At 45.2% G+C, this 72,089-nt stretch overlaps 3 protein-coding genes across 3 annotated transcripts; all 3 read right to left on the reverse strand.

The window, feature by feature from the left end:
* Window positions 1-5,161: 5,161 nt before the first annotated feature.
* Window positions 5,162-12,910, reverse strand: LOC120711526 (DNA-directed RNA polymerases IV and V subunit 2-like). The gene is made up of 7 exons (XM_039997083.1): window positions 12,227-12,910; window positions 10,387-10,593; window positions 8,703-9,571; window positions 8,308-8,605; window positions 6,794-7,741; window positions 6,195-6,466; window positions 5,162-5,858 (listed from the first exon to the last, which is right to left on the reverse strand). Exons 1-7 carry the CDS (start codon window positions 12,884-12,886, stop codon window positions 5,357-5,359), a joined length of 3,756 nt encoding a protein of 1,251 aa, XP_039853017.1. The 5' UTR covers window positions 12,887-12,910; the 3' UTR covers window positions 5,162-5,356.
* A 26,422-nt stretch (window positions 12,911-39,332) lies between these two features.
* Window positions 39,333-40,327, reverse strand: LOC120713189. The gene is made up of 3 exons (XM_039999194.1): window positions 40,051-40,327; window positions 39,888-39,925; window positions 39,333-39,711 (listed from the first exon to the last, which is right to left on the reverse strand). Exons 1-3 carry the CDS (start codon window positions 40,130-40,132, stop codon window positions 39,628-39,630), a joined length of 204 nt encoding a protein of 67 aa, XP_039855128.1. The 5' UTR covers window positions 40,133-40,327; the 3' UTR covers window positions 39,333-39,627.
* Window positions 40,328-52,680: 12,353 nt separating this feature from the next.
* LOC120713884 (protein MIZU-KUSSEI 1-like) lies at window positions 52,681-54,439 on the reverse strand. The gene has a single exon (XM_039999850.1). The coding sequence runs from the start codon at window positions 54,056-54,058 to the stop codon at window positions 53,039-53,041; it is 1,020 nt and encodes a 339-aa protein (XP_039855784.1). The 5' UTR covers window positions 54,059-54,439; the 3' UTR covers window positions 52,681-53,038.
* Between the last annotated feature and the right edge of the window lie 17,650 nt (window positions 54,440-72,089).

Raw genomic sequence — 72,089 nt, forward strand, 5'->3', positions numbered from 1 at the left:
CTTGCTCTTGTACTTGCAGATCAGTAGCTGTGCCATCAATCTTCTTGTAAAAGGAAAAAAGTGTTTGTGCCTTCCTTTTTGATTTAGCCGTGATTTCCTAGAATGTGAATTTGTGAGGAATGAATAATAGAATAGAATTGGGGAACAATCTATTCTCGAATGAATCACCATCCTAGCTAGCACTGAATCCTCGTTCCTCACCAAAGAATAGAATAGAATTGGGAAAAAAAGGTTAGATTTGCAGACCTTAGGCGTGGGGGTTGCCTGCTGGTTCCCTCCCGCCTCCGCGCGTCGTTCCTGTCCGACGTCGTCGAGACTCGCGATTCCGCTCGTCGGCAGGGAAGGCGAGCTGCCGATAGCCATGGCCTGGCCGGTGGCCGGCGGCCGCGACGGGCGACAGGCAACGGAGACGGCGCACGGAATCGCCCTCCGTGGCTGCCCTCCGCAGCTCCGTGACCTTCTCCCAGGGGCAGGGGCTTATTGGGCCTGTGCGACACTTCCTATTGGGCTTTGCCTTGCCTGCTGGACGAGGGGGTCTTCAATTTTTTTTGAGCTATTGGGGGGTGCCGGGGCCCCTGCTGGCCCCCCTGGCTCCGCCGTTGCGGGTCAAGATCAGGCGCAGGCGGCGGCAGAGACGGCACAAGCTCTGCGCTCTATTGTGCCGTCCACGACGAGGTCGCCGATGCGGCGTCCTCGACGCTTGGGGCCATGGCCGCTGCCGGCGTGCTGGTCGCGCCATGCCCCCGCTCTTCCTCCGCCGCCGCACCCTCGCCGGGGAGCGCCTCCTCAGCCTCCTCCGGATCACTGGCGCCCTTCACCGCCTCCTCGGACGGCAGCGGGGTGTACGCCCGCACGTCGTCGTGCCCGCCGCGGCACATGCAGAGGGAGGTCAGCGCCGAGGCGGCGCGCGTCGTCAGGGAGCTCGGGCGCAGGCCCTGCCGCCGCTCCGCCGGCGCCGCGGACGGCGACACCACGCCGCCGCCGCGCGCCTCCCTCGAGCTAGAGCACCCCATGGCCGGACGCAAAGGCAGCGCACGCACGTGGCTGGCTCCACGTCCCGGCACCCACGCCAATACGTGCATGGGTTGGTTTCGCAGAGAGGGGGGGGGGGGGGGGATGGGGCGGTGGGTAAATATAGGAAGGAGGTGATGAACTGGTGAAGGATGGTATGCCTGAGATGGATTATGATGAGGATTTGAATGTGTAGAGCTGTTTGTTTGTTCAGGATGGATGTATTGAAACATTATAGTACTTTTTTAGGAGCAAATTAAGGACAATTTAGTAGAGATTTTGTTGGCTAATTTGAATCGGAGATATGAAAACGCGGCCAAAAATTGGTCCATTTTTGTTGATATCTTTTCTTATAGAAAAAAAATACAGCAATGGTAGTGAGGTTATGTATGGTAGGCCTTTAATGCACGCCTAGCAATTCTATGGCTCATCTACAAATCAAAGGGCTGCAGCTATATACAAGTAATATAAGGAAAATGACTACATGTGTCTTTTACCTTTTTGTGAGGGTGTAAAGCAGAAACTTGTTGTATTTACGAGATGTATTTTTCATAATAGGCGCCCACAAGAATGGAAGTTACAGTTACCAAAGTCTACACTTTAAAGGACAATATTTTTCATATATAATTACTTATTATTTGGGAGGAGATGATAATAGAGGCAAGCTCATCTTCAAGGACGAATAATATGAGATGGATTGTGATAAGGACTGTGGTATTCAACTACTTAAACCTTAGCTATTTTTGAATCAGAGACATGGAAAATGATAAGGTTTTAAACCAAGCAAATTTAATGATATTTATTAATTAAACATTGCCAACATTGCAGTGATGTTATGTATAGTAGGTCTTTAGTGGAATAATTATACAGCTCATCTAGAAACCAATAGGCAACTATGCCATTCTGGCAAATGACTATGTCATCTATTTACCAAGGGTGTAAAAAATAGTACAATATGTATTTTATAAACGAGTTGACAATCTAGGAATCAAGTGTCAAAATTGGTTTACCAATTTACAAGGGTGTGTAGAGAAAAGAAAAGTAGTCCAAAATGTATTTCATCATTGAGCTGTGACTTTGGGACTCTGGGTCTTGATGAAATCATGAAAGTCCTTGGACCATTTGTTAGTTGAACAAGAAAGCACCCATTCCTCAATGAGCATCCTCCACAAAAGAATATCATGGACATCACTTATCAGTTAAAAGAAAAGTTTCAATTTTAGGTTTCATAAATGAGATAAAAAACAATTCATATTTGTGTGATAGAGCAACAAAGATCAGTTTAAAGCAATCTATTCATCATACACAAAGGTTCAAGTTATTATGAAACCTCTTGATTCATATGTAAAGCAATGGTACCTTAGGGTCCACCACATCTATTCGGTGTAAGACCCAAAAAAGCATCCCCTCCCCAATAATCGGATAGTATTTATAAGAGGTAACTACGAGAAACGAAAGTTACCGAAGTCTAAGCCCAATAGTTTTCCATATAAAGTTACATATTATTTGGGAGGGGATGTGAATAAAGCAGAAATTCACCGTGTTTATGTCGAGTTTTGGAACATTTGACCTTTTGAAGAAGCATATGAGGTATATATTAAAGGATGAAAACCATTTAGATTCTCAATTTTACATCCAACACCAAATTCTATATACGCGATGCAGTAGAAGTTAAAGTGATATTATAGAATGCTTGCAATTAAATTAAAAACATTTATATAATTCACCAATATTTAGGCTGGACATATGCAAATGTAAAATGAAGATAACCTAGAGAAAAATATTGTCGTAACGGTGAATTTTAATACATTTTATAAACATAGTTGAAATAGTGACCAAAGTTAATATTTTAGTCCATAATAGTAGCAAAAGTGGCAAACCGTTACTTCTTAGTGACTGGAATACTGGACAAAAATTTTAAGTACACATATCCATCTTCCTAGCGAAGTGCTGATTTCGCATGCATATGGCACCAACCATGAAAAATATGTCAACAAAAAAAATTGATTTTAGAGAAAGATAAGCAAGTTTCTCCTGACTTGTTTTTGCCAAGAAAACATGGCCTCTACTAGTTTCCAGTCGCAACATAAAAGACATACAAAACCAGAGGATATGTCAAAGGAAAATGATTTTGATGAAACATTCTTTTTGGTTTGGAAAGTTTGATAAAACATCCGGTTGTCTTTATGATTAAAACATACGGCCTCTAGGTGTAGTGAAGGCACGAGGAACTCAACCTATATCTTATTTCAAAATATCAATGCTTATGATGCGAGTTCTTTTAACAGTTATATTTACAGGAAACACATTTTTTTGGTTTATGAGTGGGCTATGTGCACATGTTTACCTGTGCGCGTCACTCTTGTAGTCAGAAAAAAAATTCAAACATCCAACTCTAGGCCCGTCCATGGCCCCGGGCGAGCTGGGCGACCGCACAGGCCCCCCAAATGGAGGGCCCCCAAGTAGTTACTATTATTATTGCATATAGAATTTTGTTAACCATTTTTGTTACTGTTGCATCTTCGGAAAGGTGTTTTTCTAAACTCAAGTTATTGAAATCCTATTTGCGTTCTACTGTGACGCAAGAAAGACTCAATGGGTTGGTGACAATAGCAATTGAAAATGATATTATGGAGATCAACTACGAAGATATAATTGAAGATTTCATTTCTAAGAATACGAGAAGGATGTTGCTCTTTAGTAGAACATGAGGTTAGTTGTATTTTTATAGTTTTACCATTCCAGTTTGATATATTTCAAAATAGTGTTTGAAATAATACGTACTAAAGTTACATAATTGTATGAAAAAATATATTAGTTATATTCGATATATTATCTTATATATTTTAGGGCCCCATTTTACATTTCGTCCTGGGGCCGCAAATTCCTGGAGACAGCCCTGAACTCATGCTGAATTGGGCAACGCAACAAAATATGGAATTACCAATGAAATGTTTGCAGCATACCTAGTTTCACAAAAAAATAGATATTAGAGAACAACAGTTACCGATTTTGCAGAAAAAAGAAAAAGAAAAAAGTGGCATCTCCTAACTTGTTTTGCCGAGAAAACTCTATTGGCAAATTGTCAGACTGAGAGCAGTGGCGGAGCCAAGGGGGGGCTGGCAGGGGCCATGGCCCCCCCTATGCTTGTTGTAAGTCTACTATAATATATATAATGATGATTGTATAAATATAAAAATTAAAGAATACACTAATCTAGTGCAGACATATAAAATTGATTTTTATTTATTACTTGTGTCAATATATTTTAACTATATATTTCACAAAGTATGATCTTTGAGTAATCATTATCATTTTTAGTCTTTTAGCTGATATAATTTGTTTATACCTAACCTTTTAGATATCATGGATAGTTAATAAATATATTCTTATGTCAACTGAACTCTGGTTTCTAAATATTCAAACATTTAACCCTAGTTTACTTTCGCCGCCCGCTACTCCTGCGTCGACGCCCCAAGACCTTGCCACCCGACGCTCGACACGTGGCCCCACCATGACCCTATCTCACAACGTCCCCTTACTTTGTTAGGAATATAGCACCCATGTAGCGCCCCTCACTCCTAGCCTCTTTTTCTATGACCATCACTTAATAATATCAACACTTAAGATTGGCTCCACACGACAAGAGTTTGCACCAAAATTATTTTTCGAGCAGGCAAGGGATCGGTATCTCACCCACCTACGAGCCTATTGTCCTAAAAAAAGTTTATTGTCGCACTACGAGCGTGTTCATTTTATTTTATCACTTGGCCCCCTATCATTGAATCCTGCTCCGCCACTGACTGAGTGCACAACGGTGCCAGTTACACTTGGACAAGTATGGCTGTACCCATGAGCGAATTACTTCTCGGTTCTCACATATCTACTCGCAGCAAGATCGCACGCTACACAAAGCAACACGTTTTCAGACCTGTTTTTGGGTGATGACAGATGCCTTCACTGACGTGCTGTTGCAACATGAATGAAAGTCAGGTCGAACTGAAAGATGGGTCTCATGTAAGCTTCACAAGCTCCAGACACCTATTTCTCATCAATCACAGCCTCCCACAGTCAGGCTGCAAAAAAACAGAAATTCCTGTACCAGTGTGCCACATCGCCACATCACAAACAAGAATGCCAAATGCCATTTCACAACAGTGCCTGAAACCTTATCTGAATATCACGAAATCATACGGCGAACCGCAGGTCTCAACATTAGTCGTCCGTATATGACACTGACATCAATCGACTTGAGAATCAACAATATCCTAAGCAACAAAGTTGCAGATGTATGTAGTCTTATGGTTTCGAGAGATATGATACCGAGTTACTGATCAATGGAGCTCTAGCGGACCTCGGTCTCGAATTTGAGGCAGATGCCCATGCTGAAGAGCTCCTGGTACAGCAGCTTGGCTCCATAAGGCACATTGATCCGGACGATCCGCTCTGCGGACTGGCAGAAGAGGCAGTAGGGGCCGTGCACCTTCTTGCCACCAGGTTCGGGGCGCATGATCACGTTGGCCACGCGCTCGCAGGCCTGGCAGATGTGCATCTGTGAGAAATCGCTTAGCACGAACAGGCGCTCATGGAGGCTGGCAGCAGCGCCATGGCCGAGGAGGCAGTCTCGCTCCATCTCCCCGAACTTGACGCCACCGAACCGCTTCTTGTCCTCCACCGGCTGCCGCGTGAGCGGGTGCACGGGCCCGGTGTTGCGGAACTTCACCTTGTCCTCGGACATGTGGGTCAGCCGCTGGTAGAAGGTCGGGCCGATGAAGACCAGCGACCTCATCCGCTCACCAGTGTGCCCATTCAGGACGCTCTCCCCACCCCACCTTGAAAAACCAGCCCTGAAATGCAGCAAGGTAAACATAAACAAAACTGTACAAGAAGAGTGTTCAAATGGGCAACAGGCCTCGTATCTGCATTTCTTCTGGTGGGGTTCCCCTTGATGAACATATCATGGGAAATCGGGAATGCATTGCTTGGTCTTATAGTTTGTTCTTTTTAGGGCTGCTTGCTCTTATAATTTGTGTCGAGGGAAAAATAAAGACATGCAAAAATGGTGACAATGACTGCCTCGCGGTGCAATCAGTTACTAGATAGTATGCTGTCTGATTTTCACCATATGTGAGGTGTGAAAATGTGAGCTCCAGAAAAGAACACAAAAGTAAAATAGAACTTACTTGTGTAACTGTTCAGTGATCACATCCACAGATGGAGTGGTGAATGGTGTCGCGTATCTCACCTTCCCACCCAGGGCAATCCCCTTCCCCAAAGCAGCTTCAAGCAACTGACCAGGAGTTTGACGAGTTGGAAAGCCGTGTGGGTTTATGACGATGTCCGGAACTATCCCTTGGCGAGTAAATGGGAAGTTCTCCTGAGAATCCAAAAGGCCAACCACTCCTTTCTGCCCATGCATGCTGGCAAACTTGTCTCCGACACATGGCGAGCGAGACTACAACAATTATCACATTAATCACTAGAGAAATTTGACAAGTAAGAATGTAAGATGAGCAATAGCACAAAAATTATTATAAACTGGTGCAAAAGAGAGAAAATAAATGATTTATATATAGTATTGATAGCTTTATATAAAGAGAGAAAAATGCAGACCACCAATCATAAAGAAATCTTCTGAGTTTATTGTTCAGATAAGAAGGCAAACCAGCCAGGTACCATAGAATGTCATGCTACTGTATTGTAAGGAGAAAGCTTATGCATTTCAACATGGGCCATGAAAGAAACAATGCAGAATAATTTTGCAAAGAGTTATATTACTCACCTGTCTTAGAGTAACAGTTGCAAAGTTCATCCCATCATCATTTGCAGAAAGAACTACCTTCTCTACCATCCCTTTCTCAGTATGCATCAGTTTAACACTAAAATCTTCGCCAGATTCGGTGACCTTCCCAATAACAATGTCACCACTTTGAAGACTTGCTCCAACATATGGTAAACCCTCATTATCCAGACTGTCAACCTTCCCCTTCTTGCTTTGCACTTTACCAAAACTGAGATTTTCCTTGTATTTGAGTCGTCTAGTGATCTCTTTGTTTTCAACATTGGCTTTATAGCTCTTGAAATGTAGTGTACGAAACATGCCACGCTCTAGAGAGGCCCTATTCAGAACTAGAGAATCTTCTAGGTTAAATCCCTGATGAACGTTGACAGAGACTATTGCATTTTGGCCATTGAAATATTCTGTTGGAGTGAAGTCATCTTTACGTCCAAAGTTATAGTCTGCTTTTCCAATACAGTCTGCCACCACAGTTTTAAACAAGGGTCTCTGTGGATAGAAAATTTGATGTGAGAGGCTATCAAATCTAGAGCATGAGTTCAAAGGGGAGTAGCCAATAGCTTGCTGTGATAATTTTTCAGCTTGCATCAGAACCCTCTTAGCATTATTATGGTTGGCAAAAGGAATGAGACTGCAACTCAACCCTAGCAAGAAAGAAGGATCAAGTTCACAGTGAGTATAATCAGAAGACACCTCTTCTTTCTCCCTTGTGAATAGATGCCTAATTCCAGGAGCACATTGGATATCCTCCTCTTCTTCAGCACCAATTAGTTCAATTATGTTTTGATCCATAAGTTCCTGAAATGAGTACAATCCACCTTTCGGTCTTTTGATTCTTCTTAGATTTTCAACTACAAGAAGTGGTCTTAGAATTCTCCCCGGATCAGAAAATACACGAACTTCTTTACTGTGCCTGTCCCTTTTGATTTCCACCTAATCAAAGTTAAGAAATAGAAACAAGAAGCATATTAGTACTATCTTGTTGCAACATATGTACTTTAAGTATTCAACTCAAGTACAAATAGTACATGTCACAAAACAACATACGGCAAATGCATAATAGGAAATAAAGCAAGAGAAGTACATAATTTCGTTAGCAAGAAATTTCAGAAGTACCAGGTAAACGAAAACTAACAAATAAGAGAAGAGTAGGATCACCACAAGATATAATTAAAATACATACTGTTAAAGGTTAGCTGTTAATATTCTTTGGACATTTTAAATCAGCAGAGATAATGAAGGAGCACAATTATAATGAAGAAATAATTTTCAGTAATCAGTGGCTTTATTAAGCAATGAAACCTTTGACGGTAATTGTGATAGGACCAGGACTCCTAAGCCATGACTGTACAAGGTAAAATATCTCAAAGAAATAAAGTTAAAGGGTGGATAACAGTTCAGGATAAAGTTTTCAAACATCATGAACGGACTGGATCTGAAAACTGAGGTTCAAGACAAATATTGAGAATCAGTTTAGCATATCTGGAAACTAAGCAAACCTGTGGCTCAATTTTCTTGTTACGCCTCAAGCTTCTAAATTGTGAAATCAATTTGCCTGGGTCGGCACACACTCCAATCAGGTTCCCATTCAAGAAAATCCTGTCTTTCCCAGAAATATCTTGTAGAGTAATGTTTTCATCCAGTTTCATCATTCCACAATCAACAAATGTATCAATCAACGGCGGTTCCTTCACCACAGAGCTAACCATAGCTGTAACAGCAAGGTTTTTCACGAATCCACATTTTTCACCATCAGGGGTGGACAAAAAACACAATTTTCCCCAGTAGGATGGATTCCTGCAAAAGGAAAATCAGTTTGCACAGCGATATTGGGAAAGGAAGAGAGAAAGTAATAATGCATAGAATTTTTGTAGGGAGGACACAAGAAACTTACGGGTATCTTGCATCCCCAGTTGTTCCAGAATACGCAAACCACTGTCGAGTCTTCCTCAAGTCAGACATCATTTGAAGTGGATTTGCTCTCCGAAGGGTTGCTACAACCCCTGAACACCTTTCTGATTTATAAGGATGCCTCCAGGAACCAGTGGAGAAGGCCCGGTTCAAACCATTGGTAACAATTGATGCATCTAAGTAACGCCTAAGATCTTGTAAGTTTCCATCAGAGCTCAAATCTTTTTGCATGAGCTTAACCATGCGTCTTTGTGCAAACATAACATGCACCCACAGTTCTCTCCGAAGCAATTGGCAGGCAAGATCTAGCCTCTTGTTACGGAAATCATCCTTATTATCACATTTTCGATTCCCAGAGTAAGCCATTAGCAGGCATTTGACCATGTAACCCAGGAAAATTGCCTTGCACCTAATCCCATTGACACCAGGAAACATATACTTACAAACATACTCATCAAAGGCTTCTTCAGGAGGAAACTTCGTTTTTTTTACCAGCTTATCAACATATTGACAAGCTCTACCTAGAGCGCGGAAGCCTTCACATTCTTCATGAGATTCTTTCACAGTTGACGATATTATGTTGATAACAGAAGCATCACAGTCTAATATATCAATCATATCAAAAGCTTCCTTATCTGACGATACACCTAGTGCAAAAAACATTACCCAGATTGGCATAATTGCACCCAGGAAGGAAATGTTGATGACTTTGAGGCTTTCATTCCTTTTAGATTGTACAAGTTTTATGTAGATCTTTTCTCGTTTGATCACACTCATGTAACTTGCTTCCAAGCAGGGACGATCCGTGATCCAAATCCTGGATAAACATCTCTGCTCTTCAGCAATGAATACCTACAGATTTGGTAGGAATCAATCATATGAGGTATATATCACCCAGACATGGTATCAAACATTTTTAATTTCACATAGGTAGCAACTTCCTTTACTTAAAAATGCTAATGTCAGTTGCACAATTTCTTCTCAATATTACAGTATAATTTCCACGCATAGCGACTAAGCACCATGACCTACTACATAAATATTTCAGTTGAACTTCAGCCACATGCTTATAGTATGTATCATAACACTTGCTCTGCCAGAATCTGCAAGCTCCATTTAAGTTAACCTGATTTTTTCACAAAGCATATGTATAGCAATGCCAGAACAATCTCCACTCATCTATCTCTTCAAGCCTACCTCCCTGTCCCTTAAGTATTGGGAAAGGTAAGCAATATACTTAACTTCCCTCTTGGATAAGTTCCCTCAAGCTATGGTGTGGTGGACTGGAAGTTAGCTCCAAGTTACCTTTTGTGAATATCGCAATAGTGGTCTCAAACACAACCCCTTCGGCTCTGACATCATATTGAGTTTCCTGTACTAATCAGTTCACCAAAGGCCAAAGCTTAAACTATTCAGGACAGGTGACCAATGTACTAAACATTTAGTGTAATTGCATAGCAGCGCCATATAGAGCTGTCGCATATGTTTTATGAGCGACAAACTTTGTTTGTTCTTCACTCCTAAATATATTTTATGTTGCACTTCTCACCTCACATATATTATATTTGCAATGACATAAAAATCTATAAGAATGCCTAATGTAATGATCTTTGTGAAACACATTTTCTGAGAACTCAATGAGCAGCATGAACCATGTGATGCAGTACCTTTTCCATCCCTTTGATCAAAAAGTAGCCACCAGAATCAAACTGGCATTCACTTTCCTCAAGTTTATCCAGCCAGCACAATTTTGACTTCACCATGACAGGTAACATTCCAATGCCGACCTGTTTAGTTTCTTTCATTATATCCCTTCTAGAAACATGCATATCCTTACCAGTTTTGGCTTTGTCACTTTTTTCGAGTGTATAAACCTGATAAAGTCAAAACACATACTGATTAGATGGTAAAATATCAGCTGAAATCTTATTGATACAAAGATCAAGGTCATAACTTGAATACATATGAGAGAGTAATTTTAAATCACATCTGCTGCTCAGTGCACAAAGAGAGGGAACTATGGTTTTGTTTCCTTGAGTTGAAACGTGGCCATACTACAAGTGGAATGCCAAGATATAGTTCAATAGCTACACCCTATGCAGCACGGATACGGATACGCGTATCGGTATCGGAAGGATACGGATACGCGAATACGGCAATTTTCTAAAAAACCCGATACGCGGATACGTTTTACTATTTTTTTTAAATAAATAAATAATGCTACATATTAAGTTTGTAAAGCAGTAAATTATCTTGCAATAGCAATTAGGAAGAGATGGGCCGTTAGCCTGCTGTTTTACGGCCCAGCTAGCCCACCACTTGCCATAAGCTCTATTTATCCTACAATCCAACTCCTAGCGCCACTGCCGCAACTCTTCCTCCCCCTCGCGCTCTACTCCAGGCAGGACCCGATCCGTCGCCGCTGGGCCCCGATCCGCCGCCGGGGAGGGTGGAGGAGACCTTCCCGGCCAAATCTTGCCGGAGAAGGGGGCGCCGCTGCTCCATCCGCTCCCCTCTCCACGGCGCATCGCCCCTGCTCCGTCTGCTCCCCTCCATGGCGCACCATCCGGCGCAGCGCGGGCGGACCGAGCGGCGCGCGCGGCCGGCGAGCAGGGATGGAGGGAGGTGCGGAAGAAGATGGCGAGCTCCGCCATGGCTGCGGGGCGCCCTCCTCCGTCTTCCTCCCGGCGGCTCCCTCCGCCGACGTGCCCGAGCGGGAGGAGAAGAAGGCCGCAGGGTGAGCGAGGAGCCGCGGCGCCCCTCCCCTGCCCTCTTCCACGGCGAGCCCGTGCCCCTCCGCCGGTGAGCCGCGCGGTTCCTCCCCTACCTCCATGGAGAAGTTTGGGCCGGGCCGTATCGATGGCAAGGATACGTATCCATTCCTCAGTTTTCGGCCCATTTAATCTGGGATACGCGGACACGCCACAGATACGTATCCATGCCGTATCCGTGCCGTATCCGTATCGGATACATATCCGACACGGGATACGCGCCTACACTGGCGTATCCGTGTTTCTGAGGCTACACCCAATGCAGAGTCTAAATAAGTTTTGTAGGCTCAGTAATGGGGAAATCATAAGAGATATCACTATGGCTGTTTTGCCATAAAAAACAAAGCTAAACATGAGCACCACAAGATGATTAGATTAGCTAACTTCCATGCCATTTGTGAAATAAAAAATTGCAATTCTAGAATTGCTGAATTGGTTACGTTTAACATCCATAATAGTTATGAAGATAAGCTAGCTATTCTGCAATGGCTGGAATGATTTTTTTGAACTTTCTTTATAGTGAAGTAAAATGTACTTTATCCAGTGTTTTAAAGACGGTGCCTAGGCGTCCAGGCGGGCCCAGCTCACCTTGGGCAACAACCACGCCTTGTTGCCTAGGCATCCAGGCGTACCCAGCTCGACTTGGGTCACCTCGTCGCCTTTAAAACAACAGAATTTATCCCTATTGTTTTACTTGATATGAAACATGAACAGGGGAAATTGGGAGCATCCTAACCTGAACAGCCATTTCCACATTCATCCTGGACGAATATGTCATCTTCTGGAGGCGAGCATGTCTAGGCTTCAACTTGAGATCTTGCACAGCAAGATCACTGTTTTCAACCATGAACACTGGCTCCTCAAGTGTAACTTTACCAAATTTGACGGACGCATACTTCCAAGCACCATCTTTATTTGAAGGGTCATAATCAGGCTCTACAGTAATTTCCCCAATAGAATCAATGAGCTCCTGGAGCCCTTGAGAGACAAAATCATTGTACGAATTTATCTGATGGCTAACTAGTCCATTCTTACTGAAGAACGATCTTGATGCTTCTTTGCAAAACCTCTCCAGGCTTGCAACATTGAAGTCAACAGGGACTGGTGTTCCTGTAAAATCCACATCTTCCACAGATAGTGTTCCTTCCAATTCCACATCCATAGCAGACGACTGCCCGTTGCCTTCATCTACCACAGATAACAGGCCTTCAAAATCTACGTCCATAACAGACTGATCTACATCAACATCAACAGAAGGCCACCGCTCCCCTATTGTGCTGTTCTTTTTGGGGGAGTCACAGTCATCTTCTCCATCGCCATCCATATTAAGGAAATCCATCATGTCGGAATCTGAGACATCAGGTGATGGATCACCATTCGCTTGCGATTTCCCCATCGCCAAACAACAGGCAGCCGCTGATCCTTGTCAACAAAACCCCTGCCTTTACAATGGAAAGGGAAACAAATTAGTCGGCAAAGTCATAATGGGAATTCATAATCTTAAAATCAGAAGATCAGAATGCAGAGCCCGTGCATCCACATGGCATTTTGCAACAAGAACCAGAATCACAGACAATTTCTGAGGCAGACGCAAGCGGAATAGCATGGCCTTTAACAATTTATTGAATCAGAGGACAAGTCAAGATAAATCTACACCCAGGGCTCCACATGGCATTCGGCGTGAAGCACCGAAATTGCATACAATTCTCTGGCAGACACATGGGCAAAAACAAAACCTTCGAAGAAATCGAAAATGCAATGACACATCAGACATCCATTTCACAGAATTCCATCGAAATGGAGTACCTTTTTCTTTTGAATCGAAATGGAGCACCTTACTGGCACAACAATCGAGTAAAAAAAAACACCGATTTAATTACCAGTGCCTCCCCCACTCTAGTCTTTTTCTAATCGCGAATTTGGGCATGCAGGTCCACCACACATCACCACCCTGCATCACCGCAGGATTCCGAAACCAAAACGGGGATCCCCACCACAATAGATCCCCCAAAACCCATGTCGCATTCCGCGATCACGGCGCGCCACCAAAAAACCCCCCAGAATTCACCAACCCACCACCACCACCAGCACAAAACCCCACCGCGGAACATCAGATGGGCACAAACACAAAGCAGGGGCACGGCGAACCAACGTCCCCTTTGAGACGACGACGACGCTTGAGAAAGCAAGAACCACGAGCTGACGGCTGCGAGGGCGCGCGGGCTCAGAAAACCCTCGCCGCGAACCAGACAAAGAACTAAAAAAAGTTGTCTTTTTTTTGAGGGAGTAGCAGAGCCCCGGCCGCGCGCCCGGTTCCCGGGCCAGGAACAGAGGAAGCGCTGCATTGCCCTGCGGCGCGGCCGGCGGCGTGCGCGCGGGCTCACAAAACCCTCGCCGCGAGGCAAACAAAAAACTAAAAAAAGTTGTCTTTTTTGCGGGAGAAGCGGAGCCCCGGCCGCGCGCGCGAGGGGCGGGCGAGCGGGTCCCGGGCCAGGAACGGCGCGGTCGGCGGCGCGGAACGAGGCGTGACAGAGAAGCACGGAAATGGGGAGGGAGCGGGCCGGGGCGGAGGGGGCGTACCTTGCGCGCCGGCGATCACCAGCGGCGAGGCGAGGAGGGGGAGGGCGGAAACCCCGCGGCGCGCCGGCGGGGAGCGGGCGACGGCGCCGGGGTTGGGGTTGGGGTTTTCGGCGTCGCGTCGCGTTGCGGCCGCGGCGAGGGGGTTTTCTCCTCCGCTTGGCGCTAGGCAACAAGTGCAGGGGAATAGGAGAGGGGATCGGCACAGTGGGCGGCAGCTCGGAGGCTCACGCTGTGGCTGCTGCGTGGCGGCCGTGGCTTGGCTGGGTGGGGGCTCCTTCCTCGCCCGTCCGTCTCCTTCCGGTCTCTCCGGGTAATTTTCCTACGGCACACTCTACCATATTGATTTTTGCTATAAAATATTACTTAATTTTGTCTTTGCTGCTAAATATATTTTTAAGTGTGCATCTTTGCTACTGGACACCATAGTCATAATAATATTCATTTCCTGGTTGAGAGGATAGAGAAAATGAGTAATCTGATCAAAATACCCTTGCAATGGTAGGCTGCTCACAAGCGACGGTAATTTTGCTCATGGACACTCTACAATATTATTTTTTTCCACAGGACACTCTTTCAAGTATGCATTTTGCTACAGGACATAATAAAATAATAATTAAACATGCCTAAAATGCTCACATTCATATTTCACAAAAGAAACAAATCTTAGATGTTGATAGCCATTCATAGTTGGGTACCCTTCATAGTTTCATAATTCATACATGTTCAGAGTCATTACAGGGCTAATATTGATACATTTAGGAGGCATTGCAAGGCTAAAAATCCATACATACTAGGAGCCATAATAAGGCTCAAAAGCCATACGTGATAAGACATACAAGTTCAGCCATAATCAAAAGCAAAAGTAAACGGCACATGCACTTCAATTTTTTTCCCAACAGCAGTGCCTTCTTCGCCCTAGTTAGAGGAGATCCAGGGCTAGTTGTCAAGCCCATTTCTTGATGGTTTGTGGCTAGTAGGAGTGCCTTCCTCGTTCTTGTAAGAGGACTTCCAGGGCTGCTATCGAGCTCCAGTGAAGGTACTTGACGTTGGGGTGTTGTTCTAAAAAAATTGCACGTGTTATAATTTCATAAAATAGCACCAATAATTTCATGAAACAAAAGAACAATAATTCCATTAAAGGACAACACTCACATAGATGCTTCAGGAGCATTAGATGCAGTAGGGACAGCTTTAGATGTTTTAGGTGCAGCAAGCACTTTTTTAGTTTTTTTCCTTGACTTGGTAGGTGCAGGGGCAACTTTAGATGTTTCAGTGGCAACATGCACTTTATAATTTTCTTCCTTGACATGGTAGGTGCAGCAGGGGCATCTTTAGATGCTTCAGGGGCTGTAGTGACATATACCTTCTTTGGCTTCTTCCTTGCACGCTTTGGCTTGGGGGTGCAGGAGGAGGAGCATCTGGGTCAGGTACAAGCTCAGTGCAAGTTTTTTGCAAGTGTCCAAACCCTTGACATCTTTTGCATTTAGCCCTCCTTTTGGTTGAACTGTCAGACCCGGGACAGCGGAACTGCCCACGGGCACAGAATATTCTAAAGTAGGGAGTACTACATGGTTATGCCCTACCTCTTTTGTATCTACCCGAATAGGAGTAGAACTAGTCGACGGTCTCGGGAACTAGCCGAACACTCGGACTAGAATCCTAACAGAACTTGACTAGGATTTCCATGTAACCCTGCTTCCCCCGGTCATATAAGGGCGAGCGGGGACCCCTCCAAAACATCGAACAATACCAGAGGGAATACAAACCATCACACAGGACGTAGGGTATTACGCTCCGGCGGCCCGAATCTGTCTAAATCCTTGTGTTCCTTGCACCATCGCATTCTGATCTCGGCGAGTCCCTACTCATAACCACTCTCCTCGGGATATCCCTCGAAGAACCCGACGGTAAAATACCGACAGCTGACGCCCACCGTGGGGCCTCTCGCCAACGATCGTCAGATTAATTCAATGGATTCTCTCGACGACAATCCTGTGCTCGAAAAAGGCACTTTCCTCCGTGTCGGCTCCTAGATCTTCATCGCCGATGGATCAGGCGGCTTCGAAAGTTGCTCAATCGATCAAGATCCCCTAGAAGTGTTAGAAGCAGCAAAACGACGTGAATTCGATGAATTCATCGATCAACTCGAAGAAATTGGATTTTCGGACCTCAACAATGAAGCCCGAATTCAACCCGAATTCGACGCATTCAAAGCCAAAACACTTTCCGAATTGGAAGAGGATTTGAAAAAACTACTGGAAGATTCCAAGCAAGGAACTTTCATGAACGGAAAGACCACACTTTCAAATTGCATCCGCGTCGCTGAACCAAGTCTTCGGAAGAAAAAGTCAAGGACTAGCTTCAAGAAAACTACTCACAAAAAGAAGCAGTCGAAAAACACTTTTTCAAACATCGATGATATCGATGATAAGATCGAGCACTGCCTCCAGAAAGCTGAAGACACGTTCAACATCAGCACTTCTCTCAAAGAATTCTCCAACCAGTGGACTCTCAACTCTGCAGAGCTGGAACAAGAGCAAGCTTTCATCAGATATCTCTAAGAATTGGATGAACCAATCTCTGAAGGCGAACTAGCCGAATGGTCACACGACATCGACTTGTTCATGGAAGGATTAACCAACCTCGACAGGCTTGAAGCTCTCTGGGAACAATCCAAAGTGAAGAAAGTCTGGGACGATTCACAAAACAAGTCACCAACTCAATTGGACCGACACTTGTCTGAATCCCACCCTGAGAAAGAATCTATTTCAATCGAAAATTACATGAATCGTTGGTGCAATGCCATCCAAACTCCAAATTCCCCTACTCCGCAAGAAGATCACCGCACCCCGCGTCTATTCTCTCCAAAAGAGCGGGACAATTTGGAAAAGTATGATAAATTCATGAATGAACTTTCAGTCCGAATCGAAGGCGGATGATTCCCGCTAGGTTCCCTCCCGTACGACGAAGACTTTCTCTGACACACTCTCGGATTCTCTCCAGATTCGGACCAAGTCCTCAAAGGAGACCGACTCAAACAACAACCCGATTCGGACAAGAAGACCGAATCCGACAAGAAGTCGATCTTTACAGTCACTAAAAAAAGAGAACTACAGTCCTCAAATCAGGAGGAGGGGCAGCAATCCTCAGAAGATGAAGAACTACCGTTCCAACATGGCCTTCCGCTAAAAGAATACATCATCAATGTTGGCGGCTCTTAAGTACCAAATCTAGGCCCTCAACTCCTGCATAAACACATGAAATGCAAACATCAACATAGTGGTAGGAGTTATTACTAACGAGTTCCACAAAGTGTTGGTGTATATTTATGTGCAGGTTGTTTAAGCTTGGAAATGAGAGGAGAACGCAGCCCCAAAAGCAAGGTGACACGTTGTTGATCCGAAGCAACAAGTTCTCGACGAATCAGACGCATTCACAAGGATCTACGTGCCTACCAGAGCTACCAAACCACCTCAAGACAAGCCCTTGCACATGTATATGACATAGGGGCCCACCTAGCAGCCAACAGACTGAAGACCGAGCCAAACGGGCCCAGCCCACGGTCGGCCGACCTTCAGGTCGCCAGACCTAGTGGCGACGGCCCACGGGCCCCATCGCCTCTCAGATGACACGTGGCGAGGTGCTATTGGTCCTCCATGGTGGTTTGGGTCGGTTCTCGGACGAATGGCTGGTGGCTCCCTCCTATAAATACAAGGGGAGGGGGTGAGAATAGGGACACACCACCAAGTTGGAGTTCACATCCATCAAAGTGCTCAACTTCAAGCCTTCTCTTGTGTTTAGAGTTGTGTTAGCTTAGGGAGAGGGTAGAGGTACTTAGGAGGGGCGCCGGTCTTCGGCGCTCTTCTCCATTTTGTACCTCTATGAGAGTGAGAGTGTAGTTCGGGAGAAGTGCCGGGGTGTCGGCATTCTGCTCCCAGCTTGTACCTCTACGGATGCTGCTACATTCTTCGGTATTTAGTAAGTATTCGTGGTTCCTATCTCTATTATTTTACTTGATATAGTAGATGCTAGTAGTGCTTGTAGTTGAGTGAGATCAGTTCTCTTACTCGCGGGTTCGTCGCTCTGTATTCATATAGAGTGCTGTAGTTTGCTACGGGATATCATACGTAGTCAGACTGCAGTAGTAATCAGTAGCGTAGGCGTGGTGTCTAGGCTAAGGGTTATCTTTCGTTTGCCTTATATCCCATGGTTTAGTAGAGGTAGGCCGTAGGTGGTGACAGCCCTATTGGTCCTTCGTAATCCTCCACGTTCGGATATAGCGTAGAGCTGTTGGCCGGAGTCGACTGGCAGATCGGTTGTAAGCCGGTGCCCGAAGTGAGTATTGTGCCCGAGAGATCGACCTTTAACTCAGCAGTAGTGCTGTCTTAGGAATCCTCTCTACCCTTCTACTTATCTTGGTGTGTCCTTGGACCGATTAGAATAGAAGAGAGTGCACACATGTTCCCTGTGGATTCGATAACCCTTGGAATACTCTGAGGTGAAAGCTACAACGGTATCCATGCGCTTGCAGATTTATTCGTGACTCTAAAATACCCAACAAGCTTTCTGGCGACGTTGCCGGGGAACGATTGCTGTATCTTTCTTCGAACCTAGTCATCCTCGTATCCTTTGCTTTTCTTTTCTTCTACCTTCACCCCCGCTATCCATGGGGAAGCTGTCCTTTAAGAGCTTCTCTATCCTACGGAATTTATTCCGTATTATTTTTCATTTTCTATCTGCTACCTCTACCCCCGCTACCACAGAGCAGCCTTCTATCCGAGACTTTTCTGCTCCTACGGGCGAGTTCCTTGAGCCACCTCTTTCTGAGCATCCAATCCTTTCATCCGACTATGAACTCCATCCCGACCTTATCGCTATGGTTCGGGAGCTTTCCTTCTTTGGGTTAGATAGTGAAAACCCATACCACCATCTGTGAGAGTTTGAGCTAGTGTGTTCATGCTGTGCCATCGCAAGCATGTCACATGATACCCTCAGGTGGAAGTTGTTTCCCTTCTCTCTTGTAGAGGAGGCTAGACAATGGTACACACGTACCGTAGTGAGTATGAACGGAAACTGGGTGAACTTAGAGATGAGTTTTGTCTCAAGTTTTTCCTTGAGTCCCGGCTTGTTGCTCTACGAAAGGATATCATCTGCTTTCAGCAGAATGAGAAGGAATCTATAGGTGCGGCTTGGGCTAGATTTTTACTTTTGGTAAAATCCAGCCCTATCTTATCGATACCCGATTATGTGTTAGTTGAACATTTTTACTCGGGGCTCAACAAGGACTATGCTGCTTACCTAGACATGACAGCTGGAGGGTCTTTCTACCACAAGACTCTAGCCGAAGGCATGGAAATCTTAGAAATTATCACCGAAAATACTTCCTTCGCAGCTGAGTCTGTACTCTCTCTTGAACAGCATAAGTCATGTCATGAGGACATTCTAGGAGCTAAATCCGATCATTCACTATCCATACCTTTAGATTCAGCCCTAGAACCCTCTCCTGAACCACGAGTTTTGGAGAAAGAAGAAATTTGAACTCCAGAACTCCATTACAAATTCGAGGATGATCCTTTTGAAGATTTTAAAAATACCTCGAATTATGTCTGCAAGAGGAGACCACCGGTTCCCATTGCTTCCACATATCCTATAGAAGCTACCTTCTGTAAGGAAAATGTTAAAAAGTCAATGGCCACTATGAGCAGCGAGTGGTTCAGAGAGATGAAGCTCTCATCAAAAGTACTTTGGATCAGCTCTCCTCCTTCAACCCTTTCTTGCACCATAAAGGGAACCCAGGTAGACACCCTCTATAGTCCCACTGTCGGCGCTAACATCATCTCTAGCGAATGCGTATTTCGCCATTTGCGAGATGAGCCGTTGGTTCAAACCGACAAAACCTTCCAAACTTCCTTTGGAGAAATCCTAGAAGCATATGGGACTTTGTAGAACGTGTCTATTAGACACGAGGATGTCGAAATAATCCTCAACTTTCATATGTTCGACATCCAAGACTTCGATATCTTGATCGGGTATCCCATCGAGAAATTGATCGCGGATGCTCCGATCCAAAATAAGCTCGAAGTCCATCAAGGGAAGGAAACCATTTATGTCCAAATCGCAAGAGCCACAAATTCCATGACAGAACCATCCCTTGATTTTGAACCAATCGAAGAAGTTAAGGGAATTCTCCTTGTTGATTCACCAGAATCCCCCGAGGAGAAATATGTTGAAGAGTTCATCAAGGAGGAGGATGCTCTCTCAAAATCCGTAGATTCATCCGAGTTCGAGACTCACCCTAAACCTTCGATTGAGTTTGAGCCTCTTCCCTCTGGCCCAGAGAAAGTTGTTCTCGACCATGATCGAGATTCAACTGCGATTTCGTACGATTAATCTCTTGAGATAGAGACACCAGGGGCCATGGAATCTGACGGGGCACCGACTTTGGAGTCCAAACAAAAGGATTCCTTAGATGAGCATGGAAGTTTTATCCTTGAAATACCACAAGAACCATGCTTGTTAAATGCCTCTCCAGAGTCGGGCATGCTCTGTGCCCCAAGCATACATGAGGACTACAACTGCCTTAAGGTCCTCTCATGCAAAACCTTTAGAAGGCCAGTTGTAGATGCATATGTTTATCGTAAACATTGCAGATTTCGTGGGTGCACGGCGGCACTAACCTTGCAGCGAAAACTTCATGATACATTAACAATTGGCGGTGAAAGGGGAACACATCACCAACTATAGCTGCAAGAGGATGTTCCCATGGTCGACCTTATGACCATAAAAACAAAGCACTACCGGGAGATAGCCTGGATTGTTATCATTTATTTATTTATTTCCCTTCAATAAAAAGCAAGAGCATGTTCTAGGATAAAGTTATCCTTCGGGTATTTTTGGTCACTAACCATTCCAGGTGGAGATCGAAGAGAACGATGGATAGGCAATGCCTATGAACATGAGAGCTACACCGAGTACAATACCTTGGTACATCTTTGCAAGGGAATGACTACGAAAGGAGATTTGAACTCTACACACATGAAGTTCTGTTGCCCAGCAATGCAAACTCCAAGTGTGGGGGAGATATGTGAGTACCCCAAGTAAGTTCTTCTCATGCCAATTCATTATCTTGGATTGGAATAGTGTTAGTTCTTTTATCTTGCTCCTTAAAAAAATATATAAAAAATGAGAGGAGTTGCCATGGTGACAACGTTGAACTCTTCATCAACAAATCATTGTGGTAAGTACTCTCAGTGTCTTGCTTTTGACATTAAACAAAGCCCTGCCGGGAGGTCACCCGAGGATCGCCAGAGTAAGTCTCATGGTGAGAGTAAAATTTAGTTTGAATAAATTTTAGGGCTCCCTGGTTCTTAAAACCAGTAGAGCCAGTATTTTGTTTCCACTATCTCGTTGAATACAGCACCACGTACAAGTACAAGTGTGGGGGAGATCTCTCAAGATCATCATTGCCATACACATTCGAGATCTCCCACTGATGTATCGCACAACATCATCTGCACCAACATGACAAGGGACAAGGCAAGGACACTAAATTCAGCTAGCCACTCGTGATTCGGCTGACTCACCACTACCTTGATCCCCATGCTCTTCAAAAGCGGTGGTTTGTGCATCCTCTACCTCTCAACTTTCCTTGATTCATGAGTTTAAATGAATTTAATTCTAAACCATTAAAATCAAACCCAAAATGAATCGGTGTGTTGTATCTGCTGGACATGTCTCCTATGGTTGGCTTGCATATGTTTTATTCCATGCTCATCACCTTGATGCTTGTGAACAAAAATCTTTAGGAAAACATGCTCGTCTAAGTAGTTGATGTTTGAGATATGGTTTGATGAAATGATCTTCACTCCTATTGCTTAAGTGCTTGGGTATTTATTTGAAAAAAAATGGAAAATCCTTTGCAAAGCTCCTCTTTGATATGCCAAAGTCCTACCAAAGCCATATGATGATATTTCTTGAAGACCTTATACACTTATGCTGCTTGTTTTACATTGAGCTTTGTCAAATTGTTGTGACCCTTGAGAGAATTCTTTTCATGCTTTCATGATCAAGATTCACGTGCACACCACATACCCCTTGCTATGCTTCTATGAGAAGTTAGCATTGTACCATCCATCCATTCCACAAAATAAAAGCTCCATAGTATGTGTTGGTCTCTCTCTCCAGTTATTGTTAAAACAAAAAAAAAGAGAGAAAGCATGGGCTATCGAAAAAAAAATGTGGACACATGAAGGTCCAAGTGTTGAAAAAAAGAAAAAATATATGGACACATGAAGGTCCATGAAAAAAAAAGAAAAAAAATAGCCATGCTTTCAAAAAGATTTTATATGTTGGGAGAGAGATCATACAAAAGGAGTTTCCATTCCATCCATCACAATCCATGCACGTGCACATCTTGATCTGATTGTATGACTTGTTTTTCTCTTTGGATCCGGTCTTTGACTTTGCAATATATATAATACAAGTATACCTTATCCTTCATACTCTACCTTGAGCTCCACATATAGCCATCACTAGAAGTAGGTTGAAGAAAAGGCAAGTCAAATGCCTTGGTGAGGACAGATACACATTGAGTGATCTGAGAGAATCAAATGAGGAGCTAAGCAAGGTTTATTTTGAAAACTTATTGAAAAATCCCAAGCTACTTGACATGAGGAGCAGAAGTGATTTGATTCAAGACCATTCCATTCCTCAACTACCCAAGATGGCATGATTGACACTTTAAAGTTAACAAGTGCAAGGTATGGTTTGGAATATCTCTTATGCTCGCTTCATACCTTTGGAAGTCATGTTCCACCTTAGTCCTTTCTGCTTTACTCGAGGACGAGCAAAGGCTAAGTGTGGGGGAGTTGTTGACGGCTCTTAAGTACCAAATCTAGGCCGTCAACTCCTACATAAACACATGAAATGCAAACATCAACATAGTGGTAGGAGTTATTACTAACGAGTTCCACAAAGTGTTGGTGTATATTTATGTGCAGGTTGTTTAAGCTTGGAAATGAGAGGAGAACGCAGCCCCAAAAGCAAGGTGACACGTCGTTGATCCGAAACAACAAGTTCTCGACGAATCAGACACGTTCACAAGGATCTACGGGCCTACTAGAGCTACCAAACCACCTCAAGACAAGCCCTTGCACCTGTATATGACATAGGGGCCCACCTAGCAGCCAACAGACCGAAGACCGAGCCAAACGGGCCCAGCCCACGGTCGGCCGACCTTCAGGTCGCCCGGCCTAGTGGCGACGGCCCACAGGACCCACCGCCTCTCAGATGACACGTGGCGAGGTGCTGTTGGTCCTCCATGGCAGTTTGGGTCGGTTCTCGAACGAATGGCTGGTGGCTCCCTCCTATAAATACAAGGGGAGGGGGTGAGAATAGGGACACACCACCAAGTTGGAGTTCACATCCATCAAAGTGCTCAACTTCAAGCCTCCTCTTGTGTTTAGAGTTGTGTTAGCTTAGGGAGAGGGTAGAGGTACTCAGGAGGGGCGCCGGTCTTCGGCGCTCTTCTCCATTTTGTACCTCTACGAGAGTGAGAGTGTAGTTCGGGAGAAGTGCCGGGGTGTTGGCATTCTGCTCCCAGCTTGTACCTCTACGGATGCTGCTACATTCTTCGGTATTTAGTAAGTATTCGTGGTTCCTATCTCTAGTATTTTACTTGATATAGTAGATGCTAGTAGTGCTTGTAGTTGAGTGAGATCAGTTCTCTTACTTGCGGGTTCGTCGCTCTGTATTCATACAGAGTGTTGTAGTTTGCTACGGGATATCATACGTAGTCAGAGTGCAGTAGTAATCAGTAGCGTAGGCGTGGTGTCTAGGCTAAGGGTTATCCTTCGTTTGCCTTATATCCCACGGTTTAGTAGAGGTAGGCCGTAGGTGGTGACAGCCCTATTGGTCCTTCGTAATCCTCTATGTTCGGATATAGCGTAGAGCTGTTGGCCGGAGTCGACTGGCAGACCAGTTGTAAGCCGGTGCCCGAAGTGAGTATTGTGCCCGAGAGATCGACCTTTAACTCAGCAGTAGCGCTATCTTAGGAATCCTCTCTACCCTTCTACCTATCTTGGTGTGTCCTCGGACCGATTAGAATGGAAGAGAGTGCACACACGTTCCCTGTGGATTCGATAACCCTTGGAATACTCTGAGGTGAAAGCTACAACAGTATCCGTGCGCTTGCGGATTTATTTGTGATGCTAAAATACCCAACAATCAACTCAAAAATTCGCGGCCACAATCACGAAATTTTCATTGTCTTTCTTTCGGATGATGCTAACCGAAAAGCTAATTCTACATCGCTGGAAGACCTGGACTACAATGAATTCCTTTCTGAACAGGAGATGAGTGAAGCAGCAGCAACTAGCTACGAGATCCATCCTCCTCCACCAGGAATCACAGTCACTGTCTATCTGGACAACAACCCGAAGATGATTCTCAAAACGGAGCACCATCAACAACTCGGCGACTCCTTTGAATATTCCAACAGTGACTTACGCAATGTTATTAACATTGGTCGCAATGCGAAAACAGTCATCTTCAACAAAGGGAAAGACCATGAAGAAGTCGAAGCCTACAGCCCGACATCTAATTATCGGATACCTGACATCTATGGGTACAACACCTGAAAGCGGCTCCGCCACAAAGCAGCACCCCCTTCTCAACCAAAGCAGTCGACGATTGATTCTACTCACCAGAAAATCCATTCAAAATGCTTCTTGCACCCAAAAGGAAAGCACTCGAGCTTCCAATGCAGCACTCTTCGCAAAACACTCGGAGCACCTCCAACTTCTGCCAACAAAGGCAACAAAGAGAAAGTCAACACGAGCAATATACCCTCCCAATGAGAAATTCAGCATGCCAGCTAATCAAGAGAGTCATCTATTGGGCTTACCCCCGGCCTTATACCCAATAAAGGCTAGGATGGGTTCGCCCGAACTCTGACTCGAGTCATCTATTGGGCTTACCCCCGGTCTTACACCCAATAAAGGCTAGGATGGGTTCGCCCGAGCTCTGATTCAATTCACAAACCACTCGTGTTGGCAGAAGACAAATACTCAAGTCCACCTCTGGTCTTACACCCAGTAAAGGCCAAGATGGATCCACCCTAGTAAAACTCAATATAAAGAATTCGAGTGCTTCATAATTGGATGAAAGAGAAGATTTCGTCACCGGAGACATGAGCTCCCCCCTCCCAAGGGGTTATTTCTTCAAAAGTCGATAGTCCATCAGTTACTCCGAATACCAACCTTTTCTTGTTAAGTTAAGGTCAAAGGCACGACAAATCGTGTAGCTGGGGCTACGGGACATGAGCTTCACGGCTCAAGAGACAAGTTCTCTACTTTTAGGAGTAAAACCTAAGAGACATGAGCTCGAATCGAGTAGTCGGGGTCTACGGCCCTAGAGACGAATCGAGTAGTCAGGGTCTACGGCCCTAGAGACAAGTTCTCTACTTCCTCGTCCATGAGACGACCACTTATTCGACTACTGCGGTACTCGATCTCCGAATGGGACACGCTTCCTATTTCCCAAGAGGATCTCCGGATGGGACACACTCCCTATTTCCCAAGAGGAATATTTTCATCCATGAGGCGACAAATTATCGACTACTATGGTACTCGATCTCCGGAAGGGACACGCTCCCTATCTCCCAAGAGGATCTCCGGATGGGACATGCTCTCTATTTCCCAAGAGGAATCTTTTCGTCCATGAGACGACAAATTATCGACTACTACGGTACTCGATCTTCGGACGGGACACGCTCCCTATTTCCCAAGAGGAATCTTTTCGTCCATGAGGTGACAAATTATCGACTACTACGGTACTCGATCTTCGGATGGGACACGATCCCTAATTCCCAAGAGGAATCTTTTCGTCCATGAGGCGACAAATTATTGACTACTACAGTACTCGATCTTCGGAAGGGACACGCTCCCTATTTCCCAAGATAAAACTTTTCGTCCATGAGGCGGCAAATTATGACTACTACGGTACTCGATCTACGGACGGGACAAGATCCCTATTTCCCAAGAGGAATCCTTTCGTCTATGAGGTGACAACTTATCAACTACTGCGGTACTCGATCTCCGGATGGGACACGCTCCCTATTTCACAAGAAGATTCCTTCTCGTCCATGAGATGACAACTTATTCGACCACAGCGGTACTCGATCTACAGATGGGTTTTTTCTCGTCCATGAGACGACTTATTCGACTACTCCGGTACTCGACCTACGGATGGGACATGCTCCCTATCCCCCAAAAGGATTTCTTCGTCCCCGAAAAGATAATTGGTCAATTACTTAGATGGGACAAAATCCCTATCTCCAAACGAAGATTTAGTCATCCAAGAGCTGACAATTCATAGACTGCTATGCACTCGAAAAGAATGTTCGACCACTACAGTACCCGAACAATCTGTCTATCTCCTACAAAGGAACTACTCGTTCTCAAGACGACAAGCAAATCGACTACTACGGTACTCGAAGAAATCATTCAAGACAGCCAATGACAAGCTTCATGTAAAGGCAACCAGCCAACCAGCCACCAAATGAAAGGAAAAAAGTACTATACATCACAATGATAAAAGTACTCAAGTGGACCCATATCCACACAAAAGCTAAGAGGACATTACAACAAATTGTTCAAGACTCTGGCGCCGGCTCCAGGCCACTGATAACCTTATCAGCGATTTCATCTCCGCAACATACTCAGAGAATCGCTCCTCTGAGCCGCCAATGGCAATCCCATCACCAATAAGGGACAAGTTCACAGAAGGGATAAAGGATTTAACTAATCCTAAAGCATGGGCCAAGTACTCCCTAGAGGCATCGGAGAAAAAGCTACTAAGTCTCTGAGGGGCTTCACGAAGACGCTCCAGCAGACTCTTCCCAGCAGCTTCCTCGTCCTCCACCATGTCGACGACTACTTTGGCTGCCACTTCAAGATCAGCCAACTGCTGAGAGAGCTCCCTGATCTGCTTCATATCACTGACCGTCTGCTTGTCAGTATCAGTTTTGATCCTATTCAGCTTCTCCACAGCATCTGCGTGACGATACATAATATTGGTCAGATCAGTCACCTCATTATCCTTTCGCGACAACAAGCTTTTAAGCATTGTCAAAGCAAGGAAAACATGAGAACAGAAGAAAACTACTCGAGGAACATAGAAGAAAGAAGAAAATACCTTTCTTCTCCTTGGCAGCAGCCTTGGCCTTCTCCTGCAGCTTGGAGGCCTTATTCTTTAGAGCAGAATTATTCTGCTCCAAAGCTTCGACGCGGGCCTCCAGAAGCTTAACATTTTCCGACTGCTCCCGAGAAGACTTCTGAAGAGCAGCCATCTTCTCAAGCTGTAGCGCTTGGTCAGCCATCAACTGGAGATCCTCTCCAGTCCGCGGAAGGAACTAGGCCAGCTCTGTGGCTTGTTTGGCCAGATTCTGCCAAGAAAGCATGATCAAGACAAAAGTACTCGACAACTCAACAAAAGTACTCGAGTTCAAAAAGCTACTTACGACAAGAGCGGAATGGCAGCCCAGAATCCCCTGGGCAACGCCGACCGACTCCATGACCACTTTCTCCACCTGTTGTGGCGTCTCTAGCAGGACTAGATCAACATTAGCAGCAGCCGAAGGACTCTTCGGCTGGTCCTCAGCCTGCTTATCTGAAATATACAAAGACAGTCAGCAAAAGCTCGACGGAAAAACGAGTCGACCACATCAAGACTCTCACCAGTGTCAGCAACAGGAGGATCCTTAACCACTTCCTTGGCCACGAGACTCCCCGCCGTTCCGGCAGCAGAATTACCCAACCGATCGCCCTCCTTCGGCGAGCTAGGAGGCAGCTGGGCAATGTTCTTAAGGGAATCAAAAATCCCCTTCGCCGACTCATCATTCCCAAGAGCGTCAGGATTGCTACAAAAGGAAGAAGTACTCGATACTTCAATCACAAAATCAAAAAAGCAAATGCAAGCAATCGATCAACAGCCACACTTACTGAGAGGAGTGCTTCAGCACGAATTTCTTCGGCTTAACAAACTTCGGGACCACGCTCTGTCCCGAAGCGCTCTGCCCCTTAGCAGAGCCGCTCCCACCGGATTCAGCCGGTGCAGCAGGAGCTGAGTCGACAGGGCTCACGACAGAGCCCACCGTCTGCCACTTAGAAGAGGAAGGAGGCCTGAGAAAAAGAAAAACCATCAAGAGAAGGCAACAACTCAGAAGGTACCAAGCCGTACTCACCTGTCACTACTCCCAGCAGAAGCGGCACTCCGCTTCCGAGTCCTCACAAATTCGATGGCCGGCTCATCCGCCAACTGCTTCCGGACGTCCGACTTGCCAAAGGACCTGCAAAGAAGACCCAACCGCGATCAAACAAGGATCCAAAGGCAATTTCAAACCAAAATAAAAGGCAAAAGAAGTCAGATGCACACTTGAGTCAGTATGCTCCAAGGGCACATCTTCAGGCAGCATAGGCCTACTCTGATAGTTTTCGGGATTAATCTGCATGAAAGATATCGAATCAACTTGACTACTCGACAAAATGTACTCGAACTACACTTCAGTCGACTACTCGAAATAGTACCTTCCGAGGACGCCTGACAGCGCTAAAAGTCCCGACAATATTGGCCGTCCCTGGCACATTCCTCAGCAATTCCAACACCCGATCCTTCAGATCATCCTCAGTAATCTTGGTTTGGGTAAAACGGGAGGGATCCGCCTCTCCCGTATACTGAAAGCCCAGATTGACCCGCCACTGCAGCGGCCGGATCCTACGCATCGACCAATACACAATCACAGACGCACCACAAATCTGGTGGTCTGCCTTCAACCTCTCAATCTTCCCGAGAAGAAAATTAACCTCATTCCCCCCCCGCTCCCCTTGGAATTCCAATTCGACTTCTTCACAGGGGGGACAGGAGTATGAAGAGGAAGGGAAGAAGAAAGTTTCCTAATATAAAACCACATCGACTTCCAGTCGATGACCTTGTCACTCAAATCGTAGGGGATATACTTAGGTTTTCTCCCTGACGAAATTGCAAACCAGCTCCCCCAACCACATCCACCTTGGATTCGTTGGGATGAGGTTTCAGATGAAAGAAATACTGAAACAAATCGAAGTGGGGTTCGATCCCCAGGAAGTCTTCACACAATTGGACAAAGATAGAGATATGAAGGATGGAATTAGGGGTCAAGTGATGCACTTGAACCCCCCAGTAATGAAGGAGGCCACGGAAGAAATCAGAAACAGGAAAACCGAGACCCCGAAGAACATGAGGAAGGAAAACAACAGATTCGTTTCCTCCCTCATAAGGAAAAGACTCCCCCACGGATCCACGCCAATGGATCACATTCCGAGGTTGAAGAAGATGACTCTCAACAAGATTCAAAAGATGGGAGTTGGCGCACTTACTCGACTTCCATCCTTGGACCTCCGCCTCACCAGCGGCAACCTCGTCCACCTTCCCCTTCGAAGCAGATCTCTTCGACGCTATTAGAACGAGTCTCTCTCACCTCATGCTCGGGGGCTAGTGGTGGCTAGTTTCTCGCGGCACTCGAAGGCGAGAGCAGATGAGTTTTTGCGGCGGCGGAGAAAGAAGAGGAAGCGTGCTAAACCTAGATTTACTGGAGCAGTTAAATAAACAGAGACAGGGGCAGTACGGTAGAAAATAAGAAGTACAGAAGGCGTGAGCCAAGTTCTTAGAGTTATCTCAACCAGCAACCCCTGATCTCATTCCAAATGAAATACAATTACAAGGATTACATCCCAATATAAAGAAAATACACAGATCCCAACGGTTTCGTCACTCGAAACCACTCGATCTCAATTCCAAAGAAGACAGCCCAAGGGCTGATACAAAGATACAAAGCTTGTTACTTCCAAAAGGGAGTAATCCAGATACATTCAGGGAGGAAAAGACTTGTTGCAAGAAGTTATGGATGGATCCAGAACATCGCAAATCCTCTTCTTGCACCTGCTCTTCTCCCTAATATATTTTGCAAAAAAAACAATGCCATCTCTCCAGAGGCCATCGGGGGGGGGGGAGAGACAACCATAGTTCCCACCCGAAAGAGCTTCTGACACGGCTTCCACCAGCTCCCCACCTAGTCAACCAGGATGGTTGCGATGTGAGGAGCAAAGGCGGCGGCCTAAGAGAAAACAAGTGTTTGTGCTACTCGCAAACACTCTTCTAGCACCTACAAGGATGAAATAAGTACTCTCATCAGGAGGCCGAGTACCCTCCATTGAAGAACTCCACTTGGAACCCATGGCTACATCTGCAAGAATGAAGATCCAAACTCAGCAGACTCAGCTTAAATTGAGGAAGCAGCATAGCCACGGCTCAACCCATGTCATCCAAGAAGCAGGGAGGTTCACGGGCAAAACAGACAAAATTCTACAGCGGTACTCGCCACGTGAACCCATGGGCAAACAGTACACCGCACTGCCACCTTTTCAGAAGATTTGCTGCAACACTGATGAGCTCAGAAAGATTGCAGAGGACACAATATTATCTCCTGGACCCTTAACCCCAAATCACAAATTTGAACTCAAGGCTTGGGGGCTGCGAGATACGTGTCATAAATGGCAACTTTTTTCGAAAAAGTTCCAGACTTCAAATGAAAGGTCAAAGAACCCAGTAAACTAAGCTGATCCTCAGCTTGATTCATCAAATCAAACTAAGGCTCGGGGGCTACTCCATATGGAGCGCGAGTACATCGCGCACCATATACCAAAGCAGATTCGGGGCTTGAGCACCTCATAGCCTCGATGTAGCCGAAGAAGCACTCAGAAGACTACACAAAGCACTCAATGGACTCCGAGGATGGACAACCTACCCCGGAAAGCACCCGAAGCGCCCGGCTACGCAGACAGAAGTCCAAGAACTCTCGAAGTACCCGATAAACATCTTCAGAAGTGCTCAATGCCCGCAGGACTCGACTACGAAGAGCTCGGGGGCTTGTCAGACCCGGGACAGCAGGACTGCCCACGGGCACAGAATATTCTAGAGTAGGGAATAGTACATGGTTATGCCCTACCTCTTTTGTATCTACCCGAATAGGAGTAGAACTAGTCGATGGTCTCGAGAACTAGCCGAACACTCGGACTAGAATCCTAACAGAACTCGACTAGGATTTCCATGTAACTCTGCTTCCCCCAGTCATATAAGGGCGAGCAGGGACCCCTCCAAAACATCGAACGATACTAGAGGGAATACAAACCATCACATAGGATGTAGGCTATTACGCTCCGGCTGCCTGAAACTATCTAAATCTTTGTGTTCCTTGCACCATCGCATTCTGATCTCGGTGAGTCCCTACTCATAACCACTCTCCTCGGGATACCCCTCGGAGAACCCGACGGTAAAACACCGACAAGAACCACCTTCTTCGATACCTTTATACCTCCTAGTCCTTGGCCCACCAGTAGCTCTCTTTAGTATGGGAGGCAGCAATTTGAATCCCATGTTCACCTTCTTCCAAAGGCTCTTGTAAGGCAATCCTGGCACCCAAGTAGCATAAGCTGCCTTAAACATCTGAACTTAATAATATGGGCTTACAAAATCCTCTAGGTCTAACTCTCTCTGAGAACCAATGTAGCTGATAGCATGTGAGCAAGGTATGCCTCTCATCTGCCATTTCCTACAGGAGCATTCATGAGCTTTCAGATTGATAATGTGCCTCCAAACTTTTAGATCTTTGTTAACTCCACTAACTTCACCAATAAATGGATGACTTTTGTGCAGCTTGTAATTCAAATTTCTACTCTTGTCATTCATTTCTTTAACAACACTTTTAAGGATCTTTCCAGTTAACTTTTCAGCAATTCTTGCCCTTGTGAAATATCTCTACATTATCATATGCCTAATCCTATCCATAAGATCAATGACAGGAAGTGGCTTCTCATCTCTAATCCAATTGTTGAATGCCTCTGCAATGTTGTTTGTAACATAGTCGACATTGCTATAGGTAGAGAACATACTCCTTGCCCAAAAGTGCTTGTGGTTTTCCTCAATAATTTCATTGACTCTGGACGGGCGGCCGGGTCCTGTTGGTGCAGCGGCGGGGCAGGGGTTGGGCGGGTGGCGGTGTTGCTGGCGTCGGGCAGGTGGGGCGACGCGGACGGGTGGTGGCGTCGGCGCTTGCGTCGCCGAGCGGGCGGGGCGGGGGGGGGGGGGGGGGGATCGGGTAGCGGCGCCCCCTGGGGGATTGGGTGGCGGCGCCCCCTAGGGTCGGGCGGGTGGGGGTGGGAAGCGACGGGGTGGGGGCATGTGGGGTTCAACAGGTTAGGGTTATGAGAAGGGGTAATTTGGGCATTTGGAAACTTTTCTCCCTCCTTTCTTCTCAAAATGAATATTATAATCACTACAGTGTCCAGTGGCAAAGATGCACACTTAAAGAGTGTCCAACAACAAAGGCAAAATTGAGTAATGTCCTGTGGCAAAAATCAACATTGTAGAGTGTCCAAGAGCAAAATTACCAGTCTATCTGTCGGCCGTGTCTCCCCACTTCCTTTCCTTTTTCAACTGACGAGAGGATGCGTGGGGCCAGGCGCGGCCTCCGCCCTCCGATCTGCATCGAACGGGGCACATCATTAGTGGTTTTACATGTGTATTTTTCTTCTTTGGGAAATGTTGAAGGGTATGGTTTGATGCAGGAGGGAGCGAGTTTAGTGGACAGGACGGAGAACAAGGGAAGTAGAAAGAGACAATTCCTTACGGCCCACTAAAAAAGTTTCCAATTCCCTCCGTGCCAAAAACTTCTTACTTCTTACCAGCCATCAACCTAATTTTGTTTGGACTCTCGTGCACTACTGTTAATTTTTGGTAGAATGACAACTAACAACAGCTTAAAATGTCCCTTTTGCCCCCTCTTATAGGTGGACCCCGCACGTCAGTCTTCTTCCTCAGCTTCCAACCTCCCCTATTCTCTCGCCGGTGCTAGTACCTCAGCGCTCACCGCAGGCCGCGACTTCACCGAGCCCGCCACTCGCAGTCTGCCACCACGTGTTACCCACCACCAGCCTCATCGTCCACGGTCCAGCGGCCCTTGCATCGGCGCTCACCACGGACCGTGACTCCATCGGCTCCTGCCGCTCGCCATCCGCCACCTCGCGCCGCCCACTGCAACAGCCTCGGCTCACGCCTCCAGCCTCATCATCCGCGGTCTGCCTCCTTGCCCGCCGTCCTCGCCATCTGCCTCCTTAGCCGTTTCGGCCTCTAGCCCTGTCGTGCCGAGCTCACCTCCTTCCATCCGCCACTCGTCGCCACTGCCTCCGCCGGCTGCCAGCTTCCACGGCCACCTCTGCCTTCTTTGCCTTCATATCGATTCGGTCGCGCTCCCACCCTCTCCCTTCCAAGACTTCTCGCTCCTTCATCTTCTTCTCTGCTCACTCGCTCTCTCTGCGCAGGTATGAGGGTGTTGGCGGCCAAAATTGGATGGTAGAGGCGGGCGCCGTGGGGCAGCGAGATGCGGCGGCGAGCAGAGGCCGCGAGGAGGCTGACGAAGTAGGGCGTGCCGGCGGATGGAATGAAGATCCACCGTGGGGGCCGAGGCGGAGCGCCAGGAGCGGTAGACGGGAGCGTCGTGGGCTCCTCCGCCGCGTTCACCGCCAACGTGGGCGGGCGGCGGGGCCCACCTCTGGTAGGCAGGCAGAAGGCGCGGGTGTGGGGCTGGCACTGACGAGGTGGGTGACAAGAGAGCGGGGAGGTGGAAGTTGAGGAACAAGACTGACGTGTGGGGCCCACCCGTAGGAGGGGTAAAAAGGATGTTTCAAGCTTCTGTTAGCTGCCGTTCCACTAAAAGCTAACGGCAGTGGCACGTGAGTCCAAACAAAATTGGGTTGATGGCTGGTCGGGAACGAGAAGATTTTTAGTGGCACAGATGGAACTAATTTTTTTTTAATGGCCCGTAAGGAATTGCCTCTAGTAGAAACCATGTGTGTTGAAACGTAATGCAGACAGAACGTACGTCAGGGTGTAGTAGAAATTATGTGCGTTGTAACGTAATGCAAAAAGAATGTACGGGTGTGGCGAAGAGCCTCAGGTGCACGTGGGGGCAAAATGCTAAGAGGTAGAAAGAGTATATGTTTCTTGTCCCTATGTGATTGGTGGGGATGGACACATGCTTTGTCTTTAAATTTGCATAATGCGAGATCATGCATTTCTTTTTGACTTCAGTGGAGATAACATGCATTTATTTTGAGTTCAATGCAGATATATATCTTCATTGAAAGTGCTTTTGTGATTGGTGGGGATGGATAAGTGCTTTGTCTTTGAATTCGGATCATGCGAGATCATACAATTGAACTTAGAGTTAGGGAGAAAGTTAGGTAAGTATATATCTTCTATCTTTTTTCTAGAGATACGAGGTTTGGCGCTAAATGTAGAGAAACAATGTATGAATGAGATGGAAAAAAGGGAGCAATATGATGAAACAGTGCGCAAGAAGCAGAAGATCATGTAAAAATGGTGGAGAGACTTACGATCAACATGAAAGACGTACTACTTTGATGGACTAGACACGCTCTTAGCAAAGTGGAGCACACCTAAAGCGTTGGTACCCACACCATCTATTTTGATACTTTAATATTAGTCGTGGTTGATGTGAACAAAAGCTTTCAATCTGCCTGCTAGGAATGGCTCTTTCCTCAGCACTAGTCGCAAATTGGTATGCATTTATTTGCCCTTCAATGGAGATATCATGCATTCATTTTTCCTTCAATGGAGATATCTTCCGACGGGTAATAAATAGGTACCATTCTATTAGAATTTTGTTGCAACAACCAATTCTTTTTACACAGTATGTAAGCGGCAACTCATTACTGACAAGAATGATGCTCTAAGCTCATTATTGACAAGAATGATGCTTTAAGCTCATAGTGAGATCAAAAATAAAACCTGAGCTTTAAAAAATCTTTCACCCCTCAACTCTCAAAATCGTTAGACAACGTTCACAATCTATTTTCAGTCCAACTTTACGGGCCTGGTAAAACTACACATCAGCATACATTTATTTTTTTCCTTCAATGGAGATATTTTCTGACTTGTCACATAATAAATAGGTACCATTCTATTAGGATTTTATTGCAACAATCAAATCTTTTTGTTCACATAGTATCTTCTGACAAGAATGATGCTGTAAAATCATAGTAAGATCAGAAATAAAACTTGATTTTTTTAAAAAAATCTTTCACCCCTCAACTCTCAAAATTGGCTAGACAATGCTCATAACCCCATTTTCAGTCCGGCTTTGCGCTTGGTAGGACTACACATCAGCATACATTTATTTTGCCTTCAATGGAGACATCTTCTTGCATGTCCCATAATAAAGGTATCATTCTATAAGGATTTTGTTGCAACAATTGAATCTTTTTATTCACATAATATCTTCTGACAAGAATGATGCTCTAAGCTCATAGTGAGGTTAGAAATAAAACCTGAACTCTCAAAAAAAAAACTTTCACCCCTCAACTCTAAAAATCAGGTAGACAACGCTCGCAACCTATTTTCGGTCTGACTTTGTGCCTGGTAGGACTACACATCGGAATATATTTATTTTGCCTTCAATAGAGATATCTTCTAACATGTTCCATAATAAATAGGTACCATTCTATTAGTATTTTATTGCAAGAACCGAATCTTTTTGTTCACATAGTTCTTCTGACAAGGATGATGCTCTAATCTCATAGTGAGGTTAGAAATAAAACCTGAACTCTAAAACAAAATATTTCACCCTCACCTCTCAAAATCGGGTAGACAATGCTCATAACCCCATTTTCAGTCCATCTTTACGCTTGGTAGGACTACACATCAGCATACATTTATTTTGCCTTCAATGGAGATATCTTCTTGCGTGTCCCATAATAAATAGGTACCATTCTATTAGAATTTTGTTGCAACAATTGAATTTTTTTAGTCACACAATATCTTCTGACAAGAATGATGCTCTAAGCCCATAGTGAGGTTAGAAATAAAACCTGAACTCTCAAAAAAAGAAATCTTTCACCCCTCAACTCTAAAAATCAGGAAGACATCGCTCGCAACCCATTTTCAGTCTGACTTTGTGCCTGGTAGGACTACACATCAGTATATATTTATTTTACCTTCAATAGAGATATCTTTTAACATGTCCCATAATAAATAGGTACCATTCTATTAGGATTCTATTACAACAACCAAATCTTTTTGTTCACTCAGTATCTTCGGACAAGAATGATGCTCTAAGCTCATAGTGAGGTTAGAAATAAAACTTGAACTCTAAAAAAAAAATCTTTCACCACACAACTCTAAAAATCAGATAGACAACGCTCACAACCCATTTTCGGTCTGACTTTGTGCCTGGTAGGACTACACATTGGCATATATTTATTTTGCCTTCAATAGAGATATCTTCTAACATGTCCCATAGTAAATAGGTACAATTCTATTAGGATTTTGTTGCAACAATTGAAACTTTTTACTCACACAATATCTTCAGACAAGAATGATGCTCTAAGCTCATAGTGAGATTAGACATAAAACCTGAACTCTAAAAAAATCTTTCACCCCTCAACTCTTGAAATTAGGTAGACAACGCTCACAACCCATTTTCAGTCCGACTTTGTGCCTGGTAGAGCTACACATTAGCATACCTAAAGTGTTGGTACCAACGCCATCTATTTTGATACTCTGGCATTAGCCATGATGCTATGGATGTGAGCAAAAACTTCAATCTGCTATCTAGCAATAACTCTTTCCTTAGCATTCATCACAAATTGACGTGCATTTATTTTTCCTTCAATGGAGACATTTTCTGACAGGTGCCGTAATAAATAGGTACCATTGTATTAGGATTCTGTTGCAACAACCAAATCTTTTTCACACAGTATCCAAGCGGCAACTTGTTACTGAGAAGAATGATGCCTAAGCTCATAGTGAGATCAGAAATAAAACCTGAACTCTAAAAAATCTTCTCCCGCACCTCAACTCTTAAAATTGCATAGACAACACTCACAACCCATTTTCAGTCTGGCTTTGTGCATGGTAGGACTACAATATCAGCATACCCTTCCAAATCAGCCCACACATGTCAAAAGAGTTTGAGCGCGTCGGCGCGTGCAACAATGTCTTACGGCGATCGTCGCCGCTAGTTGCTCGTCGCACCCCTCTCTCCTTCAATTCCTCTCTCTTTCCTTTCCTGAGATGTGGCTCATTTGACTAGTTCTTGTTTCGGCCCGAGCCAAACTGTAGCGGCTCTCGATCACATGCAGTGGGCTCGATCGACTCTGAAGTTTGATCGAGCTGCTGGTTGGCCGGAGAACTGTCTGAGGCTGCTGGAAGTATGTACTATGTAATCATCCGAGCGTTGCGTTATGCAGTTGTAGTTGTAGCCATGTGTGCAGCCATGAAGTGTCTCCAACAGGCACAACGGTGTTGTTTGACGAGTGCTCAGTGCTAATAAACATAAAACCGGTGCGTAGATCATCTGCAACGTCAAACGAAAAAAAAACATTCCTGATTCTCGATTCAATGTCATATATGCTATAATGCTAATTTGCATCACCTAATTTATTTTCAATGCCAAACAAAAAAAGACATTCAGCGTAATGAAAGCACGCACAATTATTTCCTTACTATCATTAATTGCATGCACTAAATACTAATAAACCTGTTACTTAATACTCCCTCCGTCCGGAAATGATCTACGTATTTTGACTAGGAAAAGTCAAACTTTATAAACTTTGACTAATAATTAGTTAAATTATATGTATAATTAGTTTATAAAATTTATGTCAATACATATGTATTCAAAGAGGTTTTGAGATGACATTGAGTTATTCGTAATTGACATTATATTCTAAGAGTGATTAATAAGTCAAACTTTACTTCGAATGACTTTCTCTAGTCAAAATATGTAGATCATTTCCGAACGGAGGGAGTATTATGTAATACTGTCTAGAAGATTTGGTGACAGAACAAAAAGATTTGTGTAGGTGATGAATGAATACCATCACGCGCGCCATGTGCAGGTGATGAAGAGGCGATAAAAAAAAAAAACCACCATCAACTAGTAGCAGGAGCACCGATAAGTGAGATGAGCTCACGGCTCACCTATCTAGTGCCAGGCTCCCAGTGGCCACGGGTATATGCTGCAACTTTCAACACTTCCAGTGGATCAAGCCATCATATGTACAACAGTACAAGAGTGGCAGGTAGGCAAAGGCATGGCACTCCTCCAGATTTTGGTTCAAGCAAACCGCAAGATTAGAGCCACACTTAGGATGCAAAAGTTGTCTTTCCCTGTCATCAACTTAATCATTTTTTTTGCGAGGGTTGTACTATTTATTAATTATAATGGTCCATGATGCCCCCACATGATTAAATGAGGTCTTTCTGCGGGGAAAGATGATGCTTATTTCGATCTATAATGATTTGAGGTGCTTGTCAAAAGCATACTCATTCTTACCGAAACACTTTCAAGTTCTGAGTAATAAAAAACCTTGGTATGAACCAAATCAACTTTCCATATGTCTGGTAGCACTGCTATGTTAATATATAAACGATCTTTTACTAATTTGATTGTCCTTTTAGGGTCAATGTGAATTTTCGCCCCACGCCATGTCCCTAATTTGTTGCCAACCGGAAGTATCTATATTGTAGAAAAGTAAGGATCAAATTTAGTGCTTAAGGATCAAAATATGGTATTTTCAAGATATTATTGAATGATACCCCATACATTTTTTTTGGATCAGGAAAACACTATCCACATGGTAAATATATATACCGAAAATCTTTCTATGCCATCTCAACGATGCAAACAAAAGAACCTGTGTATGAAATGTTTGCCTCATGTATTAGCAAAGATAAAAACAGGTGTACAGAGTAGAAATTTCAAGCTGCAAAAACACAGTAATTTAGCAAACCGCAATCAAGCACTTGAGGCAAAAGTCTCTAGCAAAGAAAAACTAAAGGAACTCTCTTGCTGCAGAGTGCATGCATGCAGCAGTTATCACTATACTAATTAATCAATAAGCATATACTCCCTCCGTCCCAAAATATACAAAGTCAAACTTATTAAACTTTGACCAACCCTATCTCTAAAAATAAACTATTTCAAACAGAAGAGATTACATATTGTAATAGTTGGTTTCATAATGAATCTACTAATATAATTTTTATATTATTAGTTTTTATAATTATTTCACTATTTGTAGTCAAAATTAGAAGATTTAACTTTGAAAAAAAAATTCTAAACGTAGCTATATTTTAGGACAGAGGGGTACATCACAACTAACGCTTGATGCCCATGCTTTGCAAAAGACATCCACCGTTAATCAACATGATTATACATGCATAAAGCTAGCACTTACAGTACCAAACGCATACCACGACACACCACAGAGCTAGGAACCTGCCTGGAGAACGAACAGATCGAGCGAGCAGAACACGTACTACAAAGACACTGAAAAACGATAGCTCGTGACACGAAGAGAACCAACACCTACGGCAACATGATCGATCGATCCATGGACCATATAAGCTAGCTTAGCTTCGTTCTCATCATCATCGTCTCCTCTAGATGGCATCGTCACCGTGGATGTGACCATTGGCCCCTCCATCCACATGTGGAGGACCTCCCCTCGACCTGATCTCAACATGCTGCACATGAGCGAAACAGCAGCCGTTATGCACTTAAAAGAAAAAGCTTGAGCTATCAAGGGAATACGAGTGACTGCGTATGTGTTCGTGTCTGTATGTGAGCGAGACAAAAAGAAATGGATGAATCGGCGGCCATCAGTTAACACTATTAGCAGGAGAATAGAGTAGAGATGGACCTGAGATGCCACCGCCTTCGGCTCTATCACGCCAGCTGCTGCAGGAACATAGCGAGACTCATCAGATCAGGAAGCATCATCAGCAGATTTGTGCAATACGCGTACCTAGCTAGCTAGATGTGTTGTCAGTTCAAGGACGGGGAGTGGTGACCGGGGCGCTTACCGGCGTCCTTGCGGCCGCAGCCGGTGATGCGGCCGACGAGGCCGAAGAACTTGTCCTTGAGCTGCACGGCGAGCTTGGCCATGGTGGCCTCACCGGCTGTGGAGGCGGGCTAGCTAGCTGCCGTAGAAGAAGGGGCACGGTGTGATCTAGATCTGATGAGCTCACCTGAATCTAGTAGTGGGAGATGCTGCTGGCCACGGACCTTGTACCTATATACTGCAACCATGGGTTGCCGGGGCAACTTCCCGGCTTCAGTGGACAGCGGGCCTGTTGTAGGCTATATCACAAGCGTGCTGCAGCTAGGTAGGTACTTGCCCAATTTTTGGTTCTGTCCAGAGGCACCAAACAGCGCCGGAAAATTAGTTTAATTCGTCAGCCTTTTTAATTAGACCGTGTTTGGGTCCATTATAACGCTAATAGGTACATGTTAATAGCTAGCAGCTGCTAACAGTTAGCAGGACCTAAATCTCCTTAGGATGCAAAGTTGCAGAGTTCGGGTGTCTGCCAAAGTTAAAAAAAATCGATCCAACACCTGCACAAGATTTTAATACCTTTTTTTTTGCAAAGAAAATTTTAGTAGTTACAAAATTATAAAATTCATTGTTAGATTCTTTTTCTAAAACTCCATAACTCAACTTGCTCCATGACATACAACACAATATTTCGATAAAACCTTCTAGAAATGTCCCCATGTTGTAGGTTGATTTTTTTAAAAAAAATAGGAATGCGTAGTACTCAGGAAAATTAAATGATAATAAAGTTAGAACAATATCAAAAATAGTACGGAACATGTCACATTTCAGATGCTTTTGATGAGCACGGACAAAACGGGACCTAACAAATAAAGGGTCGGTCTAAAGCTAAAGTGACTGTAATTTTGGTATGTTCTGTAAGAAACATCGGAGCACTAGACTGGATGGACACAAATTCAGTGATCTATAGCTATCAACCTCTCTTCCAATTGTGCTTTTAATTTGATATTACAATCTGTGATGTGATCTAAAGTGGTTACGGCACATTGGTCGACCATATTCCGAATTGTATTTCTTTACCTAATGCGTGTAAAGCAAGCTGGATTAGGATTTCCGAAAAGGACCTTATTAGCTAGGTGGGCGCACATTTTGTTTTGCCTATGTGCCATGATCACTACCTTCACTAAGCCATAATGCAACGGGACCGAGGCGTCGACTTAGACGTTTTGATTGACCATTATCCCTCGGTGATTGATACAGCCAAGTGGCAGACAGCAGTTTAGAGAGAAAGGCGATGTTGCGCATTTGTAATGCCAACTATGCCAAACATATGCGCTTTCCAAAATGCAAAACCATCGACAGCAAGACATGTGTGGTGACATCATCAATCTCAGAATTTACTGACCTATAGTCTCTTGCTCATAGGGTATGTTATGTCTTATGCATGTATATGTCTAAAGGGTGAGTAGTGTGCATACTATAATGTCCATGTCCATGTGTGTGTGTGTGTTTTTTTTAAAAAAAAACATACATGCTACATCCTCAGAGCATTGTATTGTGGCATATGCCCTCTCTCTTTCTCATAGATTGAGTGTCTCACAGCAAAGGCATAACGTGCTGTGTCAAAAGGAAGCTAACGATGTGGATGTTGGGATGGGGTGGTAGCTGGTGCTGTGGCGTGCCGTGCGTGGAGGCCAATTGAGTCTTGGTGGAAAGGTAGTATGCATCACGTTGTGGTTTTGTGGAGGATGGATCTGCAATTTTTTCAACCGTGTGACGCATTTTGATTAGGATGAGGTTTTTCTATATAAGTATATAATTAACATGCTGTTTTCTTTCCCTTTATCAGTTCATTTTTTTTTGTCAATGTCTCAAAAAGCGTTGGGCGCTCTAGGTAGCTAGGCGATCAAGTTCCGCCTACCGGCGTCTAGGCGTTCATGGATGCACTTTTCCTAAGCCATTAGATTAATGCATTGTTAAATAGAGGAAGGATGTCACTTCAAAACAAAAAAATTGATTTCATCATGCATATATGAGTTCTATGACAATAGGAAGCTGATGTGCCGCCTAGCGCCTAGCAGTTGTCTAGCACCGGATGGAATATTGAGTAAGTAGGGGAGGGAAAGGGTTTGTGAAAATGTTAGGAGTCAAACATGTGATAGGAGTCAAATCATTACATAAGACGAAATATGTTTTATATTGCTGGAACAATTGTTCCAGCTTCAAAAAAAATGTTCCGCATTCAAAAAATGTTCCACACAAAAAAATCATCCAAGTGTGATCTTGTTTTGAAGATTTCGTCACAAGGAACACATTGGTGCAGTCACATTTTGATTTGGATAACGGGTTTGAAAAATATGCCTATGTAACACCTTGATTGCTAGTCACACATGTAACAAATTGGCTAGAAGTGTCCTACTACAATCTCTTAGTTAGCAACTTAAATAATTAGCAGGTGTGGATCCAAACATGCCTCCCAATTGAAATAAATCGGTGCTCGTAGCCTAAGAGAGGAGGGGTGAATTAGGCAAACTTAAAACCTAAACCTATGGCTCCAACTAAATTTCATAAAATGTAGAGTAGATCATGCTATCTAGGTGTGCAAAACCCTCATCCCAAAAGAATTTTTCAACTATAGCCAATTATAGCTTGATGCTACAACTCTAAGAAATTAAAGGCACACAAGTTTATGAAATGCAGAAACATAAAGGAGGGGATGGGATGAGGGGAAGCAAACTCTTGAAACAAGGATGTATTTCGTGGTATCGTGTCACACCCGGTTTTAAGGACAAAACCGAATGCATAACTATATGTATGCCAGGATCAAGTTTCATACATATAGTGACATTATAAGTGAATAATCAGTGACAGTATCACGAAAAAAAATACAACAAATAAAAGACTATCAGAGTTATACAGCTTATCCTGGAAACGAAGGCTTCAAACTTCACAGGCAATCGACTGGGGGTTGCGTACGCCTAGAACACAGCATCATCTTCAAAGACTTTATACACATTCTTCTTCTGAGCAGCAGTAAGTAAGGGTGAGTACACTTATGGTTGGTACTCAGCAAGGCCACAAGAAATAATTAGAAAATAATTTAATTCTATCTTTAAGTTAAATTAATTATGTGAGGGTCCAAGCCGCTGCTGACCCTGTGCACAGCTGATATATCAGTTTTACACTCTGCAGAGGTTGTACACTTTCACCACAATTCGCGTATAAGTTCCGAAGAACTTTGAACTCAACCACGCATGTTGTAGCTAGGCACAATATCACACTTTCGAGGTGTGATTGCATAGGAACGCCACGAGACCTTTATAAAGAATCCCTATATGTATGTGTTGGTCCCTACCTTTGCGGTATCTCAGAAGACGCAGCTTCTTTCACCAGCTCCATCAATTCTCGGTAACCCAAAATCCACCAATCAAACCACCCCAATACAACATATAGTTCATCTAATTACTTAGCCAAGACCAGAGCCATATAGTATTGTGGTTGTACGGTTTTTTTGGGTGGTTCTCCATGTTCCAATTAATGCATATAATACTCTTGTAAATAAGTATAGATAGAAGGATGGTTAGGGTCACTTGCCTTTCTCCAATGAAAAGCTACTCTTACTGCTCTTCAGCTTTTGCTCACTTGAAAATCTTGATTCTTCAATCTTCGAACAGCAATACTTCTACTCGGAGCAATCAACGAGCAAACATACAAAACAACAAACAAAAACCACTAAGAATAGTATACCAATCATGTAAAATCATTAAAAGGTTGTACTAAAAGATAGGGCTCGCTGCTATGGTTACGAGAGCACAAGAAACACGGAAAACGGAGCTAGGATACGGAAACTATGAGGTAAACGGTGAGTTAAGGAATTAGTCACAATTAACCAAATGTTAAGGACTAACAGAAAAGATTTGTAAGACACAACAAAGTGTGCTCACAGAGGATAACAAAGTGGTAAGGCTACTGCACACGTTGCGAGGATCACGTGAGCGCGAGAATCACTGAAAACGGAGTTAAACGTGAAAAATATGGCTAAAACAGTGCACCAGGGACTTGTTCGTGAGAGTTTTGAACTTCTAGGGGCTAGCATCAAAGAAACCAGGGGCTAAAACCTAATTAAACCCTATACGCAGGGGCTAACAAGCAAAAACAAGGTCTAGGGATGGCGGGTACTATTTTACAAAAGGTGAGGGGCTAAAACAGAAATAAAAGGACTTAAACCTAATTACTTTTGAACTATACTAGATCGTGGGTTGATTCTAAGAAAACTCAGGGTCTCTTTTACAAAATGTTAGGGGGTTGACCGGTTTCAGCTCTATTGACTCATATGAGATCTAATCTGGACCGTCCGATATAGATCGAATGGCTCAGAGTGGATCGGGGGACTGGGCGGCAGCGCTGGCGACGGCGAGCGGCGGTACCCTGCGCCGAGCGGCGGAGACTCACCGGTGAATCGCGAAAACATGATTCTGGCCACGGTTTTGGGTGCGGGTTGGCCTGGGAGCAAGAAGACGCAACGACAAATGCATCTAGGGGATCTTGTGACCGAGTGAGAGGACGGACATGGGCGCATGGCGGCGGGAACAGAACGGCCGTGACGGCGAGCATTCCCGCCCGGCCAGGAGAGAGAGAAAGAGGGGAAAACAACCAGGGATTCTTCTCACCACTACACGAAGCTCCTGGGCGACTTGTTGATGGCGAGGAAGCGGCAGAGCGGCGGGTCGGCCCGAGCTCGGGCGGAGCTCCAATGGTGGCTCGGCTAGGGTTTCGAGCGAGAAAAGAGGCGGCAAGGCTTTGGGGGGGTCTAAGACGGGTCCACGATGCAATAAATAGGGACGGCCGGGAAACCTTGGCGTGCACGCCAAGGCGCAGATGTCGGGGTGCGACCGGACTCGGAATTGAGTTTGTGCTCGACGCGGGGAAGAGGAAAGCCCCGACAGGTGGGGCCCACCAGTAGTGAGAGTGAGAGAGAGGCGAGTGCGGTGACGGGCTGGGCCGGTGAGGGAGAGGAAGGTGGGCCGGCTGGGTTGGGCCGAGCAGGGGGTTTGAAGGGTTTGGGCCAAAAGAGAGAAAGAGAGAGGTTTCTTCTTTTTTTTACAAAAGATTCAAACAATTCAATTCAAATTTAAATTCAAAAGAATTTAAACTCGAGTTGAACAACATGTAATAAAATAATGCATTGCGGCATGAATGCAAACCAAACAAAACAACCTCAATTAATTTAGAAGACTACCAATTATTTTCTTTTACACTAAATTCCCTATAAAAAATAAATGTTGGAAAAATTTTAGAATTATGAGAAAATTGTTGTTTTATTTTTAATTTTAATCACATCCTGAAATCCAAAAATTTCAGGGTGTGGCAGAACTACCCCCTTAAAAGGAATCTCGTCCCGAGGTTCAAAAGGCTAGCAAGGAACAAAGGTTTAGGTGGGTAGCTTCCAACACATTAACTTTCTTCTCAGTCATTCCTTCTTACAATGTATACTTCTTAATTCCTGGTAACTCACACAAAACACTTCATGGATACTCAGTCTCTCTCCATTTTTAACTATCCATTCTTTCCTCGGCTTCGTTGGCACATCTTTCGAAGAACATCCTTCGTACCTTGATAAAGTGATTTGAATAGAGCTTGGTTGTTTCTTTCTGGCCTTGGGTCTTCTATCACCTCTCAAGTCTTCATGTACTTCTGTCATGGAGTTAATTATCATTTTCCCTTTCACACCAACTGGCAAGATGTCCATCTTCTCCGCACTTGAGGCAATATAATCCAAGATCACGGGATTTAGTCATCTTATGCTTTGTTGGACATCCATTAGCATAGTGCCCTTCTTTACTACATACAGAACACATTCTTTTAGCATACCCATCATGGCTTCCTCGCTTTGTTGGACAACTATTCGCATAGTGGCCTTTTTCACCATATCTAAAGCACACTACTCTTTTAACACGTCCATCCTGACTTTCTTTCTGCTCCATCTCCACTCTTGGAGGAATGGCTTGTGCGTCTGGATTCTTCTTGATAGAGTTGTCATATGGAGGTTGAACCACCTGAGGCTGTAGTTGGTTGGAACTGGGTTGAACACTTGTATCTGCCAATGGTTGTGGTAACTCCACCTTCTCTTGGCTTAATTTACTAATTTGTTTCTTAGGCTGCTTGCTTCTTTTAGGCTGAAACTCTTTGAAAGAGATACTTCAATCCTCGAGGTTTATAATCCGAGTACTATCTTCTTCTTGGGCGGCTCCTTCTAGGACTGGATCTTGGGTGGATAACTCCCTCTTGATATCTAAATGATAATGTTGTCTTGCCTCCACTGTCATTAAGCTATCCTCTTGGAGACACAGACGACCATAATGCTCACATCATTGACATGTTCCCGGAGTCTTATTATCCTCATGTTGTTCCTCTATTAATGGCTTTGGTGCTTCATAGTTCCTCTTACGCTTTTCATTGTTCCATGCTTCAGCAACTTGCCTCTTCACTAGCCCGGTGGGGGCTTTAGCCTTGGTCTTCTCCATGCTATGGGGTGATACTATATTTGGCTGCAACCTTCCTTGTGAGACTTGAGCTTGCATAGCTAATAGCTTCTGTTTATCAAACAGTGGCAGATCGGTTGGGATTGAATGGTTATCCCTGCTAACAGAGTTGTCGTTCATAGGGAATGAGGCTTGCTCTTTAACATGCTGTACTCCCGATTGGAACCATTGCTTGTACTCCCGAAGTTTGTGCTGGAATGTTGAGGTCTTCTTTCTCCTTTCTGCTGGGACTCACCATCTGGTTGGGTGGTAGGAATAAAGTTAGCAGAGAGAAGAAAGATCGGGTAACAAGGTAATGTCCATAATATCATCTTCACAAACTCTTGGTGGTTGTGACTTAAATAAATCAAGGTGGAGGGGAGAGAAACATGGGGGTAGCAAAAACGAAAAGAGGGCATTCGCCTTCAGCTTCTCCCATTTGTCAATCATTGTAGATGCTTGGAGATTTCTACTATTGATACGATGGTGCCATGAACTTCTTTCTTGGTGTCCTCTACATGATTAGGTAGATAGACGGAGAATAACAAGGAGGGGGAAGGTACATAAGAAGAACCCATCTAGACAACTGATGTCATTGTAGGTAGAAGACCCACAATACACCAACAATCATTACAAAGATACGAATCAGACAAGGTCATAAAGTCAAGCATCATCATGCAAACATAAAATTCCACCAGTCAACACAATCAAAGAACGATGCTAAACGTTGTTAATAAAGCTGCAAGGGGTACTCCTAGGCATGGTTATATCTTCCAGCTTCTTCATTGATGACAATGCCTCCAACGTTGACTCCAGCTTTGTGATTGCAGTGGTAGTGAGAGTGTCATAACCTTGCTCAGGCTTGATTCTTTGGTGGTGCTCTGAATCCTTCATCCAATCTTGAGCAGAAATGTGGCAAGTGGTACGATTCCCATTTGCTTCGACTTGACTCCCCATGATGAACTAGTAGCTCCATGCTTCAGATGGCTTGGACAGGCATTAGAGTACGTGGCACGAATAATCTAAATATTTTTGAAATAGAGGAGATACCTTGGAATCGACAAAACCAAAGTGACATTTATTTGGAAAGAAAGATGAGGGTGTCAAGAAATCAGAAAAAGGAGTAACTGACCCAGGGTTGATCATCAATAAGAAAAATTATAAAGGAGAGAGTAGGTCAAGATACAAAGATTGCGGATTTTGTTTTACATTTGCAATTAAGAAAGTGCAAATGAAATAAAGGGTCAGGTGAGAAAGATGAGTTATCAAGGTTCATTGAGAAAGTAAAATAGTTAAATAGAGAGAATATTCAATGGAGAGGTAAAAGAATAAGTGGGAATAGATTTTATATCAAAAGAAACCTTAGAAAACGATAATTGCTAACTAGGCTTACGTCCTACAGTCGATACAGCTCTGATACCACTTCTATCACACCCGGTTTTAAGGACAAAACCAAATGCATAACTATATGTATGCCAGGATCAAGTTTCATACATATAGTGACATTATAAGTGAATAATCAGTGATAGTATCACGAAAAAGTGAAAAATACAACAAATAAAAGACTATAAGAGTTATACAGCTTATCCTGGAAACGAATGCTTCAAACTTCACAGGCAATCGACTGCGGGTTGCGTACGCCTAGAACTCAGCATCATCTTCAAAGACTTTATACACCTTCTTCTTCTGAGCAGCAATAAGCAAGGGTGAGTATACTTATGGTTGGTACTCAGGAAGGCTACAAGAAATAATCAGAAAATGATTTAATTCCATCTTTAAGTTAAATTAATCATGTGAGGGTCCAAGTCGCTCTTGACCGTGAGCACGACTGATATATCAGTTTTACACTCTGCAGAGGTTGTACACTTTCACCACAATTCGCGTAAAAGTTCCGAAGAACTTTGAACCCAACCACGCATGTGCTAGCTAGGCACAATATCACACTTTCGAGGTATGATTGCATATGGGCGCTACGAGGTCTTTACAAAGAATCCCTATATGTATGTGTTGGTCCCTACCTTTGCGGTACCTCAGAAGACGCAGCTTCCTTCACCCACTCCATCAATTCTCGGTAACCCAAAATCCACCAATCAAACCACCCCAACACAATATATAGTTCATCTAATTACTTAGCCAAGACCAGAGCCATATAGTATTGTGGTTGTACGGTTTTCTTGAGTGGTTCTCCATGTTCCAATTAATACATATAATACTTTTGTAAATAAGCATAGATAGAAGGATGGTTAGGGTCACTTTCCTTTCTCCAATGAAAAGCTACACTTACTGCTCTTCAGCTTTTACTCACTTGAAAATCTTGATTCTTCAATCTTCGAACAGCGATCCTTCTACTCGGAGCAAACATACAAAACAACAAACAAAAACCACAAAGAATAGTACACCAATCATGTAAAAGCATTAAAAGATTGTACTAAAGAATAGGGCTCGCTGCTACAGTTACAGGAACGCAAGAAAAATGGAAAACGGAGCTAGGATATGGAAACTATGAGATAAACGGTGAGTTAAGGAATTAGTCACAATTAACCAAATGTTAAGGACTAACAGAAAAGATTTGTAAGACACGACAAAGTGTGCTCACAGAGGATAACAAAGTGGTAAGGCTACTGCACACGTTGCGAGGATCACGTGAGTGCAAGAATCGCTGAAAACGGAGTTGAAACCTGAAAGATATGGCTAAAACAGTGCACCAGGGACTTGTTCGTGAGAGTTTTGAACTTCCAGGGGCTAGCATCAAAGAAACTAGGGGCTAAAACCTAATTAAACCCTATATGCAGGGGCTAACAAGCAAAAACAAGGTCCAGGGACGGTGGGTCCTATTTTACAAAAGGTGAGGGCTAAAATAGAAATAAAAGGACTTAAACCTAATTACTTTTGAACTATGCTGGACCGCGGGTTGATTCTGAGAAAACTAAGGGTCTCTTTTACAAAATGTAAGAGGGTTGACCGGTTTCTGCTCTATTGACTCATATGAGATCTAATCTAGACCGTCTGATATAGATCGAATGGCTCAGAGTGGATCGGGGGTCTGGGCGGCGGCGCTGGCGACGGCGAGCAGCGGTGCCCGGCGGCGAGCGGCGGAGACTCGCCGGTGAATCGCGAAAACACGATTCTGGCCACAGTTTTGGGCGCGGGTTGGCCTTGGAGCAAGAAGACGCAACGACGAACGCATCTAGGGGATCTGGTGACCGAGTGAGAGGACGGACAGGGGCGCTCGGCGACGGGAACAGAACGGCGGCGACGGCGAGCAATCCCACCCAGCGAGGAGAGAGAGAGAAAGAGGGGAAAATGACTGGGGATTCTTCTCACCACTACACGAAGCTCCTGGGCGACTTGTCGATGGCGAGGAAGTGGTAGAGCGGCGGGTCGGCGTCGGCCTGAGCTTGGGCGGAGCTCCAATGGTGGCTCGGCTAGGGTTTCAGACGAGAAAAGAGGCGGCGAGGCTTTGGGGGGGAGGGGGTCCAAGACGGGTCCATGATGCTATAAATAGGGACGGCCGGGAAACTTTGGCGTGCGCGCCAAGGCGCGGATGTCGGGGCGCGGCCGGACTCGAAATCGAGTCCGAGCTCGACGCGGGGAAGGGAAAAGCCCCGATAGGTGGGGCCTGCTGGCAGTGAGAGTGAGAGAGAGGCGAGTGGGGTGACGGGCTGGGCAGGTGAGGCAGAGGAAGGTGGGCCGGCTGGGTTGGGCCGAGCGGAGGGGGGGGGGGTTGAAAGGTTTGGGCCAAAAGAGAGAAAGAGAGAGGTTTCTTCTTTTTTTTACAAAAAGATTCAAACAATTCAATTCAAATTTAAATTCAATAGAATTTAAACTCGAGTTGAACAACATGCAATAAAATAATGCATTGCGGCATGAATGCAAACCAAACAAAACAACCTCAATTAATTTAGAAGACAACCAATTATTTTCATTTACACTAAATTCCTTGTAAAGAAAATAAATGTTGGAAAAATTTTAGAATTACGAGAAAATTGTTGTTTTATTTTTAATTTTAATTACATCCTGAAATCCAAAAATTTCAGGGTGTGACATATCGTTAGGCACTAAGCCACCCTAGTCCATGTTGTTGAAGTCTCTTCCGATACCCCTTGACTTGCCACGTAGGCTAGGCCACCAAGACTCATGCCAAATTTCCTGTCAGCTTGATCCCGGTTTCCACTAAGGAGCTTCTTCATGAAGGATGGAGATCTACACGTCCCCCGCACGAAGTCGTCATTGCCACTCCACACCAAGCCAGAGGGTCAAAGAGTTAGCAGGTGAGCCACTAAAGCTCTAAGGGGCCAGCACATTGAGGTACAAGCTTGAGCTTCACTCAAGCACAGTACACAAGGCACAAACACATTACACTCTCACTCAACTTGAGCTAGCCTAGCACTCACTCACAAGACTTGTGCTAATCTAAGTATTTGATCAATGAGCTCTCGAAAGGCTTGGAGAACTTCTTCAGATATGTGGGCAGCTTGACACGAACTCCAGCAACCTCAAATGACCCGAGGTGAGGCGTATATATAGTCTAGAGGGCATCACATAGCCGTTATGCCAAATGGCATAAAACATTGGTTAAAACGATCACCACTGTCGGTTTAATCGGTCACTCTAAACCCATACACACTGTTAGACTCTAGCAGCCTTCTTTTCTTGAGTAGTTGCAATTCTGAGTTGCATCAACACTAGCTCTCTGGATGTTCGTTTGGATGAAACACTGATGGTAGAGTCGGTTCAACTGACACGGTTAAGCAATTGAGTGTAGTTTTGTATGCCCTGTTTAACCTACGCCTGCGTCGGTCCAACCTACGCAAGCGTCAGATCAATTGGTCACTAACACAGATCAGCTTAACGGTACTTCATATTTTGATCATAACTCTACTCTGAACTCCTTTCAGTGATCATGTACTCCATGAAAAGCTGGTAAGATGCTCTACAAGATTCTCCAGAAGTCCATCTCATTAGATCACAAGTTGAGTACCGGTTAAATGTTAAAAGACTGACACCTTGTTAGTTGAATCGGTCATCTTTTCTCTCTCTTTGTTGCCTTCGTGTTTTGATCATAACTTTTTACTCGAGATTTCATATTTGATGATCTTGAACTCTATAGAAAGCTTGTGAATGCTCTACAAGAAGGACACTTCCAATTCATTCCTCATTATTTGTGGGCAAATTTAACCGAAACCGAAGAACCGAACCGAAAGAACCAGAACCGAAACCGAAATAACCGGAACCGAAAAATTCGGTTCCTTGTTCGGTTCCAGATATTGAAGAACCAAAATAACCGAAAAAAATTCGGTCCCTACCCTCGGGTAACCGAATTAACCGAAAGAACCGAATTACATAAACTTTGTATTTTGTAAGAGTATATTTAGTTTACATGTGATGTATCATACTTCAATTGCCATGTATTTCTCTTACTATGTTGTTATTGTTCTCTTCTCAATTATTATTCTCTAAAGTAGAGGAAGTATTATCTAAATTTGTTATAGAACATGTATATTTTTCTTGTTATCTTAGCTTTCGGTAAAAAAATTCGGTTAGTTCGGTTAGAACCGAAACCGAACCGAAATAACCGAGAACCGAAATACTCGGTTTTTGAAATTTCTTGGAACCGATCGGTTCCTATTTTCTAGGAACCGAATTTCTTCAAAAATCGAGGAACCGAACCGAACCGAACCGAAGAACCGAATGCCCACCCCTATTCCTCATTGTCCCGGCTTGGACATTTTCGATGTGTTGCATCTTTAGAACCTATAAAACGGTAAAACCCAACAAATATTTTCATTCTTGACACACATATTAGTCCCAATGACTATGGTGTCACTTAATCAACAAAATCACAAATTATGGTCTAATAGGGCCATGTTCCTTACACTAATTAATAGACCAACAAACTATTAACATCTATCCCACCATGCTAACCATTAGTTCATAGCAGGTTGGTAGCTGCTAATAACGAGTGCTAAGAGTAAAAATACCACCTATATACAACCACTTATTAGCTGATGGATCCAAACGGGTCCCTTCTATTAGTTAGCGCCCGCTATTAGCTATTAACCATTAACTATTAGCACTAACAGATCTTGCTCACAATCACACAAAAGATGAGAATACGGCATTCAGAGATGAGCAAGTTTCTGGACCACAATTGCACCATTCAGTGACTATTTCTGTCGTACTCCACTAGATGATGAGATTGCGTCGACAATGATGCCCAGGGCACAGATCCAAGAACAAGAACACCTCGCACAACCTACTCAATGACACCACCACTAGGGCTTAAACAAAGTTAACCACACGATCGATCCAATGAGGTCATCTTGACGCTAATCGCAATTTGTGCGACTTTGTTCTTGGTTCTTAGTCAATCTTAATAAGGTCGTTATGAGGCTGCACGCTAATTACGTGGCGCTAAATGGATGGATGCCCTTCGATCGTCTTGCATGTGTGTGGCCATGCGAATGCACGCACGCGTCCATGGCGGGCCGGGGGTCAGAGCCTGACGAAGAAGACGGCGAGCTCGGGCCCCGTGGTGCCTCCCTGGGGCGCGATCATGTAGAGCGACTCCGAGTCCCGGGACCCGACGAAGTGGTCGAAGCAGCCGCGCAGGTACGGCACTTCGTCGTCCGCCGGCGGCGAGGAGCACCTCGTCCCGGGGAGCACGCCGGCGCCCATGGACACCGCCCGCAGCGTCTCCATGACCGTCAGGTCGTCGTCCGTGGCCTCGCGCCGCACCGCGTACCCGGTCTTCTTGCCGTTGCAGAACATGGTCCACGCCGGCTCGTCCAGCAGCGGCGGCGCGCGGGCTCCCCCGCCCCGCTTCCGGCGCGCGCCGCCCTCCGCGTCCGGCGGGGCCGCCGTCGGGCGGCGCTCCGTCTCCAGGACGATGCGCGCGCCGGCCGGGTTGCCGAGCTCGCGGAGCAGCGCGTGCGTCTGGAGCGCGAGCTCGACGACGAGGCTGGGCAGGCAGCGCGGCGTCTCCTGCAGCGCCAGCACGACGCGGCCCCGGCGGTGGCCGTAGAGCGTCCCCGTGAGGCGCCGGCACGGCCGCGTGGTGCCCGAGAAGGACGCGCCCTTGGGCACGAGGCGGGAGCCGGCGCTGCTGCTGGTGGCGGAGGACGAGGACGAGGCCGACGACGAGGACGACGCGGTGGCGCTGGCCGCCTCGGCCGGCGTCCTGACCTGCAGCCGCCCGCACCGCGGCGTCAGGGTCAGGACGGGGATCGCGTGCCGCAGCTTCTGGAACAGCCGCGCCGGCCGGGACGACGGGCTGCCCCGCCCCTCCCGGTGCCGCCGCGACGGCGCCTCCAGCGACTGCCCCGGCGCGAGCGGCGGCCTCTGCGGCGCGCCGCCGCCGCCGCCTCCGTCGTAGCTGGCGCGGCCGTCGAAGGACGAGGTGGACGAGGACGACGTCCGGGTGCTGTCGACGGACGACGACGGCAGGCTGTCGCGGCGGCTGTGGGCGTCGTCGCTGGAGCGGCCGGGGGTGCTGGGGTAGATGGCGAAGCCCATAGACGCGCGCCCGGCGCCGGCGAGGCAGGCGGGGCGTCCGGCGACCGGTCGGTCGGCGCAATGGTGGGGCAGCCGTGCGAGGCGGCGGTGCGGTGGGGGTGGCCGTTAGTTATCCTGTGGCGGGGGAGCGCGTGATCTGGAACGTGCGGGGCGGCGGTTACGCCCGTCGGGTCGTCGTGCTCCCTGGGGCTGGACGCCGCCTGGTTTCGCGGCTCTGCCATTTTGGGGCTTCTCGTTTCTCTCGTGTTGCGTCTGTGCTCGTGTTGCTGCGCTCAAGGAGCACGGGCCGCCATGGCCGCGTGCTCTGCTCTGCTCGAGGAGGTGCTCAACGGAGTTTACCTTCTTGCAGATAAGATAAGACCAACAGCAGAGCATGCATTGATGAGCTGCAGTGATCGATCTAACAAGATTAAGATAAACATTGGACCAACAATTATTGTATAATTCTTCCATGACACAAGGTTGATCGATGTCATTAGATACATGTTCGTTCTACAGAGTATGCTTTTGTGCCACATAAATAAAATAATAATAGAAAAATTCTTTGGTCAAATCCTTGTTCTCATGAAACGAAATATGACTTTTGAAAAGGAGTAAAAGCAGAAAAGGATAGATTTTTTTTTAAAAAACTTAGGATAGAAAAATTCGACAAAGCAGACAGCAAATGTGTGGGCCTAAATTTGGGTGCTCGATGGGCAAGAAGCCCAGAACAAACTTTTGCATGGGCTTCGTTATGTCACTAGTCGCACAGACTAGGAGTAGTTCAGGCTCGTAGAGTCTCGGTAGCACCTGAGGTCCTGTATTCGACTCTCAATAGGAACGAATATTTTGAGATTTAACGGTGTTGTAAGATGCTCATATGGGTAGAATTTGCGTACGTGTGTTCGGGTGTGAGTGTGCGTGCGTTGTGAGTGTCTTAGTTGTACTTTGTAATCTCAAAAAAAAAAAAAACAAGGCGCAGTCAAAGTTCCAGCCAGTTGGAATCAAAACGACAAAAAGGTTCCAGCCCGTTGGTCATGTATGAACTCCTGGCACAACGCATGCATCCCTTGCTTAGACCCATAGCTTGTCATCATCGATCTGTATCTCAAAATCTATACAAAGAAAGACGACGCGAGCAACATCTGCTGACGACCGGATTAAATTCAGAAGATGAGATCAGTTCTAATTAAGAGGAGGGGGGGGCTATCGTGCGCCGCGACAAGAAAGCGGCGAACAAGCACTGCAACTAGCAGGAAGCGGACGTACAGTGCCAGTAGTAGTAGCGAATAAGCATTTGATTTGTTAGTTTCGTGCTCTACTCTGCCTTCTACACATTCTTTGTTCTTTTTTCGGGACAACGGGTGTGTGGATGAGTGAATGGGCGGGGGATTTCACATCCATATGCATGTAGAACTAAGAAAGAAGAAGATTGAGAAAATAGAAATAAAAAGAACATAATATTTGATAAAAATATAAAACAAATCTCCAACATCTCATGTTTAGCCGTACAAGACGATAAAAGATTAAAAAAAGAAAATTTATGGGCTGTTGTTCTCCAACATAGAATAAACATCGCGTCCATATTCTTCATCCAATAACGTTGTTTTTTCTTGTAACTGCTCAACAGTTAAAATATGTTTTAAAAAGTGAGCTAAAAAGATATCCACATATGAACTTTTACATGCATGTTTAGTATTTTTTTTATCCACATATGAACCCGGCTACCGCCTGGTGCTGTGGTCCGCCGGCGGCGGCAGAACGCGCCGCCAGCCGTGGCGCACGGCGCACCTTTAATTGTATCTTGATGTCTAGAATAAAATGATTTTTATGTATTGCCAAAGTACTTTTCATGGGTGAGTCTTACCTGCATTTACTGCAGGGCACTCTCCCAATGACATGTAGGCCCCACGAGCATGGGATCCACACAACAGTGGAAGAGTGCTCTGCCGTAACCGCAGAGAACTGCTTCCTCCTTTTCATGATGATAATAATATTAGGCATCACTTTTATGCTTATTGAAGGGGAGAAAAGGCTCTCCCAAACGCTCTCGGCCCCCGCGTCGCTCCCCGAGTGAGGGACTTAGGCGGCGGCCAACCCTAGGCGCCGCCGCTGCCGCCCTCACGCCCCCGCGGCCGTGCCACCGCCCGAGCGAGCTGCAGGAAACCCTCGTGGCTTGCTAGGAAGGCGGAGGCGAGGCCAATCGATGGTTCTTGGCCACTCACGCCCAGATCTGTGCCGGGGATGGGGTGTGGCGGTGATGGCGGCGCCACTACTAGGCGTGGCGGAGCTTGCGCGAGGTAGGGTCGCTCGGTGAGCGGCGAGAACTCTGGCGGCTGGGGGTCCATCGGCGCAGCTCGCCTCGACGACGGGCAGGTGTTGTTGGTGGCTGGTGTGGCCAGATTCGGTGCGGCAGGATTGGATCCGCAGCCTCTCGCGGCAGAGGTGCCGCGGTAGCGGCGCGTGGTGGGTGGCGAGGAGTGGGAGCAGCGGAATGGCGCACGCTGTTGGGTAGAGTCTTGAGGCCGTCACGGAGCCCTGTGTTGTGATGCAGCCTCTGCAGGGGGCTTTGCGGAAGGACCATCGATGGCGTGGTGCTACGGCTGGGTGGGGGGGGTGGACAGTGAGTGGCCCCACCGGCGCCACCATGGAGGCGCTGTTGGCGGCAACCTTTGCATGGTCATGCTAACGGCGCCATGGTTGACGTCCGACGGCCAGGTTGACGTCGCAGCTGAGCACGGCGATGGACATGGAGGTGGAGCCGCTAATGCTGGCGGGCGCTGGTGCCGGCGGCTGTGGTCGGCAATGGCCCCTTGTGCTGCCTGGCCGGAGGGGGTGGCCAATGCAGTTGTGCGGCTGTCGCGTGCAGCCGGCGTGTCAATGTCATCTGAAGAGGCGGTCAGGCGGTACCATGGCTACAACTCATGATGCTGCACCTTGCTACTCATGCGAATCACCGAGGATTCAAACAGCGGATGCAGCCTGAGCACGGAAATGAACAATGGTGGTGTACATTGCTGCAACACGCGAGCCGCTAAGGGCTCAAGCAACGAGGTACATGGTTGGCGGAGTCGCTGGCGAAAGCCTTGCCGGAGTCTAGCCGGCCTCGATTGTAACGAACATTGCACCATTTATGCCATTTCGAGTGATTTTGGTGATCGTATGACAACGCAATCAATGGGACTAATGGTTTTGTTAAGTGAATATTTCTAGATCCCAGGGATGAAGTAAAAAGGCCATACAAAGCAAAACACGAAGACAAAACTCAAAGAAATGTTGAATTGGACGAGTTCTGCAGAAATCAGTAGCACCGGAAGAACCGGTGCCTTAGCATCGGTGCATCCGATGGTTGTCGGAAGATCTGACGCCCTGGCTTTGGCACAAGTCTGTGCGCCTTAGGAGATCAAGTGAAGAAAGAAGTGAAGCACCGAATGAACCGACGGTGTCAAGAGAGGCATAGGTGTATTTAATGTACTATGTTCCAGAGACGATGTCAAGCGCGCAGGAGCCACGCCTTCAGCACCGGTTGAACCGGTGGTGCATCGGAGCATAGCACCGGTGTAATGACGTTAGCAGGAGAGAAAGAGGTCCAACGGCTAGTTAAGTGCTGGGAGTGACCGGTTTAACCGACACCTAGTCATCAGTTAAACCGATGGTGCTGCAGACAGTGCGTCAGAAGCTCAACGGCTACTTCAGGTCTGAGAGTGACCGGATGAACCGACGCCACCCAATGCAGAGGCATCGGTTCATCCGATGGTATGCTGATTTCTGCTGACCGTTGGAGCAATGGCTACAAGACTTGGTGGCCTATATATACGCCACACCCGGCCATTATGAGTTCGCTGGAGTCCCAAGACATCACACACATCCAAGAACACCTCCAAGCCATCCAAGAGCACAGAGATCAAATCCAAGACCCCTCCTTCGTGGGCAATCTCCCTTAGTGAAGATTGGGATCGAGGTGACTGTGATTGTGTTCATGGAAGAGACTTGATTGTCGGGAAGCGATACTCTTCCTGAGTGCTTCAACAACGTGGACGTAGGGGCGCCTTTGTGGCAATCCGAACCATGGGATAAATCCTCGTGTCGAGAGTTCGCTTCCTCTCATCCCTCTCTTTAAGCTTCCGCATTTTCATATTGTAATTTGTGTGACTTTACTTTCTTAGTATAGTATCTTGCTAGGATTGGCTATAGGTTGCAAAACTCTTTTGGGATGAGAGTTTCACACTAAAGTGAACCATAGTTGCACATCTAGATAGCTTATTTTAGTTTAAGTTTTGTGCAAACTAGTTGGAGCCATAGGCTAAGGTTTTAAGAGTGCCTAATTCACCCCCTCCTCCTCTTAGGCTAGAGCACCCGATCGCTTTCATCGATGACGACGACGCCCTTGGTGCCGTTCACCTCCCACACTTGGCCAGTAAAGTAATGATCCATGTGCAGCGAAAGTATCGCGCCTGGTGCAAGAGTTGCCATTTTCCAAATGTGATGTCTGCTGGCGTGAGTTGTAGTTTTTTTATCAGTGGTTATGCCACGATTGAGTCATTGAGCTAGGACATGTTATGTGTTATGCCACATTTCGCCTTATGCTAGGCAAATGGTGTAAAACTTTATTTATCATGCGGGCCATTAGGGGCCCAATGAAATGAATCAGGTGGGGGATTCTCTCCGCTCCCATTGACCCTAAAAAAAACTTTTATGCTTATTTGTTGTGAAACTATGTATAAGTCGATGATTCTACATACATATTGATAATCAAAGTTTCAAATGTTTCTCTCTCTCTCTCTTTTATCTCTCAAGAAATTAAGTTCTAGAGAGTTTGTTCTCTTTAAATGTCATATTTTTTTTCTGATTTAAGGATTAACATGGCTCCTTTAAAAAAAATATTTATTGGCAATGTAACATCTAAACTACTAAAAAAACGTGTCATTTTCTCTAGAACAAAAAATGAGAGAAACATTCGTATCAGTTCGCTGCAAGTTGACTCGTTGACTAGCTAAGCAGTATATAGTATATGTTATTTGTCATTTTGTTCCCGAGAAATGAAAATCTGCACTATTCATTGATATGAATATAATAAAGATACTACGTCATATGGTTTTATTTTATCATTTATCAGATTAGTTGACCTGCTGACTTTGACAACAACTTAATTTAGGTGCCTGTCGATCTGTATGAGCATGATTGGACTTGGACGTCTATGAAGAGAAGACTAATCCTCAGCCGGGCCCTGGATCTGACGCAACTCCTAAAAAAATATGAATCCTCTGTTCAAGGATAGCCTCAGTTTTGAACGAAACGCACGCGGCAGAAACTTGACTTGACCTAATAGTACAACCAAAAGAGCTACGTACAATTTCTATGTGCCTGAAAAGTCTAACTGCGATGAGGTCAAAGCCAAACTCCGTACGCGTGTGTGCATCCCCAGCCTCCACTTGGAGTCTTGGATTCATTTATAAGTAGAGCTCCAGCAGCAAAGCATCCACACACCACCGATCGAGCCATCAAGCACGAGAAATCACAGTGCTTGATCGACCGATCAAACTGCGATCGGCATCTGAAAAACATCAAGAAATCACCGGCCAGTCTCTGATTCTTGAATCGAACCAAGCTCGAGAGCCTCATCTCGATCGCCACGGCCATGGCGTCAGCGTCTACCTCGCCTTCCCTCTCGGGCCAGATCCTGCTGCAGTTGCCGTCGCCCCGCGAGGGCCGGCTGGGCGCCACGCGCCAACGTTCTTCTTCGCACTCCATGGCAGTGGGGGCTTCGCGTGGCCATCCGCCAGCGCAAGGCGGCGGTGGTGGCGGGCATGTTCATGTCGACACGCTGAAGGCGGCGGCGCTCAAGGCAGTGGGAGGACCAACGCTGCTTCGACATCTGCCGGCGGAAGGCACCGGCGGCGGTGGCGGGAAAGTTCATGCCGCGCCGACATGGACGCTCATGGCCACGGCTGGACAATCAACGCCGCATGGTCATCGGCCGGCAGAAGGCGGAGGCGGCGCTGGCGGAAAAATTCATGTGGCGCCGACATGGACGCTCTTGGCAGTTGGAAGAACAACACCACCTGATCATCCTCCGGCGGAAGGCGGCGGTGGAAAAATTCATGTCATTGTTTCATGAAAGAGAGCTAGGGAAAGTAAGAGAAACAAACCATTGTTTCCATGGAGGAACGGTTTAAACTTTGTAATTTTACTCCTGTAACTTTGAAACGAACAAGCCGTTTACCCCTGATTTGTAATGTCGTTAGATTTGCTCGGATTAAATAGGAGGAAAAAATGAAAAAAATGAAAAAATACTTATGGAAAAGACAGTAGTACCCTTCACCTTATCTTCTTTCCCCTCCCCTGAATTGGAGCAGGCAGCGGCGGCGGTTTGGAGGGCAGGCTGCGGTGGCACCCCAGGCACGGCCGTCGCAGCTTCCCCTCTCCGTCCCCTCCCCACCTTCCACTCCCCGTGACTAGGTGTCGGTGCGGACCCGTGGCCCGCCCTCCGGCGCGGCGGCGCCCAGGCGAGCGCGCGGCCCCCCTCCAGCGCCCAGGCGCGCTCCCGGCCCGCTGCAGTGCCCCTCCAGCGAGCGGCCCACAGCACAGGTGAGCCGCAACTCTCCCGTGCGCTGGCCCCTTGCCCAAACCCTAGCCTTCACATCTCCTCATCTCCATTGTCGCCGCTGCGATTTGTCGCCTGCAGTGAGTCATCGCTCGATTCCTCGTGTGGGGAGCTTCTCCCCCTCCCCTCGGCTGATTCCTCCCCTTAACCGACCTCCTCCCTTGCTGTGCAGGAGCCCCGGCGAGCCCCTCCCGCCGGTGCCGCCAGCCTTCGCCGCGCGCGTCGTCCGCCGTTGTTCCTCGCCGTCCGCCGTCATGGTGAGCTTTGTCTCGCACTTGAACACGTCGTGCGCGCGCCTTCCTCCCTGCTCCGACCTCGCGGGGCCGCGCTGTCGCCGCAACGTCGCGTATCGCGCGCGGGACCGCGCCGGGGGTGCGTCCTCGCCCTGGGTCAGGCAGCGCGCTGACCCCTTGGGCCCACATGTCAGTGAAGGTAGAGAGAGGGAAGCAGCAAGGGTAGACTTGTCCTTTTGTATAAAAGTTAACACCATTAGGTATACTTAACAGATAAGGGGTAGATTCTCCCTTCGTTTTGAAAAAAGTGAGAGTAAAAATGCAAAGTTAAAAAAATGGGGGTAAAATTACCATTAGAGCTAAAAACGAGGGTAGAAACACCAAAGCCCCTTTCATGAAAATCAGAATTCCATCTGTCCCGTGCACAAATTAATTAACGATTTGTGAAATTACTAGGAGACAATAACCGGTGTTCTCTCAATGTTACATGTCATTACACAAGTCTGTCGTTTGTTTTATAGGTGGTAAAAGGCCTTATAAATTTTAATATAAGAGCGGGGCTTTTGTCTGATATAATTTTAAGGTAAAAATATATAAGAGTCTAGTTGGATTGTGAAGAGAGCATCAGGTCATTTACACTTTTATCTGTAAGTCAGCACTCACCACTCACCACTATAACGGGTTGCTATTTTTTTTGTTTATATGCAAGAAAATACTCTACTCTGGCAAGAATTAAAGGACATAATTATTCTACGCGGGTACCAAGCAAAGAGAGTTGTCTTGCATCGGCTGCATCAATCGTATACAAATGAACAGAAGCCAAGTCAGTCAAACTTTCCTAGCTATACAGAGGTATATATGCTTGGTTTGAAGCTTGATAAAACTGTCGCCTCCTGGAGGTATTTTCAGATCCATACATTTTCAAATGGGCAAGCAGTCTGAAAATGGCGGATTTATATATGTTGTGCTGATGACGTAATACCACTACCACGAAAACGGTTTTGAAGGTACGGGTAAAAACCACATGGAAAAATTCTATATCACCCTTGTTAGACTTCTAGGATCATCTAGCTCAAGATTAGAACCACACATAGATATAGAATTAGGCTCATAACTTGGTCTTCTGCTCATCCATCACCTTTGTTCTTCCTCCGTGCTTATTTTGCTCATGTTTAGGGCACAGAGAAAAGGGTGGAGTGCCCTTCCTGTGGTTTCTATGTTGTGCTGGAATTGGGCAGCTAGGATTTTTTGGGGAGAGGTTCATTAGCTCAAGATTTCCATAAGGACTACTCCCCTGTATATATAGTCACAGCACCACAGGGGGACATCTCCTTTTTGGGGTCTTCTAGGGCTCTCCAATCAAGAGCCCAAGTCCAATTTGAACTTGTACATTAATAGTTTTAGTCAGCAAATTTTTATCTTAATTAATGATGATGTCACTGCCGACATGATCAACCCAACAACCCTCTCACCTATGGTGGTGGGCTATATAACCCGCAACCTATGAAACGGTCTATATTACCCCTGAACTTTTCAAAATCGGTCAAATTACCCCCTAAAGCAGTTTTGAAAAATCATAGTAAATTACATAAAAATTATAAAATAAAAAATTCAATTGTGTTAGACTCCAAATAACTAGATTTACACAGTGAATATATAATATTGTATGTTTTAGTATATTTTTTGTTGTAGCTTTAGATCTATATATTTCTTCATAGCTTTATTCGAAACAGTTATCCACTAGGTATCATGGGTGAAAAATTAAACCCGAGATCGAACCCGAAAACTATGGGTGAGAAATTAACCTCGAATTTGAACCCGCTATATCTTAAGCCCACGAATATCCGACCCAAACCCGCGCCGTTGGCATCGATACTGCAGCTGATGATCGAGTGACTGGATCAACGAACGCGATACATACAGTCATCGAATCTCGTGGTTGACCCGTTCAAAATCCAGCCTGTGGTTTTGTCCTTTTGAGAAAACGAACTGTGCGAGACACGCACAAGCTTGACTTGACCTCGTACGTAAACCATTTCTCTGTGTCTGAACGCTCGTGTGTAAGCGGCACGCGAATGTCACGAGCCCAAGTGAAAAGCTGATGCGTCGATGTCGATCTGCAGCTAGCTGCCCGAGACTATAAATAAGCAGCGAGCCATCACACCATTCACCAGCAGCTCACTGCATCGGCTCAGCTAGCAAGGAATAATCCATCCAAGCACAAGCACGAGAAGCCACGGCAATGGCGGCGTATGCGCCTAGGCCCCTCCTTCTCCAACTCCGGCGCTACGCGTCCCCCCGCCTGGGCGCGCTCCAGCGACCGTCGCCTTCCGCTGCTCGCTTGTTGAAGCCGAAAGCCGCCGCGGCCGCCGCTCTGCACCACGAAGCAGCAGCGGCAGGCCTCCACCTCCACGGCGGCGCCGCTGCGGCGAGTGTGCAGCCGCGCGAGGCGGCGGGCCTGCGGGCGGCGCGGAGAGGCGCTCGTCCTCCTCCTAAGGGGCACGAAGACCCTGCCAAGAAGAAGCCCAAGGAAGGCGGCGGCGGCAATGGTGGGAAGCACAACTAATGTCGGCGCTAGCTTCTTCTTCAACCTTCCACACTGTACCGTCGTAAAGTAGAGTAGCCATGGAAGAAAGCAAAGCGTCCAACAAATGGAGTTAGATTAGTCGGGACAAAATAAACAAAACGTTTGTTAGACACTAGGTGTAACTGCTACATATACTAGGCTACATGTGTGTACCATCAGTGATCAAAAGAAGCTTTATCTGATCTGTAAAATAATGCAAGCGTCCTATCATTTTTGTCCTTCGACGTAGCTCAATGCAATCAAGCATTGTGTTTGTCTCTAGAATGGTCCTCCTCATGAAAGCACTTAATTTGACGACTAAGTATTGGTAAAAAAAAATTAAAATGTCCGATTCTTAATTTGTGTATGCAAGTCTTATATTTGGAGCTTGCAGCTCGGTGGTTGAGCTGGAGAGCTGAGAGCGTTAAAAAAAATTATTCCGTGTTAAAAAAAATATTCCACACAAAAAAAAACATTCAAGTGTGTTCTTGGTTTCAAGATTTTATTGCAAGGAATACAGTTGTATAGTCGGATTTTAATTACGATATATGATTTTGAAAATATAACTGTGTGGTACCTTGACTGATAGGTACACATGTGACTCCTAATAGTCCCCCATTTATCACCCCTACGCTTGATTGCCTCATGCATTCTTATGAAAAGACACGATATTGGCTTGACTGTGTGTACTAGGCAGGCAGATGTGTGGCAGATCTTGAAGATATTTCAGTCACCTAATAAAATTGATCAAAATTTCAGTCACGTGATCAATCGCACGGCTAGGCCTTGTTCGGTTATATGCGATTTATTCCGGGCAGGGAATAATAGGTATAACACAAGAAACTCATAATAGGTATAGTATGTGATTAGGATTTATTCCAGACCGAAAACTAATTGCAATAAAATAGACTCATGCTAAATTCAACAAAAGACCGGAAATCAATCCATGAGTCGAGGGGTGTGAAATCAATACCGATCTCTTATTGTACATATTATGAGTCTATTTTGTTGCAATTCGTTCATGGTCCGGAATAAATTCAGATCTCTTGTTCATTGTACCTATCATGAGTCTCTTGGTATACCTATTATTTCCGGCCCGGAATGAATCCAATATAATCAAACAAGGCCTTATTCTTCTGACCTAGTCAAGCTACTGACGAATAATTCATGCCATCTATGCAAAGTTCACCATCCAGAGTGGTTCCTCTGCGTAGACCTGGACCTGAATATGACAACTCAATTATTCATCGGAGTGGTTGCATTGCTTGCATGACTGCAACCTAGGAGTCAGCAAGAGTTGCTGAATAGACATATATAGTTTCAGTGGTACTGTTCAAAACAGCAAAGAGTTGCAACTAAGTTGAGCAATATAATTTTCACTACACTCTTCATCTCTACGCAAAATCCCAAGGACATCGTTTGGTGTTTCCTAGTACGTATATGAGTTAGCAAACACGTACATGAAGAACCGCGACGTCGTCAATTATTAGAGCTGACGACAGCGTATATAGTTTGCTAATCTGATCTGTAGCTGTCAAGGCTTATGACGCGCATGATTGGACAAGTGGTTACGATGATGACTTGTAGTCCTTCAGTGAGGTCGTTCAACATGAATCGGTAAACACGTATTAGGTGGGGAAAACAGGAAGACTTAATCAAGTCCACACCGAGACCGAGTTCAGCTGTGCAGAGCACAGAGATCATACCGATGCTCTTTACTGTCTGAACGTTGTGCTAGGTACAGTAATTCATATTGGTAAACAAACGTAAATGTAGTGACGATAGGTTGGTGTGTAAAAAGTTGTTCATCAAGAAGCTAGGAAGTAGTATTCACTGCTAGTATAGAACACCTCCTTCTTGCCGGGTCTTAACATCTCGTCTGTACGGTCAGATTAGTATGAGGTCACGGGTGTCCTTGATGACGATGAGATGGAACAAAATTTTATGAGTAGTAAATTCCAAAAAGCAAAACACTAATAATACTCGTAAATGCTCACCTGGAGTAGCTTTCAGCCAAGACACGTAAAGCTGACTTGACCTTGTACAATACTCCAGTACGTAGAGCCAACAATTTAATTTCTATTTGTGTCGTCTGAAGTCTGAACACAACGTACTAATTGGGAGCGATCAAGTTAAACAAAAGCACACTACTGACCAGCTAAGACACTCTCCCTGCTGCTGCCATCCATCGACAGATTATAAGTAGAGCTCGACCAGTATCTGAAAGTTCATCAGCAGAGATCGATCCATCGATCACACAGTTACGTTCACAGAAGAAGCCAGCTAGCTTGTCGATATCCAGGCAAGCAAGAACGCCCCCAGCCACGGCCATGGCGTCATCGTTGCCATCGCCCTCACTCCCGCGCAAGCTGCAGCCGAAGCCCGTCGCCGTCTCGGCCACGGTCGGCGCCGCTGCTGCCACCGCGGCGTACTACCAGGACCCTGCAGGAGGAAGGCACGGCGATGGCATCGCCACTGACGGCGACGCTGCTGCGCTTGTGCCAAGTGGGTCCAACGCCGGCCGCATGCTGCTGGTGGCGGAGAGGAGTGGCTCTCCGGCGGCGAAGGGGCGACCCGGCGACTTGACGGCGGAAATGGGTGCTCGTGGACGCAGTGCCGAGCCAGCGTTGGTGACCAGCATGGCAAAGAAGAAGACGCCCAAAGAAGGCAAGGGCGGCAGCGGTGGTGACCACAATGTGGTTAGCTCTCTTGCAGCTGCTGGTGCAGTGGTCCTGCTCCATGCCAGGAGATGGCTGGTGAAGTGAGGAACCCGGCTATCGCCTGGCACCATGGTCCGCCGGCGGCAGAACGCGCCGCCGGCCGTGGCGCACCTGATGTTTGATTGTATCTTGATGTCCAAAATAAAATGATTATTAGGTATTGCCAAAGTACTTTTCGTGATGAATACATTTTTTTCTGATGAAATACATGATGAATATATGAGGCATCACTTCTATATATTGCTACTGATGGTCAAAGCTTCGATGTTTGTCTTTCTTTCTTTTCTCTCTCATTCTCTCAAGTAGGAGTAATTCATAAGTTTCAGAATATGTTCTCTATGAATATTGCTAGCAAATACGCCCATGCGTTTAGCAGGGTTTGGTTCATATTCATACGTTATATCACAATACGATCCTAATTACAAGATTGTCTATTTTAGTTTTTCTACATCATAAAAAATTGAGGAAGCTAAGTTTCTAAAACTTCCAAGGCCTTTAACATACTCATTTTTTTTTCTGATTCGGCTTAGTTTAATATGGGGTATGATGGTCTGCACCTAGTGTTGAGATGATCCACATGTCCCTGTTTAATAAGAGTGAAATGATTGTGGACAGAAAAAGAGAGAGAATTAGAGAAGTCATGACTTGTATAATTCTCTTTATGGTTAAAACTTATTTAGTCTAAATATCGTTACAATATTGAAGTGTGATATCCCGACCCAGAGCTTAATAAGATTAATAGGATACTCATACCAATAAGTTGCAACTTCTTTTCCAGAAGTCGATCTCTAAAGAACTCTGAGGTTAAGCGTGCATGGCCCGGAGAAATTTGGGGATGGGTGACCGACCGGGAAGTTCTTCCCAGGTGCGCACGAGTGAGGACAAAGTATACAGAAAAGACTGGTGTTGGCCTGTGAGGGCAGTCTATGTCCTAGAAAGCTGCCAGATGTAAGCGGGCCCGGCCTCGGGGAGGCAGGAAGTTTCATGAAGTAACAAGAGCTTTGTTTTGTTTAAATAAATCAGACAGCATAATTCTTTATTTGAGTATGGGTATAACTCTTGGTGATGTAAATATGGTCAAAATAGAACTATATAGAGAACTTTGGAGCCATTTAGCTAATTAAAACAGAAGAGAAGAATATAATTTGAAGTGAATTGGAAATTAAATCATAAAATATGAAAAATATGTATTTGTCGGGAACGTAACATCTAATAATGTAACGTCCTAAATTTCAAATTAGGTACCTAAATAAAATTTATTAGATTCATTGCACACTCGATAAGGTTTTATTTAATTTATCTTAATGTTAGAACATTAATTGCGAATTTGAATAAATTACTTAGCCGTAAAAGAAATATAAGGTTACATAGGACTTGTGTATTCATGCTGTTTGCATTATTTTATTGATTTGAGGTTCCGATTGAATTTGAATTCTTTGTATTTAAATTTAAATTAAATTTGTTTGCCTTTGTATAAAAAACTTTTCTTTTCCTTTTTCTCTTTCACATTTCCCTTTTGGCCCAGCCCAACACTTCCTTCCTTTTCTTCTTTTCCTCCCCGATCAGCCCAGCGCAGCCGGCCCACCCTTCCTCTCCCGGCCCGTCACGCTCCCCTCTCCCGCTCCTGCACTCACCGACGGGTGGGACCCGCCAATCAGGTCTGTCCCCTTCCTCGAGCCCGGCTTAGACTCAAGCTCGAGTCTGGCCGTGGTACGCCTCCCCGCGCCTCGGCTCGCACGTACACCAAGGCCACCCTCGGCTGCCTCATAAATATCTCCGCGACCCCCCTTGACCTTCATCGACCGCAACCGCCGCCGCCTCTACCCCTGCAAACCCTAGCTCATGCCACCATTGGAGCTTGGAAGCTTTGGTGCCACCGTGAAGCTGCCGCTCCGGTGCCTCCTCCCCATCGTCAAGCCGCCCTAGAGCTTCGCGTCGTGTTGAGGACCCTCACTGGCCCCTTCCTCCCTTCTATCCCTCCTTCCCTCGGCCGCAATTGCTCGTAGGAGCGGGCCGTTCGCTCGCCGCCACAATCTATTAATCAATCTCGTATTTATCTTGTCATGCCGAGCGTTTTACTTTCTCTATATTTTCAGGTGATTTTCGGATGATTTTTCTTTCATTGCATTTGGTTACGATTTGGGTCGGATTTCTTGATAGGATTTGTTGCTAGGATCTTTGTGATCTACCTTGGTTCAATCACCTCTTAAATATCTCGCGAATCGGCTGGGATTTTGAATTTTCCCAAAATTGTGTTCTTGAGAGGGGTGTTCGGTTTTTCTCTAGATTCACAGCGAGTACCCAATCTTTCTGCAGTACTCTTCTTGTATCTATAAGGTCTTTTCATTGTGCATCAAGGTCTTTTGGTTTTTGCATCTAAGGCCGAAATTTCTCTTGAATTCATTAAAATTTAAGTGATTAATTTGCATTAGAAGCTTCAGTTTGCCTCTTGCTCTCCCCTTCGTTTTTCTTCTCTGTTCATCAAGTCAGGGGCGAAGTCAGCTAAGAACGCTGCCGGGATCAACTTTATTATGAAAACCGGCTCGGCCAGCGCAGCAGAGCGTGCTGCCAGGGGCCAGCAGGCCGCCCAGCCAAAAGCCTAGTGCGGGGGCGCGGCCCACCAAGCACGCAGGCTTGCGGCTTGGTAAGTGAAGTTTTGTTGGTAGCTTTGCTAATCATTATTAAACCATCACATGCTTGATCAAGTGAAGTTTTGTTGGTAGCTTTGCTCGAGTGATTCGCCTTATGTTTGCTTCCGCTTAGTGTTGAGCTTTTAGCATTTTAGTTAATCTTTACTTCTGCTTTGCGTCGACCTTTCCTAACCATTCTTAGAGTGACCCTGTCACTAGTTGGCTTGCATCACCATGATGGTTAGAATGGAGGTGTGTCAGGTGGTAATTAGGGCCTTGTTCTCGTTGAGGAGAATTTTTTAAAGGCTCCCATTCACTCCCCTCTCCCTGTTCCGGTATTCAATAGAAAAATTCTTTGGTCAAATCTTTGTTCTCATGAAACGAAATATGACTTTTGAAAAGGAGTAAAAGAAGAAAATGATAGATTTTTTTATAAAAAAACTTAGTATAGAAGAAACATTCGACAAGCGCACAGCAAACTTGGGCTTCTTCCTGTTACTAGTAGCACAATATTCTTTTCTCTTCTAGTTTAGGCCTTGTTTAGATGAAACACAAATTTTTTTTGTGATGAAATCTTGCTAATTTGAAGTACTAAATGAAGTCTATTTATAAAACTTTTTACACAGATGGGTTGTAAATCCCGAGACGAATCTAATGATGCTAATTAATCCGTGATTAATTAATAATTAGCGATGGTATTGTAGCATCACTGTTGCAAATCATGGATTAAGTAGGTTCATTAGATTCGTCTCGCGATTTACAGCCCATCCATGCAAAAAGTTTTGTAAATAAACTTCATTTAGTACTTCAAATTAGTAAGATTCCTTCGCAAAATTTTGTGTTTTTGCGTTTACAGGGTGTGAACTAAACAGGGCCCAAATAACAGGTTGGGCTCAGACAAGCGTTAAGCGTAATAGCGTATCAACCATTAACAACATAAAAGCCAATCAAGAAATCTCTCTCTTTTATGAAAGAAGCCAAGAACCATGAATAAACAAATAAATTATTGGTAGCCAAGGAGATCGATCCAACCACATGGCAGTTCAGTAAAAATCAACAGCAAAATCAATTATACAGAAAGTCGTTTATTTTTCTGAAAAAACAACAGCTCAGAGCAAAAAGTCATTTACCATGTTTTGATACACTGGCAGAAAGTCTCAAAGAACTATTAACATGTAGGTCCCACATATTGTTTATGATGTAGTTTTTACAGAAAGAGACAATTAATTGGAAAAAATCGGTTTGAAAAATCCTACAAACGCGCATAACATGCTGATCTGGCTAGTTCAGTAATGGGAGAGGCAATCCGCACATCCAAGAACCATTAAAATGCTACCACTCCTTCCAGTTAAAAATATAGACATGATTTAACTTAAATGGATTACACAAATGAATTTTGATAGTTTTAGGCAAAGCTTCGAATTACACCCTCAACTATAGCACCGGATAACATATATATATAGGCCATCCAACTGTTGAAACCGGACAAATTTGGCCCTTGTGGTGGTTTCCAATGTGGTTTTATATATTAAAAAATTAAAGAAATTCTAATTAGATCTAAAAAATGAAAACTAATTCATTTTAAATCAAAAAAATTTAAAACTACTATCAATTTTTTTTCTAAAAATGTAGTCTATCTATTATTGCTCTTTTTGAATCTTGATCGTTAAAAAATAATAGATATAACTACAAGCAACCAAATATTATGAAAATAAAAAATAGATCTGAATAACTGGAAATTATTGTGCCAGTAGATAGGTTACATTTTTAGGAAACTTTTGATACCCATTTTATATTTTTTGATTTAAAATGAATTGCTTATGACTTTTTAGTTTGAAATTGAATATTTTTAGTTCTCACAAAATGGAAAACCACCTACAGGGCTAAATTTGCCTAGTTTCAACAGTTGGATGGCTTTTATTATCCGATTTTGTAGTTGAAGGTTGAAAATCGGACTTTTGTGATAGTTCAAGGGTGTAAACTGAATTTTTCCCTAAATTTTAGTACAACTCAGACACTCACAACCCATGCACACTCACACCCCTATGAAGCATATACGCAAAGCCTACTCCTATGAATATCTTCAAAGAATAAGCTAGCAAATTCTTGGGATTCACGAAGTCACCGCAGGCGCTTTGCTGTCGACGGAAATGTCGCCTACCACTGAAAGCACAACGTCGTTAAATCTTAGAACATTCGATCTCACAGGGAGTCGAATCTAGGATTTGAGGTGCTACCAAGGCTCCTATAACCACTAGGCTACATGCCTTTGGCAAGTGCATTTTGATAGTTGATTTCACTTACAATATATTTTTCCTAGCAATGAAAGAATTAATAATCATGCCCAATAATCATACAAAATTATTGGACGTTGACAACGTGGTATGTGTATTTGTCACCCTCTCCTCTCTCTCTCTCTAACACACACCATCAGACAGAAGGAAGAAAGGAAGAGAGAGGTAAGGGATGTTGAAAGACTGGTGTCGAAATAGTGAAAGGAAAGGATGACGCATCGCGTTTTAACTTAGAAACAACGTTAAACTCAGCCAAAAAATGCACCATATAAGCTAACTACCACTTCTAAGTTCTAACCGACTTGTTGCATGAATTGAACAGGTCTTGATAGTAGTTGGTGATCAAAATTCGACACAGTTTTATTTGGTGCTGAAGGCAGAAGTTATTCTTTTCATACGACTCGTCCAGAGGTGCTATATTTATCATAAAACTGACGTACTGTTAGAAAATTTGTGGATTAAAGATCATGATGTTTAAATCATCAAATGTCATTCCAACGTTATCGGCCAATAGCTTTGAACTACGACACTTCCAGGACAGTATAGTAGGGTCGGCTAGCTTATACTATAGTTGACCTTACGTTGCTCTCTACGTCACAACACTATAGCTGGTGAAGGTCAAACAGCAACTACGTACCTGGCCAGCTAGGACTAGGTAGGCAGATACCTACTCCTGCTGCATGCACCCTCCCCTCCCATTCGATCCAGCCATTGTTAAGTAGCGCTCCAGGATCAGCAGCTGCATCCATTCTTCATCAAGAGAGAGAGAGAGAGAGAGAGAGAGAGAGAGAGAGAGGGATGGCGTCGTCGCCTTGGAGCAGGGTACCCTGCTTGGGCATGCTCTGCTCCTGTTTCAGTGTCCATGAAGAAAAAGTTGAAGCTGGGCACGGGGAAGAGCCTGCTGCTGATGCAGGCGGAGATGAGTTCATGGCTCGGGGCTCCAGAGGTCTAGCTATAGCTGAAGGCAACGGCGGAAACGGCGGGATACATCATCTGGTTGCCGCC

This window comes from Panicum virgatum, chromosome 6K (genome assembly GCF_016808335.1).
Source record: "Panicum virgatum strain AP13 chromosome 6K, P.virgatum_v5, whole genome shotgun sequence".
Classification (NCBI taxonomy): domain Eukaryota; kingdom Viridiplantae; phylum Streptophyta; class Magnoliopsida; order Poales; family Poaceae; genus Panicum; species Panicum virgatum.

Excerpts from the sequence above, each read along its gene's own strand:
- LOC120713884 (XM_039999850.1), bottom strand. The coding sequence starts at position 54,058 with ATGGGCTTCGCCATCTACCCCAGCACCCCCGGCCGCTCCAGCGACGAC.
- LOC120713189 (XM_039999194.1), bottom strand. The coding sequence starts at position 40,132 with ATGGCCAAGCTCGCCGTGCAGCTCAAGGACAAGTTCTTCGGCCTCGTC. Across the intron at positions 39,926-40,050 it reads CTGCGGCCGCAAGGACGCCG|CAGCTGGCGTGATAGAGCCG; the intron begins GTAAGCGCCCCG and ends ATGTTCCTGCAG. Across the intron at positions 39,712-39,887 it reads CGAAGGCGGTGGCATCTCAG|CATGTTGAGATCAGGTCGAG; the intron begins GTCCATCTCTAC and ends GCTCATGTGCAG.
- LOC120711526 (XM_039997083.1), bottom strand. The coding sequence starts at position 12,886 with ATGGGGAAATCGCAAGCGAATGGTGATCCATCACCTGATGTCTCAGAT. Across the intron at positions 7,742-8,307 it reads ACAAGAAAATTGAGCCACAG|GTGGAAATCAAAAGGGACAG; the intron begins GTTTGCTTAGTT and ends AACTTTGATTAG. Across the intron at positions 6,467-6,793 it reads CAACTGTTACTCTAAGACAG|TCTCGCTCGCCATGTGTCGG; the intron begins GTGAGTAATATA and ends TAATTGTTGTAG.